At 50.6% G+C, this 69908-nt stretch overlaps 2 protein-coding genes across 3 annotated transcripts; one reads left to right on the top strand and one right to left on the bottom strand.

Moving 5' to 3' along the window:
- The first annotated feature begins 23175 nt into the window (after nt 1-23175).
- On the top strand, nt 23176-50875 carry VPS37C (VPS37C subunit of ESCRT-I). 2 transcript variants are annotated; one of them, XM_057727849.1, is made up of 5 exons: nt 23176-23370; nt 44072-44170; nt 47213-47384; nt 48144-48226; nt 49021-50875. In XM_057727849.1, exons 2-5 carry the CDS (start codon nt 44078-44080, stop codon nt 49759-49761), a joined length of 1089 nt encoding a protein of 362 aa, XP_057583832.1. In that variant the 5' UTR covers nt 23176-23370; nt 44072-44077; the 3' UTR covers nt 49762-50875. The 2 variants fall into 2 exon arrangements, with proteins under 2 accessions (XP_057583832.1, XP_057583831.1); XM_057727848.1 differs by having other exon boundaries at nt 23178-23366.
- Nucleotides 50876-56230: 5355 nt separating this feature from the next.
- On the bottom strand, nt 56231-67582 carry CD5 (CD5 molecule). The gene is made up of 11 exons (XM_057727137.1): nt 67576-67582; nt 66170-66217; nt 64104-64415; nt 63571-63633; nt 63001-63333; nt 60550-60843; nt 59752-59877; nt 58995-59048; nt 57910-58029; nt 57283-57374; nt 56231-56699 (listed from the first exon to the last, which is right to left on the bottom strand). The coding sequence occupies exons 1-10, from the start codon at nt 67580-67582 to the stop codon at nt 57286-57288; spliced, it is 1446 nt and encodes a 481-aa protein (XP_057583120.1). The 3' UTR covers nt 56231-56699; nt 57283-57285.
- Between the last annotated feature and the right edge of the window lie 2326 nt (nt 67583-69908).

The following is a 69908-nucleotide window of genomic DNA, read 5'->3' as shown; positions in this document are numbered from 1 at the left end:
CCTCATCTTCCAGGTTCCAGCTTAAATGTCCCTTTTCCAGGGAAGTCTTCCCCCCAAACTAGATCAGGCTCCTGTCTTGGTCACTCTCTGTAGACTCTTCCTCACTTGCAGCAAGTACTGAAGTGGTAATTCATTATGTGTGTGATGCGTTTCATGTACATCTGCCTCACTAGATGTAAGGGCAAGTTGTATGCTCAGTGCCCCCCTCAAGTGCCCAGCACATAGTGGATGCCCGATGAATCTTTGTTGAATCAATGAATGAATAACTGAAGAAATGCACAAGGAATAACCAGAGACCTGTGTCTGGTGTCTGACCAGCAATGGGTCAACCCACACAGTGAAGATGAGGTTCTCTGGGGCAGCAGGTGCTCAGAGTAGTGGGAAGGGAGACACAGGCTGCCCTGGGAGAGGTTGTTTCCCAGCATGGATTCCTACCCGGCTCAGATACTAAGACCCCGGCCAGATGATGCCCGAGTTAGCCCTGGGGACCTCCTAGAAACACATAATCATCTGAGGGTGTCACATAGAATCCCATCAGCCACTGCACCTTGTTCTCAGGCCACTCCTGGATCCCAGCTTCCTGCTGCTGTCCCAGCCCCTGCCCCACTGTGTGCCCAGGATTGGTGGGGTATGTGGCAATGGGTAGGGGGAGTGTACCTTTGTATGAGTTGCTTTCAGGTCTCAGGAATGCAGCCAACCTCTCTCCACTGCTGGGGAGCTTCTCCCCGAGGAAACCAGTTTTCCCAGTTTGTCCAGGATATTCCCTGTTTTTAAACTGGACGTTTTGTGTACTGAGAACTCCCCCATTCCCAAGTAGCCCTGGACATTTGGTCATCTAATCAAAATCCTGTTTAAGTTGCTGAAATTCTCCCTGATTCTCTTTTCATCACACTTTAGTGTCCTCAAGCCATGCCATCTGCCTCACAGTGCAGTGGGTACAGCCCTCTCTGGGTTGCACAACAGTCTCTGGACCCTGTTCAGGACCTTGGTCAGGGCCCTGGTCAGGAGACCTGGGGTAATTATGAGCCCATGGGTGGTGTGTGTATCTGTGTGTTTGTGTGTGTGTGTCTGTGTGTGTACCTATGTGTGTGTGTGTGTGTGCCTATATCTCTGTCTCTGTGTGTCTGTGGGTGGAGTGTATGACTGTGTGTGTGAGTGTGTGTCTGCACGTGCATTTGTGTGTGTCTGCGTGTGTCCCTGTGCACGAGTGGGAGCATCACCTGGGGAGGCCCTCAGAGGGAGAGGCTTACCAGTTCACAGTTACCTGCCAGTAGTGGCTTTGGACACTGGTATCCACCTGAGCTGTCCTTTGTGGTAGCTGTGGTCCACCCTGCCAAACATCACCACACTGCCATTCCCCTTCCAGCTGAGGAGAAGAGGAAGAGGAAGGCTTGTTTTCAGAGAATAAAACCAAGCACCATCTGAGGGCTGTGCTTATCCACCCATCAGATGCACTACTAAGGTCCCTATTTTACAGATGTGGAAAGTGAGGCACGGAGGGATTGAGTACCTGACCAAGGTCAGTCTCCAGCTAATGAGTGGCACAGAAGAGGTTCGAAGCTGGGCAGCCTGGCCAGGCTCCAACCATTCACCCTTCTGAGAGCACCTGGTCCTATCCAGCAGCCAGAGTGCTCAGAGATACCCTCAGAGGACACTGTGCTGGAGGGCTCTGTCTTCCCGCTTGCATAGCCTATCATTTTTCAGATAAGGCAAGGCCAGAGGGCACTAAGGGCATGGGTTCAGGAACACCCACAGTAGGCTTCATCAGCCTGTGACCTCTGACATTCATGGGGCCCCATGCTCAGCAGGCCTCTGTGCCTCTGCTATCCATGTCTTGAAATTCCTAATATTTTTTGAACAAAAGGTCCCACATTTTCATTTTGCACCAGCTCCTGTCAATTGTGTAGCTGGTCCTGGGCTGCTGGTAAAATGTTAGTGAGGAAGAAAACATACCCACCATCCCTCTCCCTCCTTCCATGTCATATCCATCAGCAAATCCTATTGCCTTTTCTTCCAACATGTATCTTGACCCCTTCCATTACTCTCCCTCTTCCCTCCTTTCCCCTGTACCAAGCTGCTGCCCTTGAACCCATGAGTATGGTTGTGTTCCAATAAAACTTTATTTACAGGAACCAGTGCCAGGGCCAGATGTGGCCTGGGGCCATACTTATGCTGCACTACACAGTCTCTCAAGAAACTTTTGGATCAGGCGGTATATAATTTTTCATGCTACTGAAAGCATCTTACAGCTGATTTAGAGAGAGAAGCTTGTGCAGCTCAGACTTACGTACTCAAGTAGAAGGCAAAGACAGGCTGAGAAATGATGCCTCTTCTCATTAGGTTGTCGAAGACAGGGGTGGTCCCTCAGAGGGTGAGGCTGGGGTAGTCCAAGTCCAGAGTGCCACCCTAGGGTGAATGCTCTGTCCCAAACCCGTTCAGGCCAAATGGCTGGAAAACATCCACAGGGTTCCTGATCTGTGGGAGAGGAGAGTGTTCCCACATAAAGGTTCGGAAGTGGGGCTGGCAGTGGGCTCAGTTGGAGATGTCATTAGCACCTCAGAGAAGACATGAGGCCTAGCTGTGCCCTGGGTGGACCTCAGATGTTTACACCAAGCTGGGACAGGAATTCAGGTTCCCTTTGTTCAAGGCAATGGATTTTAACCAACACCTGCTCCTCCTGCACACACCATCTGAAGTGAGTCAAACTAGCCTCATGTCTTCTGTGCAGGTGGGGATATTGAGACTCAGGACAGGACCAAATGGTTCCCACTTGAGGATAAAATGAATAGAGAGCAGGGTCGTCTTGTCTTTGGCATCACTATGATCAGATGACAGAAATGGACTGAATTCACTGCAATGCATTGTGGATTCTGCATCTGCCCAGGAAGACAGACGCCCATTATACAATGTCGTTGCCAGGGTTCTTACGTGTTTGTGTGTGTGTGTGTGAGAGAGAGAGAGAGAGAGAGTACTCCGGCCCTTTGGGGGAGGCAGGCCATAGTTTTCATTGGACTCTCAAAGGCCCCCTAGAGTGAGAACCCATTTCTCAGGCCCCTCCCACATCTGCAGCCCCCTGCTTTCCCTGCCGTGATGCCTGAAGCACTTGGCTGCCTCCAGGGGCCCAAGATCAGTTTTATCCTCTCCCTAAATACCCCACACCTGCATGAATCCTGACTGGCCACCCTAGCTCTACCACTTGCCAGATTTGTGACCTTGGCAAGGCCCTGGCTCTCTGCACCTCAGTTCTCTCCTCTGTATAATGGAGCTAATCATAGTACTTGCTGTGAAGGGGGTTGTTGCAGGACTAAACACATCATTACCATGAAAGTGCCCGGCACAGTCTGAGAGTAGAAAAGTGGGTGCATTTTTCCCCTTCTCTCCCTGCTCCCAGCAAAATGAACCTTGAGCTGCTCATGGGCAAAGTTGCTGCACATCCACACCCCAAGCCACTCTCTGGGTTAGCTGTTCTGGGAGTTTGTGTGTGGTTAGGGGCACTATCTCCCTAGGGACACATGCTGCTGGGCAGCTGGCTTGCCACTAGGGGATTTTGGGATAGAAGAGCCCTCCCAGTTGGTCCTGAATCTCTTTTGTAAGCAGTGGTCACTCCCAGGGCAGACCCTGACTCAGCCTCTGGTTTCCAGTTATCCAAGTGGAGTGAAAGCCAAGAAATCCAACCATCCTCCCAGAGCCGTAAATGAGGTCTACGGGCCAGCCTGAGAGCCAGAAGGTGACGGACGAGGGAGGGTTGTAGTGCTTGTGTGTACCTGCAGACACTAGTGATGAGTGTCCCTCAGGTGCCAAGGATGGAAAAGTGTGTAGGAGGGTGAGCATAAGATGGGCGACGTGGGGCTAGGGGGATGCGGGTACTCACGGCAGGAAGGACTGCAGCAGTAGACGGAAGTCATCCACAGTCAGTTGAGCCAGGGTAAAAGAGCATCTTCAAGTGCTGAGGGGTTATTCCAATGGTGACACTGCTGACGTGGGTCAGCTATGAGGGGCGGGGACAGGTCAGTAAGGAAGGCCTGGCTGCCCTGGCCACCCCCGCCTCCCGGAGTGCTGCCCTCCTTGAGGTGTCCCATGTCTCCTGAAGTCACTTTCCAACCACCCTGCCTCACAGCCTCTGCTCAGACAATACCTTCATTTCATTTTTTTTTTTCCACATGGAATCTTAATTCATTTTTGACCAATTGACAAGGGATCAAACCTGCGCTCCCTGAAGTATTAGCACAGAGTCTTAACCATTGAACCTCCAGGGAAGTCCCAATGCCTTCATTTGAGAAGCTCTCCAGTCTCCCCTTCAAGGTCCAGCTGCAGTGTTTCCTTCTCCAGGTGGCCCTCCAAGGTCACCCCAGGCCACTTTCTCTAAACTCAGACCATATCCTATCAACACCACACAGTTTGCCCTTTCATTGGACATGTATTTATTCTTTGCCTATCACTCAGCCTGACCTATGCATTCTTCAAGAAGAGACGAGACCTTTTTTAAAATCAATAACAATAACCAGAGCATTAGATTTTTATGGTGTCACAGGCCATAGGGCTTAGTCGTTTTTACTGGTGTCCTTCTTGGATCTGAGGAGGCTGACCTTTCTCTGCCTGGGGTTGCAAATTTGATGTGCAGTTGGCTTTATCTTTTGATCAGGCATGGCTCACCTTTCACCTGGAACTCCGTGGCTCACTTAGTTCAGAAAGAACAATCTCCCTCACACTAATAACATATCTTTGGCACAGAAATGGATGTTTCCCTGCCCCCTGGTCATTGCTGGGCCCAGTCACCACAAACCAAGAGCTGAGGATGAAAGTGCCTTCTCCTCTGGGAACGGGGTCCCTGTTCCCCAGTGTTTCTGCTTCCTGCAGGAGCCCCAGCCCCAACATCCAGCCTGGACCCTCCAGGTCAACCCCAGTGCTAGGCCAGAGCACCAGGGGGTGTTGTGGAGCGGCATCCTCCCGACACACTCACATCCATGTAGTTCCTGAGGGGGTGGAGAGAAATATTCGGCATCAGTGGCATTCTGGGACCTGTGGTTAGTGTTTTCCTCCAGGAAATGTGTCAGCAGATTTTTTTCCCTGAGGGTTTCTCGCATGGTGTTTACCTTCGTTAGAGGGATTCTTTCACTGAATGTTGGGAAAAGAAAACAAAGAAGGGGCAGCAATCAGCTGTCCATGTTATTGTATAACTGTCATACTCTGCATTTTAATGGTGCTGTGTATTTTCTCAGCTTTTTTTATGAGTCTCATGTCATTATCAGGATGCCATGCAAAGACCAGGGCAAAGACCAGGGCAAAGACCTTGGTTTGAACACAGGTTCTGTTGTATAATCTTGGGTAAGTAGAATGACCATTTGGAGTCTCAGTTTCCCCATCAGTAAACAGGTGGAATATAATAACCCCCATCCCCCACATAGGATGTTGTGGGTATTAAGTGAGATGATGGATATAATGTACCTGACATGTAGGAAGTCTCAATGACAGCCCTTACCATTGCTATTGCCATCCCACTGTATCTTTTTCAAAGAAGCTCTGGGAAGGAGGTAAAAGGGGGATCATTAACTTCTTTTCACAAGGGTGCAATTTGAAATGCAGGGAGATTGTGACTTGGCTGTGGTCACACTGCTTTTTAGAGGTAAAACAGCCTAGAAGTAGCCTTCCTGATCTTTCTCCAGGGCTCAAGCAGAAGAGAGTGGTGAGAGAAGAAGTCAGGAGATGGGGAATAAATTAGGGAAATTAAAAGGTTAGAGAAGCAAGAAGAGTCAAAATAGAAAACAAACAAACAAACAAAACTCAGAGAGTTCTGCATGCACAAAGACACCCAAAGTGATGGAGAGAAAAAAGAGAGAAATACAGAGATGAAGACACAGACATATTCACACAGAAATGGAGAGAGAGCAAAAAGAAGACCTAGAAGAAAATACAGGAGAAATGCTGTTCCATACGACCACACTTAACAGTTACAGAGGCTGTGCACTGAACAACTCCAAGGCGTGCCATTTTCACATAGGTCATGATGTGACAGGCACTCCCAGAGTTGTGTAAGCCTGCAGGCCGACCCCAACACCCTTGGACCCTACGGTGCCCATTGCAAAGTACTCATCAATAAGTGTGAGTTGAACTTTAAGATTGGCAAGGAATGATAATATTCCCTTGTGATCCTGATGGATGGAAGAATAAGAGGACAAGAGAAATCCCATAAAGAGAGATGATGCCACTTACAGTCCTTGTACTTACATGACTAGGCACTCTGAGAGGGCCACCGCCTGAGGATCCCAAGCCACTCCATGTTTCTTTCCTGGCTCGAATTACTCAGGAATGAGCATGCAGTGGTATCCAAGAGCTCCTAGTTACATATGCTCCTACCTGCTCTAATTGTCCCCTTTAAGCCACTAATGGGTCTGATAAGAAATATAAATCTGTCAATAAAATCTTTACCTCCATCGTTGTCCATGGGGAGTGGACTTAGAAAATTCTCAGAATACAGAGATGTCTACTCTAATCTCTTCCTTGTGGCTTGGCTACAAATCCAAACTGAACCACATGGACTAACTGAGAGTGAGGAGACTCTTGCCAAATTGGAGATAAAACACTCCAACTAACATGATGACAATACACGCTAGGGGCCATGCTTGACATTCATGACCTCATGTGGTCTTCTTAGCAACTTCACAAGATGTGCATTGCTGTCCTCAGTTGGAGAGGAGATTGCTAGGAAGAAAAGTGGTCAAATAGCAAAGTAAAGACTTGAGGGGCAGCCCGAGTGGTCCTTATCTTCAGGGAGCTAGCAGTCGAGGGCAATTCTCACAAACTCATGGCCCAGGAGGCTAGAGAAATGAATGGAAGGGCTGGGAGGGCATCATGGACAAGGGGCAGGCAGCACATGCCCTGTCAGTGGGGGCAGCCTCTGCTCAGCTCTAACCAGCATCTGCCGTGCTGGAAAGCAGCCTGGTTGGCCAAGTTTTCAAGAGAAGTCAGAAGTCTGGATATTTATATAAAATCCCCTGATTGTAAATGTTAGCAACTGATTTTTTTTTCCCATAAAACATAGTTTCAGCCAAACCTGAAACAACTGGGTGGTGGTTTCAGCCTACAGGCTACGCAGGTTTTTATTTCCGGCCTAGAGGTAGGTGTAGAGAGGAGATAGAGAGGGGCTTCAATTCATATTGGTTGAATGAATAAGAGACTGAATGCATCTTAACCATGTTAACTTTTCTTCTATTTGTAAAGAAAGATCACCAGGGTCATATAAACCAACAAATGTAATAATGTCCACTTGCTGGCATCTGATATAAGTCCCTAATAGGATCCATGCCTTGAAACATTTTGTCTACCAAACCAAACATGCGAAGGAATAATTTTTAAGCATCTTATCTCTGAAAGAAGACAGAAAAGACCACTCAGAGGTCCTGCTCAGCCTGGGATTAACAGGCTACCTGTTAAACTGTGATTGCAGCCAAAAGTAAAGATGATGGAGTTTTATGGCTCCTTCCAGGATTCCCAGGGCCTGGGTGTTCCTGGGTGAGATCTATCCAGGCCTGTCTCTTAGGTAGGACAATGGAAGGCTGACCTGGTCACCAGGTGGGTGATAGACAGGGTGCTGCATCTTTCTACTCATTATTGCACATTTTTAAAATTCAGTTTTGGTGGTTCAATACCTATGGAGGGGATTTGACCACACCTAGCAAATGACGCACACAAATACCATTTAGCTCAGCAATTCTACTTCTGTGGATCTATCCCAAAGATACACTGGCAAAAATGCAAAAAGATAGGCACAAGCTAATCACTGCAACATTGTTTGTAAAAGCAAAAGAGTAGAAACACACCTGAAGTGACCATACATGGGGGAATTTAGGGTTTAGGGCATTTAAACAATAGGGTATAATGGGCGTGGAGACAGGCGTGGAATGGGTGAGATCTCAGGGTATACTCCCTAGTTTTTGAAAAAGAGAGACCAGAAAAGTGCTTATAGTTTTTTGCTTTTCCATACACCTATATGTCTATTTTCAATAAGAAAGAGTGGAAGAATAAACCAAGAGCTAATAAAAACTATAATTTGTGGGGCAGGGGAAGGGATACACATGAGATTTTTCTTGTTTCACAGTTTGACTTTGCAACCATGTAAATGTGATACAGAATCAAAAAAATAGATAAATAAACACACCTGTTGAAATTGAAAAGTGAGACAAATGAGCCTAATTCTATCAAGTTGGTGACATAACCACACAGAACAAAACATTACTTAAGTGGCTTTAGAATGCAGAATTTGACTCTACATTCAGAGTGGGGTATCTTCTAAGGACGAAGACAAACAAACAAAAATACCCTCCTTCTAAAACAAAAGCAAAATAAAAAAACCCAAGAAATCTGAAACTATATCCAACACCTTATTATTGATAATATTGCTAATTTTGTTTTGAAAGTATCATATGTATGTTGCAGGTTAAAGCAAATAAGTTATTAACCCTCATGTTGTTATGAAGCAAGGCTATCAGTGGAAGAGAGAAAAGAGGTTTAAATATAAAACCAAAAAGCTTAAGTAAATCCCTGTGGTCTTAAAAGTGGAATTGGAAGTATAAGTTTGTACCAATGAATTATTTTCCTTTTTTTAAAGGAAAATCTGTACTTCCTGGCTTTGACCACTGAAAAGTCTGGAAGCAATGGCAACTTGACAACAGTGAGTATCCTGAGGCCTAGCTTGTGGCCTCTAAATACCATTTCCCACCAGAGGATCCAGAGATTCTTGAAGAGATGGCTGATTTCAGGGCTGGGCCAAGAAGTGCACAAGATAAGCCTGGGAATCTTGAAGGACCAGAAAGCTGAGGGCCTTCAAAGACCACCAGGGGCCAGAAAAAAGTTTAGGAATCCATATGAAGAGGCCAAAAGTGGGACAATTTTAGTACCACATCAAATCGATTGAAACTAATTAAATATATAAAAAACCATGACTGGGACTTCCCTAGTGGTGCAGTGGATATGACTTTGCCCTCCCAATGCAGTTGGCCTGGGTTTGATCCCTGATCAGGGAACTAGATCCCACATGCATGCAGCAACTAAGAGTCTGCATGCTAGAACAAAGTAGCCTGCATGCCACAACTTAGACCTGGTGCAACCAAATAAGTAAATAAATACATTAAAAAAAAAAAAAAAAGCCAGGAGTTTCAAATGCTAACATACAACCTCTAATTTGTCACTGTGACAGATTGCTAGGAAACCAAGTCACTATTCTGAGCACTGAGAAAGAGAAATAATCATCAGTATTTATGCTATTTTTGTTTGCATGAAGCAGATTTCACATAACTACGAATAGTCAGTGAAGGAATATTCTTTTCAGTTGAATAATTCCAGCAATTAATTTCAGAAGGAATGGTAGAATCTGGAAACCACTGTCTTGCAACATCCTAATGAAACAATGGATCTAGGCAATGATCATCAATGGATGCTAAAACCATAAGATGGAAGGTTGAAGGGGAAGTTTATAATGGATGGATGACATCAGGACCCACCGTTCCAACTTAGCTTCTATCAAAGTGGAGTAACCAGAAACTATGAGCCTCTTGAAGTGATCCCATAAGAAATATATGGAACTACCTATGAAATATTCCAAAAAAATTTTTGAACTCAAGTCTAGATCTAACTACCAGTTTTCAAGGAAATACACAGATAGAGGAAGAGAGAAGCAGTCCTCTAAACCCAATACTTGGGACATTCTGTAGGACAAACAACCGCACCTCCTCCCACTTTTTAAACAAATAAATGGCATAAAGAGGGGGCTGGGGAGATACTGTTTTTTATTAAAAGTCTTAAAAGGCAACAACCAAATGCAACATATGTGTACATTCTCTAGGTCCTGATTTCAATAAATAAACTGTCAAAAGGCCTTTTTTTGAGAGGATCGGGGAAATTTGAAGATGGACTGGATATTAGATGTTACTTTTGTTTGGAACAAAATAGCATTGTGGTTATGTATATTTTGTGACATGGTAATCACTTCCTTAAAATACGTCAGCAAAAATGAATAAATAGTAAAAAAAAAAAAATTTAAATGAGGGTCTAGATTTAAAAAAATAAAAGATTTGTGTAGTTGCTATGGGTCGAATTGTGTCCTCCCCCAAATTCATAAGTTGAACCCCTAACTCCCAATGTGATAGTATTAGAAGGTAGGGCCTTTGGGAGGTAATTAGGTTGAGAAGAGTTCTTGCGGGTGGAGCCCTCTTGATGGCTTGATGGGATTAGCGTCTTTATAAGAAGAGCCACCAGAGAGCTTCCCCTCTCTCTCTCTCTCTCTCTCTCTCTCTCTCTCATTCTCCCTCTCCCTCCCTCCCTCCTTCCCTCCCTCCCGCTCCCTGACAGCAACACAGCAACAAGAGAGCTGTATGCTAGTCAAGAAGAGGGTCCCCACCAGGAAACCAATTGGCTGGCACCTTGATCTTGGACTTCTAGCCTCCAGTCTTTGACAGCCTAGGCTGACTAAGTAATATAATTCTTGATGCTGAGTGATGAATACAGGGTTCATGATACTATTCTTTTTTAATTTTGTTATGTTTGAAATTCTTTTGTAACAAGAAGTTTAAAACAAAAAGCTTCCATTTTGAAGTTTCTGTCTTTGGTGATACCCTGAGGGGCCCAAGAAAAGCAGACTTGGGCAGGCCCCCACCGGCTGAGTGGTTAAGTCCCACCTGCTCATTACTCCAGCTCTTTTCCTGTGATCTGACTTCCTCTCCCAACCTCCTGCTAACACCAGCCCCCCACACACACATCGGTCTGGGCTGCTTGGTCATCCAGCTGCAGACTTTGATGAGCCAGGCCAGGGCCTGGAGGTGGAAGGAATGAAGACATTTTTTTTTTTTTTTAAATGAACTGGGCTTCTCCCTCCCTGGTTTTCTCTTCTTTAATGCCATCTGCAGGTGATGGATAGGGCCTGGGTAGGGAGGGAGCCAAGGAGTGAGGCTGTTGGGGTTATTTGGAACAGAAGGGAGGAGGGATTTACAACAGAGTACCCAAGAGGAGGTCAGCTTGCTTAGAACCCAGGAAGGAAGAAGCACTGGGAAAATAATGGTACCTACCAGAGGTCCAGACCCACCTGGGTCTTCTGGTAAAACTTGTTGGAGGTCATGTCCTTCCTGCTGGAAATCCTGATCTGGACACGGAGGTGACAGAGCCATACTCCCTGTTGGTGAGCCACGGGAAGAGGGACAGCCCACCCTCTTCAAAGGGGATGAGGGGTGCTTTGATTTCAGTCTAGCTGTTGGCATCATCCTAAGCTGGTCAGTAAAAAGTCAGGTCATGCAAAGCATTTAAAATACTGTCTAGATTCTTAAGAAAGGCAAATTCTATAGTATTAACTAATCTGGTTCGTCAACAATAAATAATTTCATTAAATGTGTTATGGGAAAAAAATAAATTAAATTAAATACTGTAGAATTTATCTAACCTTTCTGACATGTCTTGTACCCAGAGTTCCTTTAGGAAAGGTGATTCATCAGCCTAACTAGGGTTTCTGCTGAAGAATGTACAACCTTCCCAGTTGGTACCTTCTGCCTTGCAACTAACTGATCTCATCCTACACAATCTGAGTGGCAGAATGTTCCAGTGGTCATGGCCCCTAAGGTCCTCCAGCTCACAGTAGCTGTGTGCCAACTGGTCTGCCCTTCCCCATTCTGAGTCCAGCATTGCTGGACATCACCCGTCACAGCACCCTGACCACCAGATGTGGCCTCAGCATCCTGGGCAATGCACACCTTTCAGCCACTTGTCCACTAATCGGCATCGACCTGCAGTCTGGAACAACTGCTCTGGAGCTAGTCTAGTCTCCCCCATCCCAGAGATGGGGAAACTGAAGCCTGGAGTCTATGACTCACCCAAAGGCTGCAGGCAAGTTAGTGAATCGCTGGGACCCAGGGCCTCTTGTTCTCAGGCTGGGAGAGCTCCGAGCAGGGAAAGATCAGAGAAAGCTCTACTGCATCCACTGCTGGGAAGCCCTCAGAAGTCTGCAGGTGCCAGAGCAGACATCCTCTCCCTTTCCTCCTCAAGTCTGGCTCCACTTCTATCACTAGACCTGCCACTGCAGCAGCAGGAAAGCAATATTGGGAGCTGGCTCTGGGGGTGCCAGGCACAAGGTGGGCAGCCCCAGTTGGAGTGGCACCCAGAGGCAGTCGTACAGAGAGCGCCCAACTCACACCCAGCTCAGCAGCCCTAGGGCTCCTGCTTCATGCAACACAAACCCTTGCGAGATTGGGTAACATTGACCTGCATTCACAGTGAGGAGCATTTTCTGCTCAGCCCTTCGGCAACTTAGATGTGATGTCTTACTCTTTCTTCAGGGAACACCTGGAGGCTGGGGGTGATCAGACAAGCCCATATTCAAGGGACTTGTCCCATCTCTGATGCTCAAAAAAGATCTTGGAGCTTTGAAGTTCTTGACAGGGGATGAAACCACTCATGTTCTATGGGGACTTTGCTATACGGATCTGGTTGGAGAAAAGAAGACAGATGCACAGGGCAAGGCTTGGACATCCCTGAGTACCAACTGATTATATGAGTTGAGTTCCAGCCACCAGGCCTCAGGGTCCAGTGCTGATGTTGGTCCCCATGGCCAACTTTGGAGAAGGAATGGAAGGAGCAGATTTTGCCCAGAGAACAGTGTGGTCTGGGGCGCCATGATCACACAGGGGAAGATAAGACAAAAGCATTTACTTGCCTCTTGGTGGCCTGGTGGTTCCACCAAGGAGGACAAGCAAACAGAGAGGGTCAGAGTCACTGGTGGTACCCTTGGAACCTGATGCCCCTGGTAATAACCAGCTCATCTACCCAGCCCCAGGTGCAGAGCTGACTCAGCCCTGCAACAGCCCCCAGGGTTTCCCTTCTGGGGAGGAGGGAGAAGGCTCGCTGCTGGTAACTCACAAGTGAAGTGTGTGATGAGGTCGTGGTGGGTGACCTGTGGCCTAGGTCCAACCATGGAAGGAAGATTGGAGGTGGAAAAGTAGCCATTTATGAAGCTTGGTTACCTTGGGCCTTTGCAATGGTTATTTCCCCCATCTGGAATGTTCTTCTCCCAGCTCTTTGCATGGCTGGCTCCTTCTCAACATTCAGTGTCATCTCAAGTGGTACCCCCTCCCCCCAACCCCGCAATCAGGGAGGCCTTCCCTGGCTACTCCACTCTCCCGGGCACAGAGCTTGATTCATTCAAGGAGCCCATAGACACTGACTGCATTTCCACATGTGCTTTTCATGGGTGCCCTGAGAGCTTGAGAGTGTCCCTAGTTTACAGATGAGGAAACTGAGGTTGAGAGGCATTAAGCATCTCCTTGGGGAACACAGGGTTTGTAAGTGGTAGAGTCAGGATTTGAATCCAGGTCTGTCCGACTGCCAATTCCAGCCTCTCCTTAGTCCTGGGCTTGGGGGACCAGGGAGTGATGCAGAAGAGATGAGAGGGTGGGGGATGGAGTGGGTAACTGAGAAAGGATCTCATCTATTGGGAAATATTCATTCTTTCAGTGAACACTTCTTCAAAGGTTCTCTAAGCCAAGTCCAGGAAATGCTCGCTGCATAGAGGGAGCCGGGAGGGAGGGCAGGAACAGCGTGTGGACTGTGCCCAGAACACAGATGCCGGTCCCAGGGGGAAGGTGGCCTGAAGCCACGAGCCAGTCCCCTTGGGAGCTTGTCCACCTGGAGGGCCAGCTTTTTCTGAATGGGCTGGCAGAAGCCCTGTAGTCCAGGAAACAGAACGTTAGAAAAGAAATGTGACCAGACTGTAACAGAGACATGCTCCCAGCGTCCTGATGCCTAATGTTGCCTTGCGTGGAAAGTTAAGAAGCCTTCCTGGTGGAGGTGGCAACTGAGCTGTGTCTCAATGGATAAAAGGACTTTGCTACATGGGTGTGGGGAGGAGGGAATGCCCGTAAAGGAGGGCAGCTCTAACATCATACTGGACTCCAGGGATTATCAGTCACCTGTCAAGCTTAGCCCTAAGGGATACATTATATTAGTCAGTCTCGGCAATATGGGCAGTAACAAACAATGCCCAATTTAAAAATAATAACCTTTTCCTCTTACTCTCTCTGTCTGTCCATCACAAGTTGTCTGGAACTCTGATTGGAGACATCTTCTCCGGAGGATGCAGACTGATGGAGGCTTCACCATCTGCAATCTCACTGTTTGCCGTGGCAGGGAGAAGGGCATGTGCCAATTCATGTGTTGACTATATCATGAATGAACAGTGTTGCTTGCCACATCAGTAAACAAAGGATGTTGCAGCCATCAAGTCATCACATTACAGCCTCCCCCAATGGGGAGTCCTGAGGGAACTCAGGATGGAAAAAAGGTTGCCCACCATCAAGCCCTCAGCTACTGCAGCCACCCTGCCAATGGTGTACCCAGAGGGGATTCAGGATGAGAAAAAAACAGAATACTTGCCCTGGATAGCTAAGATGCATATCAAAGGAACGATTTCAATGAGCCCAGACTCATGCATCTTCCCATACATCGAAAAGCGCTAAATTTCTTGAGATACTTGGTTTCGTTTAATTAACAGAATCCTGGGATGCTCTGACTGTCTGATTTTTGTTGTAAAAACTCCTCTATATCCTGGTTCCTCCTTTACCTCTTCAGAGCAGTCCCTCGGTGCCATCTGAGAGGCTGCCTCCTGGGCTTGAAGGCCTCAGAAAGTCCACCAAATAAAACAGAACTATCAGCTTTTCGTTTGTGCATTTTTTTTTCAGTTGACCTTATCGAAGCATCTGCCAGGAGGCACCTGTGTGACTGCTATCACATTTCATTGGTGTAAACAAGCCATATGGCCACACTAAATATTGAGGGAGTATGGAAGTGTGTAATCTAGCATGAGTTTAGGACAAAGAGTGGAAAATCTGGACAGCAGCACTAATGATACACGAGACAACGTAGGAAAGGAGAACCAAGACCAGGTCCCAGGGTTGGGTGGGAGGCTTGAATACCATCTTCAAGGGCATAGGGGTTTATCCTGTGGGGGATGGGGATCTCTGAGCAGGTGAGTGAGATGTTAGACTGTGGAGAATGAAGGAGAAAAAAGGCAAGTGAGGCTAAAACATCAGAAGGATACAAGAGATGAAAGATGGTAAGAGGAAGGAAGTACATTTTAAAAAAAAGAAGACAGAAGCTGTAGAAATGAGGTAGGGGGAGCATTTGGACACTGAGTGGAGGTCATGGCCGCTAGCTTCCAACCCGCATTTTGTTGGGAAGAGGGAGCGTGGACAGATTTTGTGTGTGTGTGTGTGTGTGTGTGTGTGTGTGTGTGTTGTCTTTTCTTTTTACATTTATTTCTTTAATTAATTTATTTGGTTGCTCCTGGTCTTAGTTGCGGCAGGTGGGCTCCTTAGTTGTGGCATGCATGTGGGATCTAGTTTCCCGACTAGGGATTGAACTTGCACCCCCTGCACTGGGAGCATGGAGTCTTAACCACTTTGCCACCAGGGAGGTCCCTGGACAGATATTTTGGAGGGTTGTTTGCGCTGGAGGATCAAGACTTTGGTGGGAGCATAAGGACGGACCTCAAGTCTCTAAAATCTTTTCATGAAAACAAGGGACTAGACTTACTCTATGGCGAATTTTCAGAGTAGAACAAGGACAGGATGGGAGAAAGGCAGATTTAACTTTGATAACAACTTCTGTCATTAACTTGCCATTGTTAGTCAAGCTGTTTGCCAAGAACCTTGCGGGGGGTGGGGGGGTGGGGGTGGGGGGTGATATTTGGAAATGTTAATTTCCTTCCTATTCTCACAGTGGCAGGAAAGAAGAAATGGAAAGGTATACAGCGGAGGGCCCTGTGGGGCTCCTGGGCACAAAGCCTTTCTGTGTTCCCCATTTTTTTTTAATTATAGGAAACAGTCTTCATTCAGCCTCCATGACCTTCCCTGAGTTCCAAATTCTCAAGCCGTTGCTAACAAGGGAGGAGCAGCTAGGAAACCACCTGAGGCAAGATTAAAGGGACCAGAGAAGCTCATCAAGATCAGGAGAGCAACATTAGGAGAGGAGAACAACCACTTGAGACACTGCAGACACCCTAATCTTGTCCGCAACCCCACCCTTTTGGAACTCTGCAGATGAAAGAAGAGTGCAAGATGGTTACTGCCTTGATCCTTATCACATACCCTTGACCACAAGCCCCGACTATAAGACCTCTCCCTATTCCCCAGTTCTTGAGGCACTAGACTACTGCGTTTCCTCTTTACCTGGCAAAGAAATAAAGCCACTCTTTCCTTCTCCTCCACAACTCTGTCTCCTTATTTCTGTTCAGCATCTGTGTACAGAGAGCCAAGATTTTGGAATCAAAGGTAATATTCTAGGCCAGGAGAAGGGTGGTAGTTAAAAGCTTTGCAATGTTCTAGAACTGCATTGAATAAAGTTCCTACCCATGCTGGTGTTTGGAAGGTGAAGTTAAATGAAGTTGAAAGGGGAGGTAGGCAGCACAGTAAGTACCAGGATGGAAGGGAGGAGGAAACTCTCTCTAGGGAAAGAGGGGTGGTTCACAGTGAGGCTTGTTCTCCTCCTGTCACATCTGCAGGAAGGGAAAGAACTTCTGACCAGAACTCAGTGGGTACTTTAGTCTGATCACTGAGCATGTGGCCTGAATTTAGAGGAGCTGGTGGGATCCCCTAGGACTGGTCCTTGATCCAGCCTGGGCTTTGGGAGGGGCACTTCTGTGACCTGTCCAGAGACCTCTGGCACTGACATGTCACCTTGCAGCTCAGGGAGCTGGGCTATGATGGTGACACCATAGTGTCTGCACAAAACAATCCCCCCCCTCCTTCATTTGTCTATGGAGGAGGGAAAAGAGTGGGATATAAGTTCTCTCTGTCCTGCAGAGGAGAGAAGATTGAACTTGAGTTAAAGGTAAAGGTATACAACATGGCTTACAAAATGAAAGTGAACAGAGCATAGCATTTATTAATGCAGTGCTGCAGCCAGATGGCCTGGGTTTAAGTCCCAGCTTGGCCATCTACTACCTGTGTGACATTGACAAGTTACTTACTCTGTTTGTGCCTCACATTCCCCATATTTAAATGGGGGATAGGGACTTCCTAGGTGGCACAGTGGTTAAGAATCCACTTGCCAATGCAGGGGACACAGGTTCAATCCCTGCTCCAGGAGGATCCCACATGCCATGGAGCAACTAAGCCCATGCACCACAACTATTGAGCCTGTGCTCTAGAGCCCATGCGCCACAACTATTGAGCCCATGTGCCACAACTACTGAAGCCCACTCACCTAGAGCCTGTGCTCTGCAACAAGAGAAGCCACGGCAGTGAGGAGCCCACACAACACAATGAAGAGTAGCTCCCGCTCACTGCAACTAAAAGAAACCCCGTGTGCAGCAACAAAGACCCAACACAGCCAACACATAAATAAATACATTTATAAAAAATAATAATAATAAAAAATAAATGGGGGATAATAACAGAACCGAATGAGTTAATATGCGTAGGGTGCTTCAATTCATGGTAAGCACTATATGAGTTTTATACAAGGGTGTCAAAAATTATCTGCAGTCTGGCTGTAGAATTTATAGAAGTTTTAATATAACTGGAGTGTGGATAATTTTTGACTCACCCTATTTAAAGTCGTCAATTGGAAAAAAAAGCACAATGTGAGAGCTGTGAGTTAAGTTTTATCTGGGGCAAAGTGAGGACTATACCCCAGGAGACAGCATCTCACATAGCTCTGAGGAGCTGCTCTGAAGAGGTGGGGGGAAGGTCAGTATTATATATGGTTTTAGTGAAGGGGGTACATGCAGTCAAGTACACATTTTGGCAGAAGTTTTATGCTAGTCACCAGGAGCAGATGTCTCCATTAATGATTTCAGTGCTCGTCTAGATATGAAGAGATGCAAGAATTGGGCTCAGAAAATCTTCTCCTGAAAATATCTCACTATCTGAAGACCTGTTCTGCCAGTTTTCCCAGAGCACTGAGTGCCTCATTCCTGATCTCCACCCTGAACTCCTTTCAGGGTGTGTTGAAGGTCAGCAACTTCAGTGGCTAGTGACTCCATCCTTGTAGTGTCAGATGGAGCGTGACAATTTTTAGTTGACAAAGTTAATCATGTATTTTAGTTTTATTTTTTAATTCATTAATTAGTTGACTGTGTTGGGTCTTCATTGCTATATGCAGATTTTCTCTAGTTGCGGCAAGCAGGGGCTACTCTTCGTTGCAGTGTGTGATCTTCTCATTGTGGTGGCTTCTCTTTTGCACAGCATGGGCTCTAGGTGGGCAGGCTTCAGTAGTTGTGGCACGTGGGCTCAGTAGTTGTGTGCCATGTGGGATCTTCCCAGACCAGGGATCAAACCCATGTCCCCTGCATTGGCAGGAGGATTCTTAACCACTGCACCACCAGGGAAGTCTTTAATCACATATTATGGACTCAAATTCACATCTATTATACCTGCTGTATGTGAGGAGCTTGTCCAGATTTAGGAGCTGCCTCAGTGTCATGTAATGATTTGACGGACCATCCAGTTCCATCTCTGGCTTTGCAGATGAGGAATCAAGGCCAAGAGAGCAGAAGGAACATGGCCAAAATTGCTCTAGACCAAGGGAATTTAATGACAAAACAGGGACTGGAACTCAGGCGAGTTGGAGTCGTGAGTCAGCCTCTCGCCTGCTGAGTGATTGCTGTGTGGGGCTGTCAAGCTGTGGAATGAATGGGCTGCTTTGTGGGCCTCCAGGCCTGAGCAGGAGTGAGCTGAGGCTGTCTGACCTCCAGCTGGTCCGGGGGCTGCCTCAGGACTGCTGCCGGAAGGAGGGGCTGTTTTTCCCTTCTGACAACCAGCTGGCCCAAGGGGTTGGAGAGCTTTGTTTGACCTCCTGGAGTTTTATCATAGCTGATGCTAAGGTCAATGGAAATGAAAGTGTGGGGTACTGCGGTGTGACACCAAAGGGGACCCAAACTGGAGACAGAGCCTGGCCTGCCTTGGCTGAGCACTTTATCAACAATCACACCAGTTCCTGCCTCTTGCTCTGAAAAAAAAGTGTGTGTGTGGTGTGTATGTGTGTGTTTGGGATGGGGGGGGGCAGATTTAAATGCTATGGTGAAACGCTCTCCGTTGGGGTGAAATGCACCCCTGTTCCAGCTGGTGGCTCATCTGGTTTATCAGAAATAGTTTCCTCAGAACAGGAACAGAGGAAATTCCTAGATGGCACAGTGGTTAAGAATCTGCCTACCAATGCAGGGGACACGGGTTCAAGCCCTGCCCTAGGAAAATATCACATGCTGCAGAACAACTAAGCCCATGCACCACAACTATTGAGTCTGTGCTCTAGCACCTGTGAGCCACAACTATTGAACCCATGTGCCACAACTACTAAAGCTTTTCCAACTCAGTTGTCAAATCTCTCTCAATATCTTAGCCTCTTAAATATCTTGTCTTTGCTACCTCACATTCTGACCTACCTGTCTCTTATAGTTTTTGGACTTTCTTTTCTCTCTCTCTCTTTCTTCCTTTCTTTCTCCTTCCTTTTCTTCCTTCCTTCCTTTCTTTCCTTGGTTCCCCCACTTATTAATAGCCTAGTTTATGTCCTCTCATATAATCTCATCCAAATCTGTATCTACAGGCCAAAAGAGGCTGAGAAGCAGGGTGGGGAGAACCAAAGGAGAGCAAAATATAGGCACATGAATGAAGGGTTGGGGCCATTGTTACTTGTAAATATTCTATAGTAGGATCACACTTTCCCTGCCCTTCTATGTGCCCACCACCCCTGGGTTTGCCATGACCATGGAATTTACTTTGGCCAATGGAATGTGAGTAGAGGTGATATGTCACTTCCAAGTGGAAGCCTTTAAGAATCAGAGTTCAATTTGCCACACACTCCTTTCCCCTGCATCCAAATGGAGCCTCCATCTGCATTCCTCCCTGAGAGACTGTGATGAGTAGCACCGCCTGCCCACCCATCTCAGATGTGGGTGAGAAATAAACCTTAGTTATGTTGAGCCATTGAGATTCGGGGATTTTATGTCTTCATAGTGTAACTCAGTTTATCTTCACTGAAACAGGAGGGTATAACAGGCACTCCTAATTGTTGCCTTCTTTTGGTAATTAAACCTCTAGTGTAGGGCCACCCAGCTAAAAAGTCCATTTCCTAGCCTCTCTTTCACCTAAAAATGCCTCTGTGACTTCATTATAGCCAATGAGAAATGAATAGAAGTATTTTTTTTTTATAATTTCTGGTTATGCTGTTTAAGGAAAGGGGTATATCCTGCTTCCCCTTCTCTGTCCTGCTAGCTGGAATGCAGATGTAATGACTGGAGCTGGAGCAGCCATATTAGACCAGAGGCGAGTATCACGTATTGAAGATGCAGGAGTTCCAACCATCACATCTAAAATCCAGACAGCTGTTAAGAATACCTATACCTATACTGTGAAGACCTGTGGATATGGAAGTAAACACACTATCACTTCTCCATCCAGTCTACCAGCATAAGAAGATCCAGTACTGAGGAGCTAAACAAACAAACAAACAAACATGTTTTAGAAGTGGATAGAAATGCAATGACTATTTGTACTTTTAATATTTTTTGTTCCTGACCAAGGTCATCTGAAGGATGGAGATGCCTTGCAATAGATAGATCTCTTGTTTCCTCTAAAATCCCAACCAAGTATGTAACTTTCTTGAGGCTGGAGATAGTGTGTTTACTTCCATATCCACAGGTCTTCGCAGTATAGGTATTTAGTGACTGCATGTGAGATGAATGAACAAGAGAAGAGAGTAAGGAGCTGCCTTCTCTTTCTCTCTTTCTCGTTTTTTTGCATGTATCAGAGCCACTCTGAATATGAATGATATTTGGTATAATTGAGGCATGGGGGGATCCTAGGGGACTAGGATCAAAGGGGGTGGGACTAGAGCCAGGGAAGCTGAAAATAGCCAGAAGTGAAAAATAGAAAGAAACAATGTAGGAAGAGCACCCTTTTCTAATGCCACCTGCCTCAGATGACCTGAATTACCTGCCATGCCCCCCACCCTTTGCCTTAATTCTCTATCTTTAGTTATTCAGAAGGGCCAGCATCACCCTCCCTCTGCTCCACCCTAAGATGACTTGGCAGTGACCCAGTTGATAAAGAGAGCAGTTTGTCATTTCCTCTCAACACCCTCAAGTGGAATCACCTTGTCTGTCACATTCACAAGTTATTATTGCCATTGTTTTAGGAGTTCCTAGGATCTGCATAAAGAGATGTATAAAATAGTCTCTGCCTGTCCTTGTAGAAGTTGCTATCTAGAGGGAGTGAATGTTCAATTACAGAAAAACGTAGTAAATGTTAAGAAAGAAAAATGTTGGGTGTTTGAAGAACATATCAGGTGGGGGGGGGAACTTACCCAGTCTTGGGGGTACAAGAGGGGCTTTCCAAAGGTATAGTCTAAGACCTAAAGGATGTGAGTGATAGGAAACCCAAAACAACAGTGGCTTACCAAGGTGGTTTATTTCCCTTTCCTATAAAACTCCAGAGGTGGGCATCCAGCAGTGTCATGGGGCATGGGGCTCCATGGTGTCAGGACTCATGGTCCTCCTGCTTTGCTGTGCAGTCAGGTATGGCCTCTAGTCACATGGTCGCCTCATGGTTCAAGATGACTACTCTAGCTCCAGCCATTGCACCCACATTCCATGGTCCAACACAGTACCAGTAAGTGAAAGGATTGCTGAATATAAACTCAAGCTAATCACTAGGGTTTTCTAATTTTATACCCCCGGAGTAATACAAATACAGGATTAAAAAGTTATATGGTACAAAAGGGTTTATAACAAAAGGTTAAGGTCATCTGCCCTGGCCCTCCCCATCCTCTAGAAACAGTTTCAACCCAGCTTTCTGGGATCCGCTGTCAATGGGTGCCACTCTGACCTCATGTTCAAAGTGAAATCTTTGCAAAACCAGCTGTGGCATCTCTCAAAAGAGTTACTGGTGTCTCAGAAGGGTCAGTAGCTGAGACTGCCTTCCTCACTGAGCCCTGTGGTCTAACAAGTGACCACTCATTGGAGAAAGGTGATCACCTGACCCAATGGCTATTAATTCATAGGCGGCCTGGCAGCCTATGAGGAGGCAAGAAAGAGTAAACTCTGCCCAGTACGGGCAAGGGTGATGATCTTAGCCAATCAGATCCACGCTCTCTAGAATTTGAAATAGAAATTTGAGACTATTGAAAGGAATGGGTGTTAACACAAAGAAAAAAGAACAGGCAAATAAGGAGAATAAGGCCTAAACTATTGCCGTTCAGACACTATCACCACCTGTTGATTTTATTGTTACATGACCCAATAATTTCCATTTTGCAGAAGCTGATCGAGTTGGGTTTCTGTTACTAGCAATGATGGTCTTAATTCAACATCTAATAAGGTTTTGAACTTGGGTGGCACGATTTCCTTGATCTAAGAAGCTCTCATCCTGGGGTTCCATTTTTACAAAGCTGCAAGTATGGACGCTGCTGAGAGGCCAACAGGGAACGGACTTCACCTGCAGGCCTGGTTACCCAGTACGAACAGTCTAGAGAAGAAAAAAGCGCTAGCATCAGGGCCTTGCCTCAAGGCACCAGCCTCGTGATTCTGGGCAAGTGAGGATATTTAAGGCCGTCTGTTATTTTTAAAGCACTACCCACACAGAATGGACTAAATGTAACCCAGGTCCTCGGAAAACGGGTTACTTTTCGGGAAGCTACTCAGAACTGTTTTGAAGCTACAAACACCAGTCAGTTCCAGACTGAGCCACTGCTGTTTGCCAGGGGACACTTAGAACTGTGATTCCTCCAGTCCTGGCGTGGGGGGGGTCCCGCAGTCTGAGCTCCATCTAGGGAGTCCCCTCTGTGCTGGGATTCCATTCGTTTCCTTTCGGGTCTCCTCTGGGTCACGTTGAACAGCCTCCCGCAAGGGCAAGGTCTGCGAAATAAGGAGACCCTTGGCCGCAGGCCAGAGACTCGGCAGACGCCTGCGCAGGCGAACTCGCCCGGGGCGGGGGGAGAGCGGCCCGCGTTCCGTCCAATGGGTGGTGTCCCTCCTGGGGGCGGGGCCATGGCCTGCGCGGGGCGGGGCCGGGCGTCCAGCGCACGCGGGAGGGGTCTCGCGGGGCCTCCCGTGGGTGTGGTCGCGGGTGGCAGCGACAGTGGGGGACGGGGGGGGGGGGGTCCGGGGGGCGGTGTCGTGGTGACTCAGAGGCCCGAGGCGCGCCTGACGTGCTGTGGGACGAGCGGCGTGGGCTTCAGTTCCCAGCGCCCGGACGTTGGAGGGGGGTGTCACATCCGGCGGGAGGGGGCGGGCCTCGCGGACCTCGGAAGTGTGGGCTCCGGCTGCCGTGTAAGCCGCTGCGGCGGCGGCGGCGGCGGCGGCGGCGGCAGTGGCGGCGGTGGCGGCGCCGGCGGCAGGGGTAGGTGAGCGGGCCCGGGGAGGGGCGAGGACCGGAATGGGGGCGGCGCTGGCAGTCGCTCCCCGCGCGCCCCTGCCTGCCTGCCTCACCTGGCAGAAGCTGGTGATTGGGCGCCAGGGGCGCGTGACTGCAGCCGGGGGGCCGGCGCCCCTGCCCCTCGCGGGGAGGGAGGCAGGCATTGCCCGAGCGCCCCGCGCAGATCGTGCGTCCAGCACCGCCCCGTTCCTCACCGCCGCCTTTTCACCCTCCACCCCGTACTGGAGCGTCTCGCTGGTCACACTTCTGGTGACGTTAGAGCCCGTTTGGGCAGACAAGCCTAAGAGTGGGGTCTGACTTGCCAGCGGGAGTCCGGCGGCAGAGCGGGGTCTGAGGAACGCTCTGGTCTTTTAACTCTCTGGGCTATGCCTGCCCTTTCTCCAGGGCAGTGAGGATGGGGCTTTTCAGCCTTGGTTCTGTTCTGATCCTTTATTCTGGACCGAGACTTGGACTGCCTGACATCACTGACCAATCCTTAGTTCTGCGCCTGCTGATTACAAAGGGCATTAGTGTTTGTGACTGTCCAGTGTATGCCTGGTTCCTCCTGAGTTCAGAGAGCAGTCGGGGGGTGTGTTACTGGCAGAGTGGACTCTACACCTCAGGGTTTCAGCCCCGAAGACTAGCCAGTGCTTTCTCAGCTGCACAGTGTCTGGGCTCACTCACCCTGGGAATGTCCACCCTTTGCTCCGGAAACGTCACAAATTCACTTCCCTTCACTTCAGCTGTATCCCTGTAATACTGTTGCTGACTCAGGCCTTTTCCACCCTCTTCATTGGCTCCCTGCCTCTTACCCAGCAGTCCCATTTCCTACTGGTGCACCCAAGATGCTGCCACCTGACTCTCAGGTCAGCCCTAGAGCTGGAGGTGGTGGTGGTAACCAAGGGATTTGGAAAGGAAAGACTTTCTTTGGCTGTTATCCAAAGCTGCGACCCTGTACAGGCATGAACTCTGGTCCTGGGTGGTTGTGAGGACTTGGAGTGAAATACTGGACCCTGAAATGAGAGTTCTTGGCAGTCATAGTGCCCAGAAAAGCTTTTTTCCTAGATTATCTGAGAAACCTGGCTTGGTGCCTTTGTAGTTTACATTAGGTAGAAAATTTTCTTTGTAGATTTCATCTGGGCAGTTTCTGGTGGCTGTGGTTGTTTGGGGGGGTTTTTTGTTGGTTTTTTTTTTTTTTTTTTTTTTTTGATTTTTGTCTTTTTAAGGTAGCAATAGCTCTCATTTCTTGCTTCGCTGCCATGTGCTGTCAGCAGTGTTCTAGGGTCATTGGGAACATACTGGATTCTGGGAACAGTCAGGGTAGGTGGTGAGCCCATTTTGCAGATGAAGTGAGTAGTAGAGATGTTAGGTAGGGTGCTATAGCCAGTAAGTGGCCAAGTAGGGATTTTTAACCTGTTAGTCTTATTTCCAAGCTAATGTATTTGCTGGATGTTAACAGTCATCTGCGATGCTTGTTAAGAGACACAGAGCCCCACCTCTGGAGATTCTTGCTTAGATTCTGGAGAGCAACCCAGGAATTTGTATTTTTAACACTTGCACTGGGTGATTGTTATTGTAAGGCAGGTTTGGGAAGCACTGCCTTAAGGAATTTGTAGATTTGTGGAGCTTGGAAGTGAAATTATTTCTAAGGGTTTTTGTTATCTTTTTGCTTGTTACTGTGTAATTTGCTAATCTGCCATTAAAAGGGTGATGGGGTAACTTAGCTCTATGAATCATCTCCTGGACACTGTTGGCCAGTCCTAGTAGGGTTTTTCCAGACTGTCCTAATCAGGTCAGTAAAGACCTTGTTTTAATCCGATTGGATCTCTGTTTGGAAATTCTTTTAGTTTCTCCTCATACTCTGGAGTTTTCAGAAGGTTCCAGTTCATTCCTGGATAGTTGCCCCATGACAGAGAGATCTCTGTAAAGGCAACAGTCTCTGAGGTTTCAGGAGCTTTAAAGGCATATTTATTTAGCAGGTGTTTCCTCCACTGTATTTTTCTTACCTTTCACTGGTTATGTGAAAGACTTGAGCAAATACCAAACAGCTTTGTTTATTGTGATTTAGCTGGGGCTGACAAGGGGAGTCCCTGGGGCTTAGGATGGGCCAGAGAGGAGAGGAGAGGGGAAACTGAACCATGAAAGTCAAACAGATAACCCAGGTCAGGTATGCCTAGCACTGAAGACATGTAAATACTGCTGATTTATCTGCTCCCTCCTGGGCAGAATTACAAGTAGTAAAAGAGGCAAAGTCAGCATTATGCTATTACTTTATTCTTCCTCTGTCCAGTGTACATTGATTTCTAATTTAATTTCTTTGTAAACAGAGGATGTACTTTGTGTGCTTTGAATTGTTTTAATTTACTGTTCCATACATAAACATTTTGGGGTTTTACGTGCTTTTGATGAATTGACCTCGTTTATCATGAAATGACCCTTTTAACCCCTGGTAATATTCTTTGCTCTGAAATCTACTTTGTCTTGTATTAACATAGCCAATCCAAGTTAAAAAAAAAAAATTAGTGCTAATGGATTGATTTCCAGAGTATTTGAAGAATTCCTGCAACTCAGTGGTGAAAAAACAAACAACCTGATTAAAGTGGGCAAAGGACTTGAATAGACATTTCTCCAAAGAAGATATTCAAATGGCCAATAAAGACATGAAGATGCTCAGCATCACTAGTCATTAAGGACATTTGAATCAAAATGACAATGAGATACCACTTCACAGCCATTCGAATAACTATTGTTAAAACAACAGCAACAACAACACACCAGAAGTATTGGCAAAGATGTAGGGAAATTAGAACCCTTATTTATATTGCTGGTGGGAATGTAAAGTGGGCAGCTGCTGTGGAAAACAGTATGGCAATGCCTCAAAAAATGAAAGGTAGAAGTATTATGTGATCTAGCAATTCCATTTCTGGGTATATACCCTAAAGAAGTATAAGCAGAGACTCAAACAGATATTTGTATGCCGGTGTTTCTGGAAGCATTATTCACAATAACTAAAAGGTAGAAGCAACCCAAGTGTCCACTGACAGATGAATGGATAAACAAAATGTGATACATGCATAAAACAGAATATTGTTCAGCTTTAAAAAGAAGGAAATTTTTGACAGCATGGATGAAACTTGAGGAAATAATGTTAAGCGAAACAAGTCAGTCACAAAAGGATAAATGTTGCATGATTCCTCTTATGTAAGGTTCCTAATGTAGTTAAATTTACAGAGACAGGAGAATGAGGTTGTCAAGGGCTGGGGTAAGGGAGGAATGGGAGTTAATGTGTTTAATGGATACAAAGTTTTAGTCTGGGATAATGAAAAAATTCTGGAGGTAGATGGTGGTAGTGGTTGTACAAGTGTGAATGTATTTAATGTCACAAAACTGTACACTTAAAATGTTTAAAATGGTAAATTTTATGTATATTTTACCACAATTATAAAATGGATAGAGATTTAAAAAATTAGTGTGGTATATCTCTTCATATCCTTTTACTTTTGAACTATTTGTCTTTATATTTAAAGTGTGTTTCTTGTAGGCAGCACATAGATGAGTTTTGCATTTTGTGAAATCCAAGCTTAAAATTTCTGCCTTTTAATTGGGATATTTAGACCATTTACATTTAATGTGATTATTAGTGTAGTTGGATTTAACTCTCACGGTTCTTCTGCTCCACCATCTTACTCCAGATTGTACATTTTAATTTAACATGAACATGTCACCTGGGATGTTTCCCTTGCAATTCCCTCTGACAGCTGTGCTCTGAGTCCAAGATGTGCTCTAAGTCTACCCATTGGGTGGACATCCCATTGGAGACTCCTTGGTGGGGTGCAGTTGCCTGAAGGGACAGGCCTTGAATCTGAAACACATGGGGCACTGGGCGCTGGGGCCTGACGGGCTCCATCTCTGCTCTAGAGCAGTATATGGGGGATCTGCTTGCGTCTGGGGCCCAGGTTACATCTCCGACCTGAGTTTATGCCTGAAGGATTGATGACTCTAGCTGGGTTTAACTTTATCATCTTGCTGTTTGTTTTCAATCTGTCCCATGTTCTTTCTTCCCATTTCCCTTTATTTCTTGACCTCCCTGGGATTGAGTAGATTTTATAATTCCATTTTATTTCGTTTCTTAGTTTATTAGCTGTAACTCTTTTTTTTTTTTTTAAACTGGTTGCTTGGGAATTCCCTGGCAGTCCAGTGGTTAGGACTCAGCACTTTCACTGCCATGACCTGAGTTCAGCCCCTGGTTGGGGAACTAAGATCTGGCAAGCTGTGCGGTGCAGCAAAAAAAAAAAGAAAGAGTGGTTGCTTTAAGATGCACAGTCTGCACCTTTCACTGATCACAGTCTATCATCAAGTGATCTTGTGTCACCATACATGTAGTATAAGAACCTAACGATAGTACACTCTCATGTCCTCCTTCCTGGCCTTTATGCTGTTGTCACACATTTCACTTCTGCGTATGTTATAAATCTTGCAATATGTTATTACTGTTTTTGCTTTAAACAGTCAATTATTTTGTAAAGAGATTAAAAAGAAAGGAAAAGCTCTTTTATATTTACTTTTTAATATATATTATGTTTATCATTTCCAGTACTCTTTATTCCTCCCTGTAAATCCAGATTTCCACTTCGTTTTACATTCCTTTTGACTTGAGGACTTTAAAAAAAAAGTTTCTTATTGAGCTGGTCTGTTTGTAATGAATTATTTTAAATTTTGGATGTCTGATAAAGTCTTTATTTTTGAAAGATATTTTCCCTGGGTATAGAATTCTAAGTCAATTACTTTTCTTTCAGCATTTTAAGAAGTGGTTCCAGTGTCCTCTGTTTTATGTTGTTTCAATAATCTGCTGTGGTTCTTTTTTTTTCTTCTATTCTTATGTGTCTTTTTTCCTTCTGGCTACTTTTCTTTTATTACTGGTTTTAAACAATTTAATTAGATGTGCCTTGGTATAGTTTTCATATTTCTTGTGCTTGGGTTAACTGAGTTTTTGGATCTGTGGGTTTAAAACTTTCATCAAATTTGAGAGCTTTTCAGCTAATATTTGCTCAGGTATTTTCTCTATTCTTTTCTCTCTCTCTTCTTTGGGGACTCCAGTTACGTGTATTTTAGGATGCTTAAAGTTGTTCCACATCCCTCTGATGCTCAGTTTATTTTTCCCCCAGTCTTTGTGTGTGTGTGGTGGTGGGGGGGTGGTTTGTTTTGCATCATTTCTATTGCTGTTTCTTTAGGTTCGCTGATCTTTTCTTCTGTAGTGTCTTATCTGTTGTTATTTCCAACTGGTATACTTTTTATCTCCGACATTTGTAGTTCCATTTTTAGAAATTTGATTTGTATCTTATTTATATTTTCCATGTCTCAACTTAAGATTCTCAGTCTTCTTTAGCATCTTGAATATATAGAATACGGTTGTAGTAACCATTTTAGTGTCCTTGTCTGCTAATTCTGTTATCTATATTTTTGAGTCTGTTTTTTACTGATTATTATTTTTTCCTCATTATGGATCATATTTTCTTGCTTCTTTGGTAATTTTTGATTGAATGTCAGATGTTGCAGATTTTACCCTGTTGTTGGATGCTGAATGTTTTTGTATTTTTATAAATATTCTTGGCATTGTTTGGGGACACTGTTAAGTTACTTGGAAACAATTTGATCCTTTGATACCTCACTGTTAAGCATTGTTAGCTGGGACCAGACCAGCCTTTCAACCAGGGTTAATTTTCCCCACTACCAAGGCACTGCTGTCTTCAGTGCTCTACTGATGTCCTATGAGTTATGAGGTATTTCCACTCTGCTGGGTGGGAACACAAATTAGTCTTGGCTCAACTTGAGGCCCAAGGATTGTTCCCTCTAACCCTGACCAGTACTGTCAACACTCAAATGAAAACTCAAGGGGGACCCTCTGCAGATTTCCAGAGTTCGCTGTGTAGCTCTCTCCTCTCTGGTATTTGACCCTGTGAACTCTGGCTACCTTGTCCTCCCTAGATTCCCAACTCTCTCATCCCAACTTGAGGAGACTGTCAGGCTCTGCCTGGGTACCCCTTCCCTGTGCCATGGCCTGAAAACTCTCTCTATACAGTAAGTTGGGTCAGTTGTAGAACTCACCTCTTTTGCTCCCCACTCCTGTTTCCTGCCCACCCACCCCCACCCCCACCCCCATCCCATCCAGGAATCCATCCTCTGCTGCCAGATGTCCAATGTCTGAAAACAGTTGTTTAATTTATTTTGTCTGGTTTGTAGTTGTTTGAGGCAGGAAAGTAAATCTGGTCCCTTTTGCTCTAAGTTTGTCTGAAAGTGGAGGTTCCTGTGCAGTCAGCACTCACGGAGCACCTCGTGCATGCTAGGCCTTGACCTTGGTGCTGGGATGCAGACATGAGTGAGATGTGTGCTGGGCCCTTGGGGAGCTTCCAGTCTTGCTGGAGAAACATGCTGACTGCTGCGTGGTACTTACAGAGCACCATGGGCAGGCAGGGTGAAGTCTTTGGGAGAAGGAGCAAGGAACGTGTCCCAGATAGCTGACAGGGAAGGATCAGCAGGCATTTTCAAGCTGGAGAAGGTGTAGGAAAGAAATTTTGGGTGGAGGGAATTGTAAGAGCAAAGGCAGGGCAGCAGAGCTGGGAACTCCCAGAGGGCAGGATCCCCGTCATATTGATCTTTATAGATGCGGAATACTTGTCAGGTGATTGGAAGCATGTTGTTTGTTCTAGGAATAGGTAGAACAGAGAGTCAGGATGGAGTCTGCAGCCCACGGGAGAGTGGAGAGAGATCTAGCTGGAAGGTGAGGCCTGGGGTCTGCTGGTGCAGGGCCTTGTAGGCCAAGCCAAGGAGCACAAGATTTTGAACGTGCTACTAAACACAGTTGGGTTTTGTTTTTTTGTTGTTGTCTTTTTTTTTTTTTTTTTTTTTTTGGCTGCATCAGGTCTTAGTTGTGGTGCATGGGCTCCTCTCTAGTTGTGGCACGGACTCCAGAGCACGTGGACTCAGTAGTTGCAGCACACAGGCTTAGTTGCTCTGCAGCATGGGGGATCTTAGTTACCTGACCAGGGAACGAACCTGTGTCCCCTACATTGGAAGGCAAATTGTTAACCACTGGCCCACCAGGCAAGTCCTAAACACTGGCGTTTTTTTTTTAAAAAAAAAAAAGCAACAGTTTTCAGCAGGATGCAAGAGCTCTGATCGACTGTGTCCTCTGGAGCTTACTAGGGGATGTGGAAGGGGGCTGGAGAGGGTTGACTCTGCTAGAACCAGGCAGGCAGCTGCTGGAGAGGCTGGCTCACGGTAGACATTCTGCACCAGGCTGGTAACGAGCCCAGAGCTGAGTGCGGCCGCTGGTGTTGCGTTGCCACCTCTCGCCTGTTTGGAAGAATGTGTATAGATTCCTGCCTAAGTCAAAAGTAGACTTGTGGAGGCTCTGGCCTGGTTTCTCTTTTTCTGTGGCTACACTGTTGCCCCCAATACACCTGCCTGCCTCTGCTGGACCCAGAAGTTCGTCAGGTCATACATCACTGGCGGGGTAGTGTCTGGAGCTGCCCCACTTTATACCACCTGGGATGGCCCCAGATCAGCGAGAAGAGAGAGTGTCATCATCTTGGACTTTGAACAGACACACTTGAGTGACCCCATACAGACTCCTGTTATTTGTCCTGAGTGTGTCTTTGGCTTGACCTTAATCTTGATCCTTCCTTAAGGATGGTTGAACTTGTTTACTCAGCTTGATCTGCAGATTTGAAAGTGTGAGGTGGGGTGAAAGACTGACAGCTGCAGTGTGGGATCCTTTCTGAGTCATCTTACCAGTTGGGATCGAGGAGAAACAAGTAGAAGTTCGATGGGAAGAAGCTTAGGATGGTTTTCTTTTCAAGTCCAAGCCAGGGGCCAGACAAGGAAGAGGCTTCTCTGGGTGGCTGGGTTGTGTTTTGCTGTCAGGAAGTTTCAGGACCAGGCTGCTTGTTAGATGACTTGTTTCTTGGCCATCATTTTGATTGAAGCCGAGTGCTATTGATCTGAGTTATGTCCAGCCATCTGAGTTCCATCACTCTGTTGAGTAATGTGGTCTCTGGAAGAATGTTAAGTTTTCTCTCTTTAGTGTCCACGTGGGAAGGGCTTGAGTTGCAGAGGTAGGGGTGGGCTGAGCTCAGCCACGGTGATGCGAATCACCACACTCTATTGAGCCTGGCCTGAGAGCCGGGCATTAGACTTCCTGGGAACTAACTCATTTCATCCTTATAAAAGTCCTGTGTTAGTGAAGAGACTGAGGTATGGAGAGACTAAGTAAGCTGCCTCTGCCCTTCCTTGCTCCATCTCCCGAAGACTCGGCCTGCCCTCCCACATGCTTTGTGAGTACCACAGAGCATTTACTACCCAGAGCCCTCCTTTCCTCCCTCTTTGCCCTGTGTCACAGCTGCTGGTGAGGCAGCACAGCTGGAGGAGGGGGGCTTAGGCAGGGGGTGGGGTGGGGAATATTGGGATTAGCAGAGGTGAGGAGTTAGGGCAGTGGTTCTCCAATCTCCTGGGAAGGTGCCTCAGGGGCCCCCTTGAGGTCAAGGGGAAGACTGAGCTGGGAGAGTAGGGCTCTGCCCCTACCCCTTTGCCCAGAGCATGGTCTCTGTGATCTGTTCTGTGTGCTGGAGGGTGGGGGTGGGGGGAGGTGTTGAAAAAGTTTCAGAAAATAACAGGAGTGGGCACACCAGGCAAGTGGGAAAAGAGGATAGAGGCGGCACGTCCTGACAGCATGTCAGGCTGTGCTTGGACAGCTCCCAGCTGGAAGGTTGGGGGCAGCAGAGGAAGATGACTAGCTTCAGGGAAGGCTGGATGGAGTTGGAAGCAGTGTTTTTTAAAAAAAAAAAATGAATCCAGAGGTGCCTGACATGTTGGAGGTGGGAAGACCCATTTGGAGTTTGTGGAAGGGCAAGGATGGCTGCACCTAAAAGACATTGGAACGACAACTAGATACAACCTGGTGGTGGACTTCAGAGGTGGGGGAGATGGCCTGGAGAGTTAGAAGTTAGGGGTGAGAAGCTTGAGGGTGCTGATGGAAGTGGAGGTCGGGAGGGGAATCTAGTTTGAGTAGAAAAAAGGTGATGAGAGTGCCCCCTTGCACGTGGCACGGTAACCGGCTCACCATTCCTGGGTCTTCTCACTGGGGGGCCTGCCTCTGGGAAAAGAGGGGTCAGATGGAGTTATTCATTGGACCTGAGGAGCATTCGGTCATGTAAATATCAAGGTAAAGATGATAATTTCCTTCATGAAGCCTTGTCCTGAGAGATTGTACATGCCCCCGTAGATATATGGGCCCCCTTATATTTGTGGACCTTTGTTCAGATGAGTCTGGATCCTGTTTCAGAAAGCTGCATCCTTTGCTTCCCTCTGGGACCTGTTCTTTCAGAGTCCTCCCACACGAGCCTAACTGGGTGCCCGGCAGGGTTGTCAGGCAGCATGTTACAGCAATGTTTCAAAAAGGGATGAAAGTGTGTGAATTAATGCTACCTAGTGCTTGCTTAGTGGTTTTCCTAACACCTCCAGAAGTTTTCATGTTTATTTCTTGTTAAATCCTTATAACCATCCCACGAGGTTGGTAGAGTTAGTCCCATTTTACCAATAAGAAACAGAATTAGGAAGCTAAATAATTTGCCCAAGGTCATGCAGCTAGTAAAAGGTCAAGCTGGGGTTTGAATCCGGAATATTGGGCTCTGAAGCCCTGAACTCTCTTCACTGCTTTTCACACTGTCTTTTCTGTACAGCATTGCGGGGTGTGGAGGAAGCTCCAACCCCAATCCCAACCCCAGAAATTCCTTAGAAAGAATGAAAACTCAAAAAGTCTCCCTTCTGGAGCGTACAATGCCAACTTTTTAGATTACTGGGGCAGGTTAGTTCGACAGTGTTTTGCGCCAGGTGAGAAGCACATGATGGTTGGTGTGCTTCTATCGACTCCTGTGGGAAGTTAGGTGACTGCATGTCTGGTTACTTGATTGCACGGCTGGAATCATCCTGAGAAAAGAAAACTAGATCAGGTCAACACATATTTCCTCATTAAGCAGCAGGCTTAGAAAGGTTTCTAAGGCAACCACAGGTGTTTTTGACACGAGGGACGGGATGGGGGCCAGTTCCATATAACACGTGCAGATTGAACTGTGCAGGTTGCCATGATAACAGCTTCTTGTGGTACCATAGGGAGATGTGGGAAACTTACAAGAAACCAAAGGCTTTTACAGCTGTCCTTGCAGTGTGATTTCAGACCTGAGGTAGCTGGCAGGGAAAGATTGACTGGTAACAGAGAGGAGGGGAGTAATCAGAGCCAGTGCTTTAGCTCCTGGTGGAGCCAGGAAAACGGAAGCATCCAGCTAAGTCACAGTTCTGTGTTATGGTTCAGTAATAGCAGTCATTTTGGTTGACTCAATATTGAGCCCTGAGGGTGTCAAGAGTTGCCTCTAATCATCAGACCGCCCCCCGCCCCCAGGAGACAGAATAATTAATATTTGTTCAGGGCTCAGGAGCTCGCAAAGCCCTCTTAGGGCCACTTGCTCATCCCAGGCACACATGCGATCCCCAAGGTGTCCGTTTTCCAGATGAGGAAACTGAGGTTAAGGGACTTGATCAGGGTCACGCAGCTGAGGAGCTGAGGAGCCAAAGCACAAACTCAGGGCATCAGTCCCCACACTCTGTGCATTTCTTCTCTGCACCCAGTGTGGGGGGAGCCGGCACTGATTGTTTAGGCAGAAGCGAGGGATGAGGGGCGCCACAAGCCATCTCTGGGAGTGGCACACCTTACTCTGATCTGAGCGCCCTCACACTTAGAAAATGCTGTGTTTTGCTTTCAGTCTTGTTGGTTGTTTGATTTTTGTGAGTTTATCCTTGCACAGGATCTGATATCAGTTGGAACTATTTGCTGTTGAGCTGAACAGTCCAGGGGTAAGTCCTTATTGAGCAAGTGTCATTGATATGTTGCTTTTCTTTTCCCCATGCTGACGTTAGATCTGGAGGGCTGTCCCGAGGTGAGCCCTTACCAGCATCCCCTCTGCACCGGGACATTCTGCAGCCTCCCCTTCAGGGAGTGGTGAGAAAGGGCACTGCTCTGGCCTGGATCCACCAGGGATAGTGTAGTCGCCTCTGGGCCTTGCTATCTCCCACTAGATCATGTTCCCCGTGTTCGAGGTATGTGAGCTCGATTTCATCAAGATTGAAAGTAATGGAAAGAAATCGAGGCCAAGGAGCACCAGTGGACAGAGACTTAATGGCCCCTCCTCGTGGTACATGGTTTACCTAGGCCCAGGGGCCACACCTGGAAACTGGCCCCTTGGTTCTGGCTGGCACTACTCCAGCTTTGTCAGCCCGTACACAGCGCTCTGGGACAGAAGGTGGGCTCCAGGACACCTGAGAAATGTCTGTCGCTGCCCCCGACTCCCCTCCCCTCACCCCTTCTGTGGAATATGTCCTCCTCGCATGTGTCTCTCATGGAGGGTGTGGTGTTGATTTCAGGGAACAAACCACAACCCACACCATGTTTGATACAACTTTGAATTGGTTACTGAAATTTAAAAACAGGGAGATGTCGGGCTTCCTTGGTGGCACAGTGATTGAGAATCCGCCTGCCAGTGCAGGGGACACGGGTTGAATCCCTGGTCCAGGAAGATTCCACATGCCACAGAGCTTCTGAGCCCGCGTGCTGCAGCTGCTGAAGCCTGCTGCCTAGAGCCTGTGCTCTGCAACAAGAGAAGCCACGGCAATGAGAAGCCCTCGCACCGCAAGGAAGAGTAGCCCCCACTTACCACAGCTAGAGAAGGCTCATGCGCAGCAACGAAGACCCAATGCAGCCAGTAAATAAGTACATAAATACATAAATAAATAAATAAAAATGGGGAGATGTCACAGCAATCTGGAATTTTGGCCTCCCTTGGCGACCCGGCAAGTCTGGCAATGCTGGGCCTGCCCTCCTACCTGCAGGAGGTGCCCAAGCTGGGCTAGAGCCCATGCTTTCAGGGAACATGGAGTCTGACACACCTGCCTGGCCTGTGTAGGCATTTGGGTTTGTGACCTTTGTGGAGGTGAAAGCTGCAGAGGAGACGAAAGACAGGAAGGAAGAAGAGAAAGAGGGAAAGGAAAAGAAAACAGAAGAAAAGAAAAGGGAAGGAAATCTAAAAAAGAGATATATGTATACATATAACTGATTCACTTTGCTGTACAGCAGAACCTAACACAATATTGTAAAGCAACTAAACTCCAATAAAAATTAATTTAAAAAAAAGGAAAAGTTGTGTTCTCAGGGGTTGTTAGTGAGGAAATGGCGATGCGTTTTCTCTTCTCAGTGGAGGGAACACAGATGAGCGCCTGCTTGTTTCCCACCTCGGTCCTGGTGTGATCTCCTTGGAGTTGGTGGTATCGCCCCCCGAAGAGCTGTTGTGCCTGTACCTGTGAACGCTGTGTAGCTGCCTCCCGCCTTCGCAGCTCTCCCCACCCCGTCTCCGGCCTCGAGCATCTGCAGTGGCTCCCACCACGGCCCATCTGCCCCCGACCCCCTGACTCCTGTCTCAGCATGAGCGGCCCCTGCAGTGAGATCTTGTGGGCCCCTCACACCCCACCCCTCAGAGCTGATCCCCCCCTACTTCTCACTCTGCTCTCACCTGGATCCACCGTGATTTGTCGTCAAGGTTTCATTTTTTAAAACCAAACTGAGTTCCTAGAGAGTTAGCATCAGTTTTTATATAAGACTGTGTCTGGCACATAGCAAGGAGTCAGTAAATATTTATTTCCATCCCTCCATCCCCATTTATCCTTCCTCCCTTTATCTGGGGCCTGGCTCCGTTCTTGGCACGTAGTAACTGCTCATTAAATGTTTATTCAGTGAAGCAGGAAGAAAGGAATGAAGGCTGAAGAAGTAGAAGAAGCCCCGCCCTCATATCCCCATGTCCTATGTGACTCGCCCACCAGCCAACTGCCTGGTTCCCTCCCTACCTCTGGCTGTTTTCCTGCAAGCATTACCCCGTGCTGCCTGTGTGCCAGCCCCTGCTGGGCCCTGGGAATACAAAGGTGAAGGAGAATTCTCCTTGACTTCAAGGGGCTTGCTTCTCCTTACCTCAACTCTCCTCTCCTGGCCCTTCCCCTGGGGCAGAGCTCGGGTACCACCTGAGAAGTACTCAGCATCCTCCTGGGCACTGTGGTAGGTGGGAGGAGGTCCAGCTCAGGGCCTGAGTGCCCAGGGGTGAGGTCATTGGACTTGTCAGGCCTCCAGAAACAAAAGCATATGAACTCTGCATCCCCAAACAGCTTCTCAGTAACCCACTGGTTCTCTATACTTGGTGGCATCCCTGGTGGTTGTGACCAGTTCGAGAAGCGCTGGTTTGGATTTTTCTGCCACCTTGGGTGATCCGGAGGCAGAATACTGATGGCAGCAGATGCCCAGACTTTGGGGACACCTGCTTTGTGGGCCTTGGGCAGAATATTGTCCTATTCTCACCCCCCAGCCACCCAGGCCCTTTTTCAAATCATGAGAAGTGCTTGTAGCTCTCAGCCTCATTGGGTGACTCAGGATCAGGCGATGTCTGTGGACTTCTGGAAGAAGGGCACTGGTAACTTCCAGGGATGGGTGATGCTGTGATTAATCTCGTAAGATGGAACTTGTCTGCTCCTCAGGCCTGAGAGGTCAGCAAGCACAGATGTGAGCCTCCTCCACCCAGGAGGCAGGGACCGAGGAGGGCCCAGGTGATCAGCGGCTTGCACGGGCTTGTAATCGCTGCATCTTGGATGACATTATAACTAGACTCTACCCTCATCACTCCCCTGTGTCGTTTGTGAAATCAAGATACCAGAGATGGGAAGGGACTCCGGCCTCCAGTGGTTCGACGCCAACGGTTTGCAGGACCTTGGGCAATACAGCCGTTTATAGGACCTTGAGCAATACCCTTACTGTGTCTCTCTGGCTTCCATTTCATCTCTGAAATAAGGGTGATTATGCCCTGTGTTCTCTTTACTCACTAGGCTGATTATATAAATTCATAGGAGAGTTTGCAAACGGCTTTGATCTCAGGAGAAAGGAGCTGTGGGACCATCAGGTTCCCATTTGATAAGTAAGGAAAATTGAGTGGGGCACATTTGGGCGTGGGAGCCTGAGCACACCTGTTCCAGAAGAAAGGGGACATGTGGCTCTTCTACGTGCCAGCAGCACCTCGTGGAGTAGTGTGAGTGGAGGTGGCTGGGTGGGCGGAGCCTGGTGGAAGGAGCAGCAGGCCGGGTCAGGGCTTCTAGGTCTGGTGTCCCCTCTCTTGTCTCCATAACAAGCTATCCACACTCAGGTTATATTAAAACTTCTGTAAATTCTACAGCCAGAGTGTGGATAATTTCTGACTCTCCCTCATACATGCCCCTCTACCTTAAACTTACCACCTGTGAAATGGTCATGGTAGAATTGAGGGGGGTGTTGAGTTAGAAACGAGAGAAGATGGAATAAGAAGAAAAGCGTTACAGCCCACATCCCGCTACGGCCGAGTACGTTTCACCTGAAAGCTTGCTGTGTGGAAAGAGGTCCGCTTCCAGTAGTATAGAAGACGTCAGAATGTGCAGGCTGACCTTGAGAGCTCACTGTAATGACCTGCATGAAGTGAAGGTATTTCATACCTGAAGTTCTTGAGGCATTTCAAACATGCATGGCCTGCTTTGAAGTCTGCCATGAAAGGGCATTGACACCGGAGAGAGGCTTTTTATGACCCTGGAGCTGAGATGGGCTTTCCTCTTTCTGTATTTGAGCGTAGCCATCTTTCCCAATCGGGGAGTGGCAGAGATAGTCATCACAGAAGGGCGAGGAATGCCGGCTTCAAGACTTTCACGCGTACCAGCACATTCTCCATGCAGGATGGAGTCCTCTTCCCCAGCCAGGGGGCCTGATCCAGGGAGAGCGTGGTAATTAGGAGAGCTGTGGGTTTCATTCCTTGCCCCTTTGGGGTGCGTTCTTGCCGTCTAAAAGACGTGTGGTTATCCAGATCACCAGGTAGATAGATGTTTCAGGCATTTTTGCCACAAGGAGTTTAAAGCCATCAGACAGAGCCAGGTGTGGGGCTTCAGATGGCAGAGGAAGGTTTTCATGTGGGCCGGTGGTTGGAGGGGAAGGCAGCTCAGGGGGCCGTCTCTAGCGGTAGAGGGGGTCGCACACTTCAGCATGCCCTGGAATTGTCTGGGGTGCTCCCTTGCTTAATTTATTTCTCGATTGGCCACCGTTCTTTAACACGGGAAAGTCTCCTCTCTTGCTAAATATCTCCGGTGACTTATCACCAACGTTTAATGACATGTTACACCCTTGTCGCTGCCCTGTCCCTTGTGCAAGCTGCAGCCTCACGCAGGTTTTAGCAACTCGCAGACCCCCGTTGTGTGACCTGGAACTTTCAAGCCTGGGGGAGGGCTTGGCAGTTTTGTTCTCACAGACTCACCCACAAACGCCCACGTGCACTACAAGTTCAAGAAGGATGGGCGTGCACACCAGGTGCACAGAGGCATCAGGACTACCCTTTGCTCAGCCCTATTAGGACAGCCGTTCAGAATGTTGTAAAATACTTGAAAGTTTTATGAAGATTTTGTTTTGATGATTTTCCTCAAATCAAAACATTTCCCTTTTTGGGGGGGAGGTGGGGGGGAGGGGCTAGTGAAGGCAAGCCCGTCAGGGAAGCCAGACCTATCAGCACCTCCTGTGCCGTCAGGTGAGCTCCCTGGCGTCTGGGCTATGGAGCCCAGCACAGACCTGCCAGGTCTCACCCTGCCTCAGTCTGCATGCAGTGCGGCTCTCCTGGCCTGCTCGAAGCCTGGCGTTGTGGCAGGCGTGCTCGTTGTGTGGATCTTCCCACGGAGGTGGCAGAGCTTGGGCTGTCCTCTCCAGACTGTAGCCGCCACGTTCTGCTGGTCGGTCTGGACACCGTGGTGCCCTTACTTGGTGATACTCGATGTCACAGGGGGCTGCACATCTGGAGCTTAACTCCTAGAGGAAAAAGTCCTGTCTCGTGTGCCCGGTGCCTCCATGCCATAGTGCGTGTGGGTCCTGATGGAGACCCAGTAGAAATAGCACAGGGGGCTGAGCCCCCAGTTCTCATCCTGCCTTTTCAGGGACCCGATAAATCCCTTCCTCTCCAGGGTCTTTGCTTTTCCTGTCAGGTGAGGCCACACCCACCTGAGTGCCCTCAGAGAGCTGGAGGAATAGGCAAGAAGAAGACAGATGCTAAACTCGCTGAACTGGGTAGCTTAGTAAAAATGAAAACTTCGTTAAAAATTAAATTAATTAAATTATTATGCCAAGTGAAATAAGTCAGACAGAGAAAGACAGATACCGTATGATTTCACTTATATGTGGAATCTAAAAAACAAAACACATGAACAAGCAAAACAACAGAAACAGAGACATAGATACAGGGAACAAACAGGTGGTTACCAGAGGTGGGGGTGCCTTGGCGGTAGGAGAGAAATAGGTGAGGGAGACTAAGAGGTACAAATTTGCAGTTGCAAAATAAATGTCATGCGTGAAAGATGTGCAGTGTGGGGGATGTAATCAATAACTAGTACCTTTATGTGGTGACTGAGCGTCACTGGACTTCTCCTGGTGACCTTTTTGAAATGCACGGAAACACTGTTGTGTAATAGGAACTGGCAGTGTTGTATGTCGGTTATACTTCAAAAACAAGCAAACATACAAATCAGCTCAGAAAAAGAGATCAGATTCACGGTTACTAGAGGCAGGGGGGTGGGGGAGGGGAATGGGATGAAGGTAGGCAAAAGGCACAGACGTCCCATTATAAGTAAATACTAGGGATGTAACAATTTATAAATTTTTACTTATGAAAATGTAATTTATAGAGACAACATAAGTGTCATTAACACTATATGTTATATATGAAAGTTGTTAAGAGAGAAAATCCTAGGCGTTCTCAACACACACACAAAATTTTCTTTCCTATTTCTTTAATTTTGTATCTTTAGGAGACAATGGATGTTCCCAAACTTATTGCGGTCATCAGTTCATGGTGTGCGTGAGTCAAATCATTATGCTGTACACTGTAAGCTTACACAGCACCGTATGTCAGTTATATCTCAATAAAACTGGGAAGGAAGGAAGGAAGGATGGACCCTGGAGATCCTGAAGTTCTGGGTCTGGAGGAGGACTTAGGACTCTGGCTTTGAACGGGGACCCCAGGCAATTCTAATGCACAGGGTGAGAAACCTCCTGGACCAGTTAAGGCACTGCCACTTCCTGGCCTGGTGACCCTGGTCACCTCTCTGAGCCGCGTCTGTGAGGTTGGATGACAGCGAGACCACTGTGTAACGTGGTTGTGAGGGTCCTGGTAACGGTAAAGACTTACGTCGTGCTTACTACGTTTCAGGCACTGCCGTTTTACAGATGGAGAAACTGAGGCACAAAGAGATTAAATTACACACCTAGGAAGTAGCAGAACGAGGCTTCAAATCCAGGTAGTCTGGCTCCAGAGTCCATTCTCCTAACATCTAGGCCAGTGTTTTCCAGGGACCCTTGGCAGGGGGTATCTCTGAGACCCTGTCCTGCCACCTATGAGGTCGGGACAATTTCCACAACCTAAGACATTATTTTCCCTTTTACTCTCTTTCTCAAGTGAGTGCACGGGAGTTTTCAGAGAGTTCACAATATGATATCCTTCTGACGGCTAGTGTGTGTGCTTTTGTGTTCTTGTGTTTTAAAAATCTCTCACTTTTGATTTCGATATATATCAATAGCTAAAATCCACAGAAATGAAAACTCCTTGGGGTCCTCCATAATGTTAGGAGTGACACCTGAGACCAAAAGGTGTGCCATCGGCTCTTGAGGCTGTGCTGCCTTAAATGTGGTCTCATCCAGCATGGATGGGGCCACCTCTCGTGGTACGTGGCTGGGGGAGAGTTGGGGCCCGTCCTGGGGAACCGCATCGCTGCTCTGCCCAGGGCACTCCCAGTAGGTGTGTGGTGAGCGCGTCTGGACCTGCTGGGGCCCTTGCAGATGGCACTGCTGACCGTGCTGTCTGGGTGCAGCCAGCCAGCTGCCCACCCTGGAGCCTCCGTCCTCGGCCCAGGGGCATCTCTGCGCTCAGCCCTGATTGCAGGAAGGAGCAGACACCTTTCTGTGGCAGGTCCCTCCCTGGGTGGAGCCCGGCTGGGTGCCGCTGGCTGCAGCTGAGGCCCAGCAAGTTTGGGCTGTGTTTCAGGCCTTAGTAACAAATAAGTAACTTCTGTGGTATTGAAACCTTTTGGCAGCATTTGTTCTAGGCCAGGCCTCACGCTGGCCAGTGCTTTGCCTGTGTTGACCGTGGCACCAACCCATTTTACAGATGAAGAGCCTGAGGCTCAGGGCTCATCCACTGTGCAGGGCCCCACAGTGGCAAGTGGCAGGGTCCGGGACTCAGACAAGATCAGTCTGACCAAGCCCAGGCCCCTGACATTCCAGGTCTTCAGAATGTTGCTCCGTTCCTCCTGCCCGTGGTGGACTCACTGGGTTTGCAGTGTAATAGCGTGCGCCTCCCCAGGCCCCTGCGGTCTGCTGTGCCCCCACCCTAACCTTTATTTTTTTATATGTATTTTTAAATATTTTATTTATGTATTTATTTGGCTGTGTCAGGTCTTAGTTGCAGCACGCGGGGTCTTTGTTGCCACGTGCGGGATCTTTTTTTAGTTGCGGCATGTAGGCTCTTAGTTGCGGCATGCAGACTTCTAAGTTATGGCATGTGGGATCTAATTCCCTGACCAGGGATCAAACCCACGCCCCCTGCATTGGGAGTGCGGAGTCTTAACCACTGCACCACCAGGGAAGTCCCCACCCCAACCTTTAGACCAAAGGTTAGGGTTAAGGTTAGGTTAGGGTTTGGGAGCAGCAGAGTGAGGTGTAGACAGAGTGCAGAATTTTGATGCTGCCATTTGTAACCTTTCTGATCCCCACCTGCCAGTGGGACAATGGTCACCCCCTCGCAGGAGTAGGAGAGACAGCGCATGTAAGACTCACGCCACGATGCTCAGTAACCAGTGGCCTCCGTTTCACACAACTAGGAACGTGCTGTCCTCTTTCTCAGAATCTGGCCCCAGATCAGCTGTCTCAGCATCTCCGGGAGAGCTTCTGCATTTCTGGGCCCCACCCTGGCCTCTGACCAGGGCTCTGAGGGGAGGGGCTGGGGCACCTACTTTCTCAGTGAGTGTCCCCTGGGGTTCAGGTGCCCAGTGAAGCTTGGCATTCCATGTCTTGGAGGCTGGGGGCAACATTCAACCCTCACTAGGTAACAGAAAGTGAGGGTGACCCTGTTTGGGTAGCTCTTTTATCAGTAGGGTGATCATAGAATTTGTTGTCTAAACCAGGGACACTTTTTTTTTCTTGTCCATGCCATGCAGCGTGTGGGATCTTAGTTTCCCTACCAGAGAACCAGGGATTGAACCTGTGCCCCCAGCAGTGGAAGCGCAAAGTCTTAACCACTGGACCGCCAGGGAAGTAAACCAGGACACTTTTGAGCATGAAAGGGGCACCTGTTATAGCTATACCAGGACATGAGGGGTAAACCCAGGCCTTCCTGGCAAATGGGGTCATGTGGTCTCTGTTTTATCGATTTCTGTTTCGTCTTTCCGCCGCCCTGGGAGATGCCTTCCCTTCCTAGTCAAGATGAGGCAGCAGGCCTGGAGGTCACCTCTGGCCGCAGAGCTGTGACCCTGGGCCTCAATTCCACGGTGGCCCCTCAGCCCAATTGTCACTCCTGCTGAGTCCTGGTGCAGGGGGTGGGGAGTTTCTGTAGTGTTGGAATCTTTGGAAAATTAACAGAGCCTCTGTAATGAGAAATTAGGGCTATAAAATGCACGTCTAGAAATGATAAAAACATGAAAGCAGAGGATCCTGTCAGCAGAAGGGAATCGAGTCCTGGGTGTGTTTGTGATTACTTTTCTCCCTGGGGCTCTGTCCTGGGGCCTGGCTGTGACCCCTGTGTCACACAGACACCAGTCAATGTCCCTCTGGGCAGAGCGACAGGGAGAGGACCGCTGAAACCAGATCTTCTGTCAAAGTAGGCATCCCATTCAGGTCGGTGGATTTCTTTTCCTTCTGGTTGCCATAGGGGCTAATTTGGTGGTGATATTTTGTTCTTCTATGATGAGGACACGCATGTGACAGTCCATTTTTGTGGCACACGGAGAGAACGGTCGTTGCAGAGAACGCTTGAGGGAAAAAGAAACCCGGGGTGGTTGGTGCACTAAATGTAACAGGCAGGGAGGCACCTGAGCCTACGATGTTGAAGCCGGCAGAGCCCCCGTGTGGAGGATGGGTGTATTTCAGGTTCAGACAGAAATAGACACCTCCCGGAGTGCATGCTGGCATCAGGGCTCACAGGCGGCCTTGAGCCAAGATTAGCCTCTGTCCCTGGCTGTCCGCCTCCCTCCTCGTGCCTTTCTTGTCGGCTGCTTGGGGAGTTTCACCTGGCACAGCCAGGAATCATGGTTTCCCCTCTGGCTGCCCAGTGCCTCCGTGTATCCTGCTGTTCGAGGTTTGGGTGGAGGAACAGCTTCTTGGTCTCCCTGGGGACAGGGGATGGGCAGGGTGGCCGGACTGTGCCCCTCCTTGGGCCTCCCTGTGGAGTGGAGGCATTGTTGGGAAACTCCAGTTGGTTCTTTGGCAGAGAATGAGTATGGCCTTGGGGTCCTTTCCTCCTGAGCAGCCCCTTCCTCACTTCAGTGTCATTCTGTGCTCCCAGGGCAAGATGGAGACGCTGAAAGACAAGACCCTGGAGGAGCTGGAGGAGATGCAGAACGACCCGCAGGCCATCGACCGGCTGGCCCAGGACTCCCCTGAGGTAGAGGAAGGCTGTCATGGGGCCAAGGATGGCAGATGGGACTGAGACCCTTTGTTTTTTTTTTTTTTTTTAATTAGTTTTTATTGGAGTGTAGTTGCTTTGCCGTGTTTCTGCACCCACTCTTTTGCTGAAAGCCTTACTTTCAGTTCAAGATTCATAGGATTCCCTGGCAAAATAACCCGTGTACACTCAGTTAAGCAAGAATTTAGAGAGAATTTATTAAATTAACAAAGATCACGGTATACAGATTAAGCTAAGAAAGAGTAGTAAAGACAGAGGCTCATACATCACTGAACTGGGGAAGCACCTACATCCAGATCCAGGCAGCACTGGGAAGCCCCGAGTGACAGCCATCTGGAGCCCCAATAGGGAAGGGTCCCGGGCAGTGCGTCCACTCCACAGGTGAGACTTCAGATTGGAATTCTGGGGGCTCCTGCTTATAATTCCAGGCCTCAAACTGATACCATCAGTTTACGTGTAAAAATGCAGCTCTGGATTTCCTTTAACAGTGTTGTTGGTTTCATCATGTGAGTCACAAGAGTCTCCAGACCCCGGGGGACTGGCCAGGTCCCCAGGGCTCAAGATATTCCACGACCCACTCCCTTCCTTATCGTAAGCGCCGTGTGACGTGCTGACAGCAGTTGTTAGTTGTGTAAGCAGGTGCGCAGTCCAGGTGAGGCCACAGGTCGGTCACAGGCCTGTTTCTGTCTCTGTATTACTAACTTCCCCAACACCCACCGCCCCTCTCCCCACAGGAGCAGCCTCTGCCCGGGGCTGGAGGGCGCGGAGCGCGGGGCTTGGGTGTGGTGTATCCCGCCACCCCGAGCTCGTCCAGCGAGCACGTGAGCAGGGCTCTTCCCAGTTAAGCTCCAAGGCCGCCTCCCCTGGTGGGTGAGGCCGCGAGCTCATCCAGGCTCTGAGCTGGCTCCCTGGCGGCCTTCACCCCCTCGTCCTCCACGTGTTAAGCACCGAGTGTGAGCACAGTATGCCGGGAACTCCAAGGCCTACTCTCAAGTGCACGGAACTTCATAGCAACAGGTGGAATCACATATTATGTAGAAGTTGTTGACTTCAGTGCTGGACAGGCTGATGGAAGGTGTGGGGAAGTGCAGCATCACAGAAAATGTAGGCAGAAACAACCTCTTGGGCAAAAGGCAAGTTGAGTTTTGTGGCGTGCAGCCATGCCTGACTAATCGATTTGAATTCGTGAGGGGAAGGACGCTCGTGGGATCAAGGGGAAGCGAAGGCAGACGAGCCCCATAGACTTTCAGAGCCCCCTGGACTGGGTTCCTACCACGGGCTGTTAAGATGGGAATTGAGTCGCTGTGGGATTGTGAGGAGCGATGAGAGCTCATTGAGTTGGGGTGTGGACGTTGCTTGGAGAAAAGAGTAGGGGACCTCTCTCCTCATGGAGGAGTGTGAATGGCGGGGTCTCCTGGGTGGGGTGCTTAAACTGTCTTATCAGCCTCTTATAATGAGGGTCAAGGGTTTCATCGTGAACCCCTAATGGAGAAAGATTTGGGGGAGGCTCTGGGGAGAGGAGGCAGAAACGGGTAGGACCAGGTTTATGGGAAAGTGACATGGCATAGGTTTGCTGGTTCAGACCCAGGGAAGAGGCAGTGGAGGTATGCAGAGGACACGTTCGGTGGGGATCTGGGGCCCCCTAAGTGGCAGCTGAGCAGAGGGCTTCAGGCCCCCCGCTCTGTGTCAGCCATACAAGAGGAGAAAAGCTTTCACGGCTGATGAAAATGAGATTGGAACTCTGCAGTGCAGGCGTCCCCGAGTCAGGATGCTCCAGAGGGCATTTGCGGCAGCAAAGCAGACAGCCCAGGTGTGGGGGCAGACCCGAGAGGCCGTGGCCAGGCCCCAGGATTTCTAGGAGCCGTGGCACCCCTCTTTCCAGTCTGGAACATGAAGAGCAGGCTCCAGCCCCTCCACAGAGCACAGGGCTTGAGGCCCTGTGGCTGGGGCCCGGCAGGAGGGCAGGCCCCCGGAAGCCTCCCCCTCCAGGATGCCCACGGCCTTCTGCATCTGACTGGGAATGAGCCAGTCAGGCTTGGCTTGCCACGTGCCGACCGCGGTGGAAAGTCAGCGGCTCCCGCGGGGAAGCTGGTCTTGCCAAGCTGTGCCCATAGCCTAGGTGTGGGTGCTGATGCCACTGGTGTGGCTGGCGTGTTGTCCCCGCCCCCTCAGGGGCGTGGGTCTGACTCTCCGCCCTCCTCTCACTCCCTGGCAAGTGGACAGGGCGTCAGGGCAGAGCAGGTCCCAAGGCTGCCACCCCGCTCACTGGTGACAACAAAGGACTTGGCCGAGGGGCAAAGTGCCGCTCGGCTCAGGGACCTCCTTTCAGTGGGGCACATCCAGGTGCGCAGTGTGGCATCAGAGCCTCGGGGGTCCACGGGTCACCTGTGCCGGTGGGAGTCCTCTGCCAGCCCTGGGGACTCCCCTCCAGTTCTCGGGGGCCCCTCTGTTAGCTCATCTGCGCAGCTTCTCTGCAGGGCACACCTGTGGAGGAGGCAGGGACAGGTCTCTCTGGGATCGGTATCACCGGCTGGCCCTGGTTTTCTCACTCCACAGACTAACTTCATTTGGGGGCTTCGTTGTGTATCCAGCCTGTTGTCTGGCCTGGGCCACATCAGTGCACCTCACAGGAGCCCTCTTGATTCTGAATCCTAGGGACAAATGGTTGGGACTTGGTCCCTTCCCTCCTAGGAAGTCTCTGACTTCCTCCACCCCCCACCCTGGAGCTCTGCACAGTGGGGGGATGGTGGCTCCCCCATCCCCCCATCCCCCCAGCCTGCTCATCACGTGGCCCTTCCTGTGCATCTACCACACAGACCGTTGGGTTAAGGATTCAGTGAGGTGTCTGGGTTGCAGTGCTTTGCTCCAAGTTTGAAACTGGGCCCATCTGACTCTAGTTGGGGGCTGAGTGTTGCCTGGCTCCCCCACGGTGAGCAACGGGTCCCAGAAGTCCCTGGTCCAGCCTGCTCCAAGCTGAGTGGTGGTGTGGTGGGTCTTACGGTCACGTGTCCTGCTCTGTAGGTCCAGGACCTGCAGCTGGAGCGGGAGATGGCGCTGGCCACCAACCGGAGCCTGGCCGAGCAGAATCTGGAGTTCCAGGGTCCCCTGGAGATCAGCCGCTCAAACCTCTCGGACAAGTACCAGGAGCTCCGGAAGCTGGTGGAGCGGTGCCAGGAGCAGAAGGCGAAGCTAGGTAGGCAGCTGGTCCTGGGAGTGCACGCAAGGGGCCCCTCTGTCCACTCAGGGGCCCCGTTCCCGGTGGGCCTAGGGACGCCGCTGGAATCGCATGGAAGGACAGATTCCCTCTCCCTCCCCAGGACAGGAAGGGACCAGCAGTTACTGCGGGTTACCACGTCCCCAGCCCTGGCTAAGTGCTTTAACAGCCATCTAAGGGTAGGTACTGTCGTCACTGTCATGTCGCAGATGAGAAGAGCGAGGCTTAGGGAGATGCAGGACTTGGAGGTGGAGTTGGGATTTGAATGTGGAGAGCCTGTGTCCTGAGCTGCTGCTGGCCACTCAGCCAGCCCCACTCTGGCACTTTGCGGAGCTGGTCCGGGCTCTCTGTGTCCCACCCTGCCGTCTGTGAAGGTGAGGGGCTGTCTGGTCTTCAGAGCGGAGGACTTGACACTCAGGCAGATGAAGTAACTCCCTGGGAGGCGGAACAGAATTGGGGTCAGTGGGTGGGCAGGCTACGAAGCCCGAGGCCTTTTGCTTGCCGGGCAGGCATGGGGAAGCAGGGGAGCCAGGGTCTGGGATGGGCTCAGCTGAGCTCCTCTCTGCTCAGGAAGGTGACCTGAGGGAACTGAGCAGGAGCGTCTCTACCGTGGACCCCAGGGGGGTGGCGGGGGCCGCCAGCACACAGGACCCTCTGAGAGCTTTGCGGAAACCTTGGCCACCACCAAGGAATTGAGAGGCACTTTTGAAATGTCAATCTTTCTGCCCTCCCTTCCAGAGAAATTCTCTTCAGCACTGCAGCTAGGGGCCTTGTTGGACCTTCTGCAAATCGAAAGCTTGAAGATCGAAGAAGAGTCCGAGGTGAGATGGCCATTGAAACGCTCCTTTCCTTGAGGAGTCGGCCCCGGGAGCAGGAGCCCTTGTCCTGAGTGCTGATGTCTGCAGGGTGTGGGACCAGGGCTTTACTCGATGGCAGAGGTGAACGGCATCTCCACCCGGAGTCGCAGTGGAGGCCCTTTGGGATGCAGCAGACAGGAACCCAGTCTCACTGCTGAAGCAGAAATGGGCAGCAGATGGCACAGCTGCGGGGCAGCTGGCAGGCCTGGGGGGAGGGCAGTGTGGCAGGAGCCCTCGAGGGCTGAAGCCAGGCCCCCAGTCCCTGCCCTCTCCCGAGGCTGCCTGGTCTCTGTCTTCTGCTCCGCTCTGGGCCTCTCTTCATTCTCTGTGGGCACACTGGCTCTCTCCACATCTTTGTGCTCTGGGTGGAAAATACTGCCAGGCCCCACAGTCCCTGGGCTGGGCTGTACTAGTGACCAGGGAGCCAGTGTTCATCTGGTCGGTCAACACTGTGCAGCAGCTGCTGTGAGTCTGGCACGATGCCGGGGTGGGCACAGTGGGGGCCGTAACAGGTGGTCCCCACCCTCAGGGAGCTGACATCCTGGTGAGGGAGACAGAATAAACAAACATGTGCTTGTGTAACATAGCAGCAGCAAGAAGGACCATAGAGAGAAATTCCCAAACGGGGGGTCAGAGAAGACAGGCAGCTGCTGAGCCTGGCTGGGGTGGGAGGGCCGCAGCTGACCTCTGATCTGGGGTTATTCAGGTGGCCTCGATCCCAGCAGAGCCCTGTTGCCACTGGAGCTTATGTCTTCCAGGCCATGGCTGAGAAGTTCCTGGAGGGCGAGGTGCCCTTGGACATGTTTCTGGAGAACTTCTCCTCCATGAGGATGCTGTCTCATCTGCGCCGGGTTCGCGTGGAGAAGCTCCAGGATGTGATGAGGAAGCCCAGGGCCTCCCTGGAACCCGCTGGGGACGCCCCTCCTCCCCGCCGGCCCCCCCCACCACGCCCGGACCCCGAGGCAGCTCCCCCTGTGACCGAAGATCAGCCACCGCAGCCCTCGCAGCCGCCGCAGCCCTCGGGGATCCCTCCCTACCCTCTGCCCTACAGCCCCTCTCCAGGCTTGCCTGTGGGCCCCAGTGCCCAAGGGGCGCTCCAGCCAGCCCCCTTCCCAGTGGTGTCCCAGCCCTCCTTTTCCTACAGTGGGCCTTTGGGTCCCCCATACCTGTCAGCCCACCCGGGACCCAGGGCTGCTGCAGGCTACTCCTGGTCCCCACAGAGGAGCACTCCGCCCCGGCTGGGCTATCCCGTGGCCCCCACTGGTGCCTCTGGCCCTGGGTACCCCGTGGCGGGGGGCCGGACCCCCAGTCCTGGTTATCCTCAACAGCCCCCCTACCTCTCAACAGGAGGAAAACCTCCGTACCCAACGCAGCCCCAGCCCCCAGGCTTCCCAGGCCAGCCCCCGCCCTCAGGCCCCCTTCAGCCTCCCTATCCCCCAGGACCGCCCCCTCCCTATGGGTTTCCACCACCTCAGGGTCCTCCCTGGCCTGGGTATTAGGCACGGACCTGGCCCTTTGCCCTTCCCTACTTCCACCTGTACCATGACCTTTGGCCCACCCCCTGCTGAGATTCGAGGTTAATATTGGAAGTGGAGTTGGCTCCCCATGGACTTGTGTCACACGTGGGGGCCTGGGGGGACCTGGCTGGGAGCTCACAGCCCTGGAAAGGCACCAGGCAGTGTGACCGGCTTGGCCCCACCAGATGGTCCCAGCGCTTACTGGCCTCCTGGGGGAAGGAAGCGCCTGGTTTTGGTGACTGGCTTTGGCTTTCCTGGTGCTCGCCAGGTGGGGTGCGTGCATCTGTGGACATCTCTTTGTGGCTGTACTCACCCGTGGACTTCTGAACCAAATGTGGAATTCTCTCGGCCAGGTCTCCGGCCCCTCCCTCCACACGAAGGGATGCAGCTCTCTGTGTCTCTCAGGTCCATTCAAGGATGGCCTGCCCCACATGCCACAGCAGGGTTAGATCAGGGGAAGAAGAAAGAGTTAGGAAAAACACTTAATGATTTTTAAGTCACATAAAGCCATAACTGCACTCTGATAGGCTGATGTCAGGTAAGCTTGTCCTGTGTGCTGGTCTGAACAACAGCAGCAGGGCCAGCGCAGTGAGCAGGCCGGGGACTGTGGAGGCAGACCCCAGACCTTGCTCGCCCTGGTTAGAGGATTGGGGGCTGCCTTGCACCCTCTGGCTGGTGTAGAGGGGGCAGCTCTGGCCCAGGAGACTGTGGTCATATTGGGGGCTCATTTAGGAGCAGAGGGCCAGGTCGCTTCCCCAGCCACCTCTGTTGCCTGGAGCCCCCGCTCCAGGGTGACTTCTGAGGCCCACCCCATCTGTCCACTCCTTTAGTGCCTTGAATCTCATTCACAGCAGCCCTCCCTTCATCCCCTTCCTTTGGCTCTCTGATGCAACCCTTCCCAACCCTCCAAAACCCCTCCTAAGACAAACATCAAAAGATACCCTAACAGTTACTTCCCACATGGTGCTTTGTAAAACACCATCACTATGTCAGAGTCGTTCCTTTGCATCTCTGCTGTATTCGGAATGCAAAGGGCAGGAATTGTGACTCTGAGCCACATGCAGCCCCCAGCACACTGGGGGTTTTCAGCACGTTCAGTAACAAAAAATGACAATAGACCAAAGTGGGGGTTGTGATGAACGAAGCATTACCTTGGTTGTCCCAGATATGAACCAGGTCTCAAGGGCAGACTCTGGAGCTGCTGTCTGTTAGAAAGTCATATGTGCCTTGAATTGTCCACTACTCAAGTACCCAGCATCTGGTGGGCCTGGGGTGCTGGGGGCCAACGAGGAAACTCGACCTTCTGGTGCCTGCCCCCCTCCCTGGCCTCTGTGCCATCAGTGGGTGCGTGGAGGGAGATACACGATTAGCCCTGTGGGTCCCCGACCAGTTGTGCTTGCTTCTCATAAGTTATTTATACAGAGAAATCACTAATGGACTCTACTGGTTCGAGTGCTTCTGAGCTGGATGAACGATCGCTGGTGTGTTTGTATGATTAATTGCCATAATAAACTTTGATGAGTTACAAGTAGTGTTGTGTCTCTGGTGAATTTGAGACGTGAAGACATGGCTGCCAGCGGGGGGCATTGATTTTGTTACTGAAAGAAACACACAACATAAGACTTGTGGATTTCAGTTTTATTCGGAGACCTTCCTGCAGACTATAGCCTGGGAACAACCTCTCAGTAGCTCTGAGAAAGTGCTCCAAGGAGGTAGGGGGAGAAGCCGGTATATACATGATTTTGACCAGGGCATAGGTGCAGGCAAGCACCTCTAGGTGTCACGCTAGAGTCATTTCAGCTCTTTTTGTGTGTCTGTTTCTCCCTCTGGCAGTGCAGAACCACTGTGGGCACACAGAGCCCTGGATGGCCAATCCCTATGTGTGGGTCCCTGGACAAGCTAGTTTTTAAAATTAATGAGTGGGTTTGCCTGTGGGACTGCTACATGGTATGAGGATTTGCCTTCACCACTCAGTTGCCTGAGAAAGTCATAACTGGCCGGTAGAAGTTGTGTCCCTTATTTTTGGAGCTGCAAATTCTCATATAGTGTCTTCACTTTTGTCCTGACAAACCCTGTTAAAATGCCAATTTGATGAAAGACCTCAGGCCAGCCTCCTACCTAATCACCCACTCTGAACCTTCCCAGTGTCTTTCAACAAGACAGTTTTCTATGACCTTTTATTTATTTATTAATTTATTTGTTGGCTGTGTTGGATCTTCATTGCTGCACACGGGCTTTCTCTAGTTGTGGTGAGTGGGGGCTACTCTTCATTGTTGTGTGCAGGCTCCTCATTGTGGCGGCTTCTTTTGTGGCAGAGCACAGGCTGTAGGCATGCAGGCTTCATTAGTTGCAGCACATAGGCTCAACAGTTGTGGCTCACGGGCTCTAGAGCGCAGGCTCAATAGTTGTGGCACAGGGGCTCAGTCGCTCTGCGGCATGTGGTATCTTCCTGGGGCAGGGATCGAACCCATGTCGCCTGCGTTGGCAGGCGGATTCTTAACCACTGTGTCACCTAGGAAGTCCTCTATGACTTTCAACCAAGCACTTTCTCCATATCTTGCGACTGAGAAGTCAGGTACCTTTTTTATCTACTACTGCATTGAACTGAGGATTGTCAACCAAGATGGGAGCTCTGAGACTCAGGAGAGACTCACCCAGTCCTCTGGACTCACTGAGGAGGCACGAGGTGCCCTTGTTGCTACCAGGGCACCAGATCCTTGGATAGCTCAGGTGAAGGAGAGAAGTCTGCTCTAGGTCCCTTTGTGGTCACCAAAACTGTCAACTGAAAGAAAAACGCACAGCCTAAGAGCATGGGTTTCAGTTTTATTGAGGGATCTTACTATAGAACTATTGCCCAGCAAACAGCCTTTCAGTAGCTCTGAGAAGCCAGTAGAGAGATGATTGTTGGCGAGGGAGTGTATGCAGTTAAGCGCACATCTTGATAAAAAGTGACTGCTAGTCACCAGGATCAGATATCTCAGTTAATGATTTTAGTGCTTTTCTATGCACGGGAAGGTACAAGAATCTGGATTCATTACAACTTTTTCCTGAGCTGTTGCTGTCTAAGGAGCCTGTTTGTCCAAAGCACAGAGCGCCTTGTCCCGTGTTTGGTCCTGAATGCCTTCCAGGGTGCACTGGCGGTCAGCAACTGCACTGGCCGATGACTTGCTCCTTGTGGAACTGGATGGTGGGCAACGTTCTCTGCTTTGCGATTTCTTCTGTAGCCTTCAGGAGCATGCTGTGCTGAAAGGCCTCTTTGATTCCTGTTCACAAAGCCCCAACTTTCTGGATATCGTCTCTGGAGCTGCTGCCCTCCCCTGCGCCTTCGCCCGCGGGGCCTGGCTCTTACAGCGTTTCTCTCTCGGCTTTGCTGTGGCTTTCTCTCCATCTGAGGCATTTTCACGCTGGAGCCTGCGCCTTTGCCTCGTCTTGGGTGGAGAGCTTGGGCGGTGCAAGGCCACAGAGCCCCACTAGGGGGCGTGCGGGCCTCAGCGGAGCACAGGTGGGGCCCCATTCCTGCCACCTGAGGGGCTGACCAAGACCATCAGCTTGTCAGACAGTCCAGGACCCCCCAGCTTGGGTGAGAATCTTCGCATCCAGTTTTGAAACTGGGCTAGAGGGGCAGCAGGCCACTACACTGGCTGTGGAACCAAGAGGTCTTCCGCCATCACCCAGCCTGCCTCCCTCTCCAGCTCCCCCTGGGCTCACGGGCTCATCATGAGGCCTGGGAGGGCATCTTCTGCTTTCAGCAGGAAGGGCAGCTTCAAGGGGGTCGGGAGACCAGGTTTCTAAAGGACCCTTGAGTCAACCCTTCTGCTTCCTTCCTTGCAAGTTGATGAGGGCAGGCTGCCCATGGATGATGCCCAGAGATGCTGAGAACCACCGGCATTGAACACTCAACGGGGCTACACCGTGTATTAACCTTTGATGTGCAGTATCTCGCGGGGTCATCTCAGCAGTCCTTCAACCCCCAAGTTTAAATAAGGGGAGGAGACTGCAGGGCGGGTGTTTCAGTGGCTAGGCCACCCAGCCTGGGGGAGTTAGGGACCAGATTTGCACCCGGCTCTGATCTGGCTGCAGGGGCTCCTCTGAGATGCCTTTGTGGCACCAGAAGCCATCAGGCTTCTAGAGTCCACAGTCAGTCCTGAGAAAAGCTTTGGGAATCTAAGCTGCGAATCCCTCCGGGCTCCGGCCACAGGGTTACTGCCCTTTGCCCCCTCCTGAACTCTGACCTTGCCTTGCCAGTGTGTCAGGGGCTGAGGGCACGGTTCACCAGGGAGAGCTGGGAGACCCCTGGGCTTTGTAGGAAGAAGCTGAAAATCTCATGGGGTGGGGGAGGGGGCACCATCAAGTCAGTGCTTTGGGTTGGTCCCCGAGCAGTGGCAGGGGTACCCAGGGGCTGAAGGGCGGAAGCACCGCTTTCTAAGCAGCTTGGCGGAGAGCTGCTGTAGCTGGTCACTCTGGCGGTGCCACCCCCACTGCTCTTCACTCTCCTCAGGCCCTCCCCACACCCCTCCCTGCCCTGCATCCGCCACATGAAATCACTGGGCGTCCTCTGCCAGACCGCAGTGGGCCTCTTGCTGCATTGTGGGCTGCTGGGGACAGACCCCAAGTGTCAAGTTCAGAGCCTCGCAGAGATTCCTAGCTCAGTGAGAAGGGCACTTAGCTGTATGAGCTGCAGTGAGTCTGCTGGAAATGCCCTTTCAGGGTAGCCCCACTGCGTGCTCCCAGACCCTAGAGGCATGACAGGTTTGGGGCTAGACCTGGTCCTTGGTAGTCTGAGTGAGCTTTCCTTTGGGGGTCCCTAGTTTCGCTGACTTAACATAAAGAGAATGTGCTAGAATCAGGCTGCCCGTGAGGGTGAGATGGGCCACATGATTTAGAGGAGTGGGCCGGGGTGTGGGGGTACACAGCTGAGTGCTGCCCTCTCCGGCTGAGGTAGAGGGTGTGTCCTCTGCTTTGCTCTGGGAATGGGGGGGAAAGGAGGTTGGGGTGGGGGCTGCAGGCTGGGATGTGGACCCGGGGTGGGCCCGGGTCACAGCGCGGCATCCGCTACGGCCGAGGGAGACTATGGGAGTTGCTCATCAGAGGAGCACTGCTGCCCAGTGGCCTGTGGGCTGTGTCTGCCCACCAAGGCTGGAACTTGTCAAAGGTGCCTCTGGGGCTGAGGTAGTTCCTATTCCGTTGCTTAACCGAACATCGTTCTGGAAATGCATCACCCAAGCCTCCACCACGTGGAAAATGGTTTTGTAGAGAGACTTTCTGCTTAATGCAGCTCTTTTTTTGGAGCAGTGTGTTTTAAACTAGGCCATGGTGGCCAAGCTAGAGATTAAAGAGCTCTTATCCACAAAGGGACTGACAGGAGACATTTGGTGCCTCGGGCCCTTTGCCCCTCCCTGAGAGCAGCCTTCCGGTTCCCTTTTTTGAGGAGCCCCTCCAGTACAGGAGTCTCTAGCAGATGGTTCCTGGCACCCAGATGACTGGGTGTCCCTGTTTCCGGATTCCTGGCACAGTCAGGGTCAGAGCCACGCCCTGGGCTCTTGTAGGACGGAGTCATGAGCAGGGGTGGTCAGGGTGTCTGGTTGGAGGGTGTTGGTGGGGGCAGAGGGATGGCCAGGTTCTTCTGGCATGCTCGTGCCCCTGCAGCTCCATGATTCCGTGAGCACCCCCCTCACCCGCACCATATCCTTCTAGAAACTTCCTTTTGCTCTTCCAGAGTTTGCATCTGCGGCTTGGACCACTGGTATCTGTTGCTCCCGGTGGATACGGAGCCAAATCGTGTGGAGAAAGGCCCCAGCCCCAAGACGTCTTCTCAGAGCACAGTGAGGCCCAGCCCGGCCTCTCCCTTCACTAGACCCTTAGGTGCCAAGTCAGATGCCCCCCTCTGGCTCTTTAGGGAAGCCCGGGCACTGCAGGATTAGGTACGTATCTGGGCTCTCCGGGGAGTCGAGGAGACTATTTCAGTTAAGGGAATTATTTAATCCACAGGAGTGTTGAGTCCTGTTCTCTCTCAGGTTAGAAGGTTAACTGATTGGCTAAAACTACTTTAGCTTTGGACGTTCAACTGCTGTGCGAACCCAAAACCCAAGTCAGCTAGGATTTACTAGGTACCCACTTTGGGCCGGGCCCTGAGGTGGCACCAGTACCCTTTGGGCTTGATAGTCAATGGTCCCTGCTCTTGGTCAAGTGAGGGGCCTGGGGCAGGTGGTACAGAGGGAGGGCCGGTGATGAGGCTCTAGGTCAGGCAGCCACGTGCAGCCTGGGCACCCCCATGCTTGCTGGCTGGCGGCTGCTGTGACACGCTAGGCGGTCCTGTGTCAGAGATGCACCCTCTGACCATGAGGCTGCAGAGCCCCCCACCCCCCAGGTAGGTGCCCCTTCCCACGGGTACCCCCAGAGGGATCCACAGGGGTGGACTCTGGATTGAGGAGGCCAGGCACTCTAGTTCTCAGGAAGCAGAAAAAGCATTATTTACAAAGAATGTATTAAAAAATACAAAAGAGAAAACCAGCCCTCCCCTTCCACCCCCGACCCCAGGTGTGAGCTTCCTTGTGGGTCCTCCCAGGGTCAGAATCTGAGAAGAGAGCAGATTCCCACAGACAGGGGAGGGGGCCGCCCGGGTCTGGATTCCATGTGTCTCTGCTTGGGAGGGCGCCCCTTGCTTCTGGCCCCTCGTCTTTCATAGCTTCCACACCAGGAGGGGGGCCCGCTGAGTTGCGCTGGGGTCTTCACCTGGGCTGGTGAAGATGCGGGGAGATGTCCAAGCTGGCCTGACGCTGCAGGGTGGTAGGACATGTTGGAAGGTCACGTCCACAGTCCCGCTGGGGTGGGGGAACCAGGACATGGTTTCCAAGCCGTGACGGCGGAGTATTCTCAGGACGAAAGGTCTGGCTTTTGATGTTTGTTCCTGGGTCCCGGTTCTGTGGGGGTGAGAAGGAGGTTCATTGCAGGAGGACACCTCACACTCTGGAGATGCTTCAGGGAGGTGGGGGACAGGCTCAAAGCCCCCCAACCCAATATCGAGGACGCCGGCTTCTCCTTCCTGCTGGTGTGAGTCCATCAGGCCCCTCTCGGGGATACTTCTTTACAAATCGAGGTAGAGTTGATTCACCATATTCTACTAGTTTCAGGTGTACAATGTGGTGATTCAAAACATTTATAGATTACGCTCCATTTATAGTTATTATCAAATATTGGCCACATTCCCTGTGCTGTACAATGCATCCTCGTAGCTTCTTTCTTTCATACCTAGCGGTTTGTACCTCTTAAACTTCCCCTACACTTAGGGGCTCTTTTATGTGGTCTTCCGAGATGGGGTTTAAGGTCCGTGATCCCTCTGCTCAAATCGGCTCTGGTCACCTAAATTGATGTTGCTTATTCCTTTCCTTCACAGGAGCCTAGATGCCTATCCCCTCCTCCCTCCACCCAGTTCAGGGACGGGCAGGGTGAGCAGAGGTGAGGCACCCGGTGGTGCCCCAGGGCTCTGCCAGGGGCCGGTCTCACCTTTCACAGCCTCTGGGCCCCGTGCAGGTCATAGTCACTGTCAGAGGAGTTATCAGGCTGCGTGGAGACACGATGCAGGGCCCCTTCCAGAGCTGCGCAAGGAAAGGAGGCTGTGTGAGCAGGGTTATCCCTCCAGGCTACACAGAGAGAGCACCTCCATGCCAAGAGCCCCGTGGGAGTCGGAAGATCACAGAGGCTTTCTGAGCTGGTGGCTCCACAGCCCCGAAACTGTTGTGATCAAATCAGCTAGCGTCCTCTAATGATGCTGAACGCCAGGCTCCCTGCGGCTTAATTGTCAGTGCCAGTCGGGGAGCATTCGATACAGGGCTCTGCGGGCCAATGATGGATGCTCTGTCCTGCCTTGAAGGAATCCGAGGGGCCTCATTTATTGAGAAACAGGTCCTTTAGGTCACAGCGGTGCTGGGGTTAATGACATCCCGGCACATTCTTCTCTCTAGCCAAGTGGGCTGTTAAGGCTGTATCCCTTCCATACCCTGCCATGACCGGCTGTCAAAGGGCCAGTTTGATCATCCTCCCCCTTGCTCAGCCTCCCTTCTCTCTCCGGTCAATCACGTGACCCTCTGCTCGACCCTGCCATCATTCCTAGGCGGGCCAGCCGGTGCTTACCTGGATAAGCTGAGATTTGGGAGTTCCTGGGAGGCTGGCTGTATTCGTTCTCCACGTGGGAGGCTGTGGGGTTCTCAACCTGGGACCGCACTGTCACCGTGTGGTTGCGATGGAAAGACACTGAGCAGATTCGAGATGATGTCATTAGATGTGTTGCTCTTTCCTCCCTCCCCCTCCTCCTCCTCCGCAACCAACGAGGGCCCAGAACTCAAATTTCCTGTTCCCATTGTGTAACATGGGGGTGGGGGGCAAGGGCCCCCGGAGCTCCTTCAACACATCCCTCTTTCCCTTTCTTCCCCGGGAGGCTCATTCTAACGGAGCTCAGGCTTTTAGAGCAGCTTTGGGTTGGCTGGCAAGATGATTGGCAGGTAAGCCTTCAGTCGATCAGTCAGTCAGTCATCAAACATTTATCACGCAGGGAATTAGAACACGAGTGATGGGGCAGATAGGGTCTCTGCTCTCCTGGAGCTGAGGGTCTTTATATTGTAAGAAGGACTTGACAACACAGAGCTTTCTTGAAGGATTTGGCCCTCAGCATATAAAAGGGAGAAGGGGTGGAGAATGTGAAGCAGAGGCAGGAGGAGGGCTGTGGTTCTACCCAGGAAGGGGGCTCTGGCTGTGGCCAGGAGGAGAGGCGATGGTGACCAGGGCTTGGGGTGGGGCTGGCTGCATCCAAATGTCTTAAAACTGGCCTTGTAAAGTGGTTCTGTGGTAAAGGCATTCCATGATAAATCTCGCTTGGACAACCCTTCTTAACATATGCCTGCGTTGGAGATGAACCATGCAAAAATGCCATGAAGCTTCTGACAAGTGCTAAAGTAGAGAACCGTGTCTCGCTTTGCTTAACTCACTGATTTCCAAGTCTCTTTGATCATAGTGTCCTGTTTTCTGAGTACCACCTGTTAACAACTGTGGCCACAGTCACACCTTAGACGAGCACAGGGGAGCTCAGAGGCCTCGAGCAGCCACCGGCTGGCTCCATCCGTGGTTGGCAGTGACCCGTGACCCTGCTCTACGACCTCTTTCCTGAGTCCCGTGGCTACTGGTTGGGGCCGAGGGAGGATCCTGCCTCCAGGATTACTTACTGTTCTGGTTCATTCCCGTTGGGCCAATCCACTGACGCTGCTTCTTCTGGCGGACTGGGTGACAGACAGGAGAGGCACATCAGGGTGGGGGGGTGGGGCTGAAGAAGGAGTAGGGAAGGGGGGAGGGGGCCAGGGAAGAAGGGAGGAGGCGGCAGGTTGCATGCTGAGGGGCTGGTTCTCCAGGAGAAACCACCAGGAGATGTTTAGAACCAGAATTAAGACCCAGGAGAGCACCAGGGACCCAGACAACACTGCCCACCTCTGGGCTTTCTCTCTCCAGCCTCACTAATCTCACACCTTTGTCTCTGAATGATTTTCTCCCGAGTTCTGCAAGGCCGGGACGATACCCACTGTGTTCACAAGGTCTGCAGTCGCCCATTTGTCATATGGGGAAACCAGAGCTCAGAGAGGAAGTGGTTCGATCAGTTGCTAAGTGGTGGAGCGGGCCCCGGACACATGTCTTCTGAGGTCAGACCCTCTGGACCCACCACAGTCTAAAGCATGCCCACAACCTCCCTCTGGGCTGGAGTGGGTCCCAGCTGGGCCCCAGATGTGCGCAAATCTGACTTTCTGTTTGTTACTTGGAGCAGAGGAAGGCCGGTGGGCAGGAGAGGGGCAGGGCTAGGTGGTGAAGCGGAGGGGCCCCCAGCCAGCTCCCTGGAGGCGGGAACCCTCCTCTGTGGGGCTCAGGTGCCCCCCGTCCAGTCTCCCCACGCAGGGGCTTGAAGGGAAGGAGGTTCGGGACACCCGCACTCACATTTCTTCACCAGCTTCTTGTAGGCGAGGGGGCCGCACACGACCAGCAGCACTGCCACGAGCACGAGGGCCAGGATGATGCTCATCACGGTGCCTGCGCCCAGGCCTGCTGGGCTTGCGTTCTGGCCTGTGGGAGGCAGAGTTAGGCCAGTCTCGGCCCGGGCGGCACCAAAACTCTCTCTTCAGAGGGAAGCTCCTGGCGGGCTGGCGGGCGGGCGGGCGGGCTGGCTGGCTTCTCCCAGTAATTCACCAGCATGTACAGAAGGCAGTTTTCTATCTGGCTGTCTCTCCACCCATCTCTGAAATTCTCTGCTACACGTTCACTTATCCACCATTTACTATCAAACAATTGATCACACAGCTATCACTGGCCCCTCCTGTTAGCAACTATTTAACTTTCCACCATTTTCCAGTTACCTACGAGTGATCATCTTGCCATCAGATACCAATAGCCCTCCATCCATCCATTACTCTTTTAGGTTTTAGTCAATTACCAATAATATAGCAAAAAAGTACCCCATCCCTTGCTCTTCTGTCTTCCATTTGGAAGAGCAGAAGATGGAATGAATTCTATCATTCATTAGCTGCCTGACAATTACGGCCAGTCTCCCACTGAGGGTTCATGCCCACTGCTGCCCGAGACCTCTGTCCCCTCTCTCACCTGTCATCTCTCCATCCTTTCCTAGGTCTCTCTCTTTAGTTCCTGGGGCCTGCCCTTCAGAAATGTGCTCATCGACTGAGCCTTAGAAGGAAAAATCCAGCACTGCCCTCCACCCACCATGGGCTGTGGCCAACTCACATGTGACAAACACCCTCTTGCAGTAGGATTTTTTCTCCAGAAGCTGGTAGCACTGGGACAGCTTCCCCGGGTGACAGGTGAACCCCCTGGAGGTCTTCTCGCCGGTGTCCAGCACCTGGTAGGAGCTGACGTTGCCGCACTGCTGCTCCCGGCACACCTCCTCCCATCGTGCTGCGCCCTTGGCCGAAGAGCTGTCGCACAGAGCGTCCCACTGCCTGCCCTGGCGCACCTCCACAGAGCCTTCACACGTGCCGCTGCCCCCCACCAGGCGGCTCTGCACCTTGGGCTGGAAATCTGGGGGGAAAGCAATGGCAGATGAGGTGGCAGGAGCTCCCTGGGCTCTCAGCCTGCATACCTGGATGTTGGGACCCCGTGACACTGGCAAAGTGGGGGCCCTGGCAGGGCCCAGCTTTCGGGGGTTTGGGTACCAGGTGGGACTGCCTTCCTTTCTGCCTTTCCCTTCTTCCAACATCCTCTCTGGCATTTTCCCCATCAAGCTCTGTCCCCGGTGCCTCTGGGCAACTGCAACAGCTTGGGTACTTTCAGTGAAGAGGCTGGCAGGGCGGCAGACCCTGACAGCAGCCACCAGCAGGGAGTTGTCCCCCAGGCAGGAGGCAGAAAGAGGAGTGGGAAATGGGTTCCACCTGGGTCCACTTCCCTCTTTGAAACATCCTCTCCTTCTCTTGCTACTCCTTGGGATGGGAAGGGCTTTTCAGAGAGGGGACACTGAGGTCCAGGGATGGGGAATACCTGACATTGCTCTGAGTCCTGGAGAGTCACAGGTAGGACTGAATCCAGGAATCCTGCTGCCCAGGCTTCATGCCTGGAGGGACCAGCTTTTATAAGAGGGCCTGGTCCAACAGAGGCTGATTCATCTCTGCTTATCAGGGTTGGGCCTGGAGGCTCACATGTGCTCAGGTTAGAGTGAGTTGTGATCTCAGCAGCTTTGGCCAGTTTCTATAGCAACATCCATCTTCAAAGCTCTAGTAAATCTTCCATTTAGGAAAAAAAAAATTCAGAGCCAAGACCTCTGGGTATGGTTTTGCAGGTTGTAGCCTGTAGGAGGGCTCCTAACAGAGGGGTGGGTGGGCCTCAGACCCAGCCAGGTTTTTCCCTCATCAGGCCAAGAGATCATTGGGGGCTGCTTCTGCCTGGAGGGGCAGCATTTTACTAATTGACACCATGTATCTAATGGTTTGGGGACATCTCTGCTTGCAGGATACCCCAGTGGTCCAGAGTGGTGCTTCCCAGATTTGTGCACGTGAACCCCTGAGACTCTCCTGAAATGCAGATCCTGATTAGTAGGTGGAGGTGGGGCCTGGGGGTCTGCATTTCTAACCAGCAGGATGAAACGGATGTTTCTGGTCCAGGACCACACTTGGAGTAGCCGAGGCTTGTGTGGTAACTCCAGCCAGTGCACTATGATACTGAGTAAGAAATTTAACCTCTCTGAGCCTCAGCTTCTTCATCTGTAAAGTGACAATAATAATAGCACCCACTTCTTAAGCTTGTGTGACGATAATGGAATGCCCTGAATGGTCCCCAACTTGATGTAAGTGCTCAGGAAGTATGACTTTTTTTTTCTAACTTGATTTGTGAATTTAAAAAGAATTTTTCTTATTAAATTTTTTGGCCATGCAACGCGCGGGATCTTAGTTCCCCAACCACGGATCGAACCCTCGCCCCCTGCAGTGGAAGCACAGAGTCGTAACCACTGGACCACCAGGGAAGTCCCAAAGTATGGCATCTGAGAATCTGGACTTCAGTAGAACATTTGGCAATAGGAGCCCACTGCCTCCCAAGGCATGCTGTGACTATTCTTATTTTGATTTGTGGTTCCTCTCCCCTCAGTTTCCCCATTGATCCTGGTTTTGGGGTCCCCCAGACCAGCCTCTGGGCTCCTACCCTCAACCACACTGGCATCACCAGTCTCTTCAGGTTGGTGGCCCGTGACCCAGGAACCTCACAGGCAGCCCTTTAGGGCCCTGCTCTGGCCTCTCTCTACCTGCTGTGCCTCAGGGACCTCCTGCACGGAACCATTGCTCCAACCTCATCTGTCTCTGGGATTTATAAACTCCCCTCCTGCAAGGCTGGTCCCCTCCAAGTGCTCCATCCTGCCTGGGCCCTTGACACAAGCCTCGATCCACCAAGCTCATCGAGGTGCCACCGTGCCTCCTCCTGTAAGTCCTACCACCTCCCCATGTGACAGCGGAGCCAGTGGTGCATTTGGGCTTGTTCTGCGTTACTCTGCAGAGATGCCCAAGGCACTGGGTGTGAGTGTGACCTCTCCACCTACCGGCCACCCTACCTCTTAGAGGCCAATGATCAACCCCTCCACGTCCCTTGTGTTCTCTGTAGCACTAGTGTCCTATGCTGCATGCAGGGGTTTCAGGAAAGTGTGGTGACTGACCGCATGGGAATGCCAGTGGGTCTTGGCCCAGTCTTACTCACCAGAACAGATGAGGCCAAGAGCTGGGACTTCCACCTGGGGCTTCACTTTTCTGAAACACTGCTCCAGGGAGGCACATCCTCTGTTCTGGATCTTCCACCGGATTGGCAAGGGCTCACGCTCTGCTGTCTCTAGTGTCCTGGCTGCCTCGGTCTCTGGCAGAGGCTTCAGGAAAGAACCACACTGGAGGGTTGCACAGATGAGGTTCCCCAGGTCCTGGATCCCGTCCTGGGACTCGATGCCGATGGTGCCGCCCAGGCTGCCACTGTAGAACTCCACCAGGCCTGCACACCGCAGGCCCCCGGGCCCTGCCACAAGCTGCAGCCTGGGAGGAGCTGGGGGGAGGGGAGAGGAGGGGAGGGACCTGAGTGCTGAAGACCGGAGTCACAGGGCCTTCCTTGCTCTGTGATTCTAACACGCACGGCCCTGGGAGGTCGTGAGATCCCAAATATTGCATGGGATATACCCTACGACTTTTCACGCACATCTGAAATTTAAATGTAATTGGACATCCTGTGTTTTTATTTGCTAAATCTGACACCCTACCCCCAGGGCCCTCAGAATCCTTTTACCTGTGGGCTCCGGAGTGGTCGTGGGCGGGGGCGTCGTGGGAGGAGGTGTGGTCCTCAGTGGCTCTGAAAAGAGATGCTCTAGTTACAGAGGGGCCCGGGACCCTGGGAGGGAGGCAGGAAGAGTGGGGAGCGTAGGGAGAGCTGAGGGCCACAACTGGCCGTGTTGAGAAAGACCTGGAACTCATGATGTAAGTACCACTGGCCTCATTAAGCCCACGTGACCCACACGTTGTGTCTAAGCCTCCTGCAAGTTGGGCAGTACCAGCCCCACTGGGAAAATAGAGGTTAAGAGGAGACAATGAAGGTAACCATTGGCAGAACCAACTCCTCGACCTTTTCCATCCCCAGACAGGTGACAGCACCCCCCCCGTACTCCCCCTCCCGTTCCCCACCAGTGTATGTTTCTGGGAGGGTGGTTGTGAATCAGGGACCCTTTCCACCTGCTTGCTCAGGCCCCAGAACACAGGCCTGGGCAGCCTCCTCGGGGCCGGGGCCCAGGCCCAGGGAACCCATGGGGTCGGCTAGTTACCCACCTAGGCAGATCAGGGCCAGAGGGTCCCCCTGGTTTGCCTTGTTGACGCTGCAGTTGGAGAAGGACCCCAGTTGTCCGTGGCAGGTGAACTGGCTCTGGAAGGGGCTTCCTCTGAAGTCACGTAAGTGTGAGAGGAGCAAGGGCTTCCCGCATAGCAGCCCCTTGCAGAGCTTCTCGGCCTGACTGAGGTCCTGTTGGTGGGGTGCATACAGGCCCCAGCTCTGGCTGTGCAGCGTGTGCCACGCGTTCCTGTGGCTGACCTCCAGAAGGCCCTGGCACTGCGAACCGGAGCCACTTAGTCTCACTGCGAACCCTACGGGTCAAAGAGGTGGGGGGGGGGGGGTTAGGCTGAAAAGGGCCCTCCATGGGGGCCTCCTGCACCCTCCCCACCTGGGCCTCACACCCAGTGAGGCTCCCTCTGCCCCACGGGCTGCCTGCTCTGCTCCTCCCGCGAGCTTCATCCTCGGGGGCCCTGCAGGGACCTTCCAGAAACTCAGGGTGATGCTGTTCCTGATCCAGGTGGTCCCTTGAAACCAAGCCAGAGGATGGAGCTTGAGACCTCAGAGCCCAGGGAACTCGGAGCAGTGAGCAAGGGGGCTCTCGGCACCTGCAGAATCACCCCCTGTCCTGGAAGTTCTGTTTCAATAGACCCCAGATAGGGCCCGGAGCCTGATTTTCTTCTCTCTCTCTAACTTTTATTTTATGTCTTTATTTTTCCTGTTCATTTTAAAAATTGAAGTATAGTTTATTTACAAAGTTATGCCAATCTCTGCTATACAGGAAGGTGACTCAGTTATACACAGACACACATTCTCTTTTTTTAATATTCTTTTCCATGATGGTTTACCACAGGATATTGATATATCCTGTGCTATACATTAGGCCCTTGTTGTTTATCCACTCTAAATGTAATAGTTTGCATCTACCAACTCCGAACTCCCAGTCTATCCCTCTCACCCCCCTCTTCCCCCTTGTCTCTAACTTTTAAAATCAGTTTTAATGAGGTACAATTTACATACAGGGACATGCACTCATTTTAAGAGCACGTGTTCCATGGAATTTACAAATGTATACATGCCTGTAGCCCCTGACACGTTCTAGACAGAACATGCCCATCACCCAGAAGTTCCCTCATGGCCCTTTACAGCCGATCTCCCTGAATGCAGCCTCAGGCAACTACTGACCTGCTTTCTGTCACTAGAGATGAGTTCTGCCCTGTTCCCAAATGTTATATAAGTGGAATCATATAGCAGGTACAATCATGCTAGAGTTTGGAGCTAGGATGCCATTGCAGGCTTCCAGGTTCCAGCCCAGGGCCTGCCAAGGCCCCTTGTGGCCTCTTCTGGTTGCCTGGTGGCTTCACGAGACCCTCTCGAAACATTCATCACCAAATACATTCAGCAAGATGTTATCTCAGGAAATGTGAAAAAGAGAGATCAGTGGTGAAGTGAGTCTGGGGACTGCTGAATTTGAAAATGCTGAACAGAGTTCCTCGTTGCAGAACTTCTCAGAGCCTTTACTAGGCCAGTGTCGCCTGTCAGGATTGTCCAGTGGGTGAGGTAGTGTTGCCTACCCTTCCTCCAAAGAGTCCTGTGGAACCCTGTTTGGGAAACACTAGCCTCTAGGATTAAAGTCCAACCACAAAGGCAAGACATTTAACACACTTTACAATCTGGTGCAGCCTCTCTCTGCAGCCCCAGCTGCAAATGTCTCTGACCAGGGAGCATCTGGCAGGACTGGGTAGGAAATAGGACTTTGCAACGTGCGTTTATGGGCCAGCATGTGCATTTCTGTGCCTGGTGAGTGGGTCATAATAATAATTAGCATGAAACCTAGCATTGGCGTGGTGCTTTACAGCCATCTAGGGCATCTATCTGCAAATGGCCCTCTTAAGTGTGTGTGTGTGGGTGGGTGGGTGGGTTTGGGGGGGTGTGGGTGGGGTGCTCTCTCTCTCTCTCTCTCTCTCTGCAAGGTGGGACTCACTCCCAGAGGGACGGCAGATCCCCCTACAGCCTGGTAGAATCGCAGCCCTGCTCACGCCCCCCTCTCCACGTGGCTCTTCCTTACCTCTGCCCTCCAAGTTGAGCCCTCCGAGGCCTCCGAGGCAGGAAGTGACTGCAGAAAGGAGAGAAGGGAGTCAGGAAGTGAATTCTCTCTCCCACTGCCTTCTCCCCGCCTCACCCCTACCCACAGCCTGATCAATGGCCTTTTCTGCCTCCCGCCGCCGTCATGGGGTTCAGAGGCAGGGATTTTCATACTGCAGGTCATAACTCTTAGGCGGGTTGTGAAATCAATTTAGTGGGTTGCAACCATCAATTTTCTTTCTTGTTTTAAAACATGACTTTTTAAACAAACATGCAGTAAATTTAACTTTCTTTGGTGCACAATTCCATGAAGGTGAACACATACGCAGATCTGCATAATCACTGTAACCATCAAGGCATGCAACAGCCCCACCGCCCCCCAAAATTCCCTCATGCTCTCTCTCTGTAGTAACATGCAGCATTGCAAACCCTCGATTTTTTTTTAACAATCATATAGTAATGCAACAAGCAATTTTTTAAAAACTGAAATGGACTGGAATAGAGAATACATTGTGTTTTGTGAGGATAAGGCTCACTTTTTGTGTGTTGGGTGGCAATATACAAATATCCTGGGACTTCCCTGGTGGCACAGTGGTTAAGAATCTGCCTGCGAATGCAGGGGACACGAACTCGATCCCTGGTCCGGGAAGATTCCCCCATGCCTCGGGGCACCTAAACCCCTGCGCCACAACTACTGAGCCCATGTGCTGCAACTGCTGAAGCCCACGCACCTAGAGCCTGTGCTCCGCTACAAGAGAAGCCACCGCAATGAGAAGCCCATGCACCGCAACAAAAAGTAGCCCCCACTCACCACAACTAGAGAAAAGCCCACGCGGAGCAACCAAGACCCAACACAGCCAAAAATAAAAATAAATAAATTTTTAAACAATATCCTGAGTGTTGCTTTCAATCAAAAAAGGTTTGAAAGTCATAGTTCTGGAGAGCTGAGAAATGAGCCAGAAGGGGAACCTAGGACAGCATTTGCTACTTCTAGAATTCCCAAGGCAGGATAAGAATGATAGCAATTTCTCCTTAACAGCTCCCAGTTCTCGAGGAGGAAATCGGAGCTCAGAGAGGCAGAGGGACTTGCCCAAGAACAAGCGATCAGTTGGAGAAGGAGCCCAGTGGACACAGGTCCGGGGGTAACTGGCCTCCGCTCTGGCCTGGCTTCTGCCTGGGCCCCTTCAATAGGCATGTGGGCCATTGGGAAGTCCCACCTCCTCCCAGCCCCGTCTGACCCTGGAGAGGGGTAGGGAGGGAGGTGTCAAAGTGGCTCGTTGCCGGCCTCTTGGCAGAGCAGCCCATGGCTGGCTCACATGCGGCTGGGGCGGAGGTTTGATCTGGGTGGGGATGGATGGGGTGACATGCTTGTATGGCCTTAGAACCCACCCTCCATGTTCACTGCCCAGCTTTATCAATTGTGGAGCAAGTGTTTTGGTTCCCGTCTGCCCCAAGGGCTTGCTTCTCAGCTGGGAGCTGGAGACGGCATCGGGTCAGGGCGAGCACTTTATATAGTAAAGGGCTGTGTTTAAGTTGCTTTTGGGAAATCGTTGCTGGGTGCAAAAAGTCCCATTTTTGCCTGAGTGTTCTGAAGCTGATGGTAGAATTTTATGGGGGGGTCACGCCCCACCAGCCTGCCCTCTCCCCCCAACCAAGACTCCTTGTGATGATGTCGTGGCCTACGGTAAGTTTCACCCATCTTGGCAAGAGCCCACCATGGGAGTCCTGGGCCTTGGAAGGGGAAGGTATTTCTCACACAGAGGGCGTGTCCGGCCCAGAGCAGAGGCCAGAGCTCCGGACAGGGTTGGGAGGAGGTTGGCCAGCTGTCAATCATCCTATCTATTGCAGTGGGCAGGGCAGCCTCAGGAGGACATGATGGAGATGCCCGGCTAGCTTGGTGAGAGAGGAGGCAGGAGGCCCTTTGTCCTGCCCTCAACTCTCACCCCGACCTCTCACTCCTACCTCCCTCCGTCCCAGTTCCCAACATGAATGGGGCTGTACACCTACGGGGATTCATTTCTTTGGCTGAACCCTGAGGGCTGAGGCAGCTTGAAGTGGCACTTATGGAGATAGGGGATCCAGAGACCCAGTCTTTGGTGCTGAATGCTGCAGGACAGGTTTTCAGGCACTGATGCCTTTCTCTGTGTCTGAGTACCAGCTCTGCCACTTCCTTAGTCCCTGTGAGCCTTGGTTTCATGGTCTGTGGCATGGGAGCAAGAAAGGGACCAGCTTCATAGAAATGTTGTGAGGATGAGATGAAATAATCTATGCAAAGGACTTAGCCCAGTGCCCTCCTGGCCCATGTTCATTGCTCAGAGATGGTGTTGCTGGTTGTGGAGCCAGCTGGGCCGGGGTAGGGGTGGGCGGGCTGCTGGCCTGCCAGGGAGTTTTCCCAGGAGCAGGGGTCCCTGTCTGGATGCTTGGAGAGCCAGATCACAGGGCCCTCCTCCTCCCTGTCCCACCTGGGACCTTTGTATTCCCAAAGTCACCACAGTCAATGTCTGTTAACAGCAGCTACCAATTATTGAACACCTACTGTATGCTCAGAACTAGGGGAGGAGTCCTTACAGATATCACTGTTCATCTTCCACATGGCCTCACAATTCGAGTTGAATATGCGCACAATATAGCTGTCGGAAGAGGCAAGTGCCCTGTCCTGGGTGATGCCACCAGCACCTGGCAGGGCCTGGATTCGAGCCTGCCTTCCAAACCCATCTCTGCTTTCTGCCACGCAGTTACATCTGCAAAGTGCCAAGTTCAGGGAATGAAGGAATGAACAAATGAGCAGAAATGAACATGACCTAGACCCTGACCCTGGGGCTGGAGTCCCCAGACCCTGAAGCCCCTGAGGACAGGGACTGAGCCTGGCCATCCCTGCAGATCTCACACAGAACAGCCAGAGAATGTTCTCAGAAAAGACTGCACAACCTGAGAACCAAAAAAAATTCTAAAAAGAAAATGCTCTTTGCATAAACGGCGTCTATGCATTCCAGGGCTTCGCCTCCCTCTGAGAGCCTGACTGGCCTCAGATGAGCAGCATTTCTTGTCTTGTCCCTCCATCACCATTACTGCCACCATCACTGCCACCACCATCGCCATCACCATTATCAACACAGTCACCATCACTGTCACCATCACCATCATCAACAAACTCACGGTCACCATCACCATTACCACTGCCATCACCACCACCATCACCACCATCCACACTTCCATGGTTCGTATTCTCTCCAAGACATTTTAATACATTAACTCTCTCAGATCTCACCGCAGCTCTATGAAGTTGGCTATTATTTTGACCTCCGTTTTATAGATGAGGGAAAAAAAGATTAGATAACTTGCTAAGTAATGGATGAGCGCTGAGGCCAGGACTCCAAGCCAGGCCATCTGGCACAGAGTCTGTGCTTCTGGCCGCTGGGCCAAGCTGCCTCCCTTCTCTTCAGAGGGAAAGCTGCCACGGCCTGCTCTGTGTTTCACCAATTCCTGCATGTTCCTGGCGTGCAAACCTGATGAAAGGGAGCAAACTCATGATTCCCTTCAGTCAGAGAAACGTACTGTGGGAAGATGTTCCATATACTTGCTGTGTGATCTTGGCAAGTCACTCAACCACTCTGGGCTTGGTCTCCTCGTCTCTAAAGTCAGGAAATCAAATTCCACCCTCCCTCACTTTCCTTTCAGTTCAAACTTCCAAGATCTGTAATCTTCATCTCCTGATGTTGCTG

Source organism: Hippopotamus amphibius, chromosome 3 (assembly GCF_030028045.1).
Source record: "Hippopotamus amphibius kiboko isolate mHipAmp2 chromosome 3, mHipAmp2.hap2, whole genome shotgun sequence".
Classification (NCBI taxonomy): Eukaryota; Metazoa; Chordata; class Mammalia; order Artiodactyla; family Hippopotamidae; genus Hippopotamus; species Hippopotamus amphibius.
Note: the sequence above shows the minus strand (reverse complement) of the source record. Positions and strands in the feature narration are given on the sequence as shown.

Coding starts and splice junctions, on each gene's coding strand:
- CD5 (XM_057727137.1), bottom strand. Junction 59,049..59,751: donor CAAGAAGCTGGTGAAGAAAT/GTGAGTGCGGGT, acceptor TCTGTCACCCAG/TCCGCCAGAAGAAGCAGCGT. Junction 58,030..58,994: donor AACGGGAATGAACCAGAACA/GTAAGTAATCCT, acceptor GAATCTGCTCAG/TGTCTTTCCATCGCAACCAC.
- VPS37C (XM_057727849.1), top strand. CDS start 44,078: ATGGAGACGCTGAAAGACAAGACCCTGGAGGAGCTGGAGGAGATGCAG. Junction 44,171..47,212: donor TGGCCCAGGACTCCCCTGAG/GTAGAGGAAGGC, acceptor CCTGCTCTGTAG/GTCCAGGACCTGCAGCTGGA. Junction 48,227..49,020: donor AGATCGAAGAAGAGTCCGAG/GTGAGATGGCCA, acceptor TATGTCTTCCAG/GCCATGGCTGAGAAGTTCCT.